The 60,948-nt window shown below is 42.2% G+C and overlaps 1 protein-coding gene and 1 pseudogene across 1 annotated transcript; one reads left to right on the top strand and one right to left on the bottom strand.

The window, feature by feature from the left end:
- Positions 1-35,759: 35,759 nt before the first annotated feature.
- On the bottom strand, positions 35,760-42,671 carry LOC145909628 (uncharacterized; annotated as a pseudogene).
- Positions 42,670-43,393, top strand: LOC145909629 (uncharacterized). The gene has a single exon (XM_082996994.1). It carries the CDS (start codon positions 42,670-42,672, stop codon positions 43,336-43,338), a length of 669 nt encoding a protein of 222 aa, XP_082853120.1. The 3' UTR covers positions 43,339-43,393.
- The last annotated feature ends 17,555 nt before the right edge of the window (positions 43,394-60,948 follow it).

Genomic DNA, 60,948 nt, shown 5'->3' on the forward strand with positions numbered 1-60,948 from the left:
CATTCCACGCGCTTGCGATGTCCCAACCACTCCAAGTGCCCACCAGGCCAACCTCCGCCCCATTCCCTCCAGTCGACATTCTATTTGAATAAGGTAAGCATCACGCCCTGTCCGGGCTACTTTTTAACTACTTAATCGTTTGCAAAGGCCCCCCGCCGTCGTTGCCGCGTCGACGACGACGGCTCGTGCTCATTATGCCCAATTACTGTCCAGCGGCAGGCATACTTTTCTGTCGTTGCAAGCGTGGTGATTACCGCTGCACTCTCAGTGTTGAAAATTGCCATTCCACGTGCTTGCCATGTCGCAACCACTCCAAGTGCCCACCAGGCCAAGCTCCGACCTTCTGCCACCAGTCGACATTCTATTTGAATAAGGTAAGCATCACGCCCTGTCCGGGCTACTTTTTAACTACTTAATCGTTTGCAAAGGCCCCCCGCCGTCGTTGCCGCGTCGACGACGCCGGCTCGTGCTCATTATGCCCAATTACTGTCCAGCGGCAGGCATACTTTTCTGTCGTTGCAAGCGTGGTGATTACCGCTGCACTCTCAGTGTTGAAAATCGCCATTCCACGTGCTTGCCATGTCGCAACCACTCCAAGTGCCCACCAGGCCAAGCTCCGACCTTCTGCCACCAGTCGACATTCTATTTGAATAAGGTAAGCATCACGTCCTGTCCGGGCTACTTTTTAACTACGTAATCGTTTGTTAAGGCCCCCCGCCGTCGTTGCCGCGTCGACGACGCCGGCTCGTGCTCATTATGCCAAATTACTGTACAGCGGCCAGGCTGCTTTTGTACTTGGGCGCGCATGATTTTATTTCTATGAGAATAAGTACCGGAGGTGGGAAATGCCCACCGTGTAGACCTCTGTCACAATAGAAATTGTGACGTCACAGAGCATGCTTGCTCACCATGCCCTATTGCTGTCCAGAGGCTAGGATGCTCTCCTTGTCGATGCAAATGTGGCAAATACGGCGGCACTCAGTGTTGGAAATTGCCATTCCACGCGCTTGCGATGTCCCAACCACTCCAAGTGCCCACCAGGCCAACCTCCGCCCCATTCCCTCCAGTCGACATTCTATTTGAATAAGGTAAGCATCACGCCCTGTCCGGGCTACTTTTTAACTACTTAATCGTTTGCAAAGGCCCCCCGCCGTCGTTGCCGCGTCGACGACGACGGCTCGTGCTCATTATGCCCAATTACTGTCCAGCGGCAGGCATACTTTTCTGTCGTTGCAAGCGTGGTGATTACCGCTGCACTCTCAGTGTTGAAAATTGCCATTCCACGTGCTTGCCATGTCGCAACCACTCCAAGTGCCCACCAGGCCAAGCTCCGACCTTCTGCCACCAGTCGACATTCTATTTGAATAAGGTAAGCATCACGCCCTGTCCGGGCTACTTTTTAACTACTTAATCGTTTGCAAAGGCCCCCCGCCGTCGTTGCCGCGTCGACGACGCCGGCTCGTGCTCATTATGCCCAATTACTGTCCAGCGGCAGGCATACTTTTCTGTCGTTGCAAGCGTGGTGATTACCGCTGCACTCTCAGTGTTGAAAATCGCCATTCCACGTGCTTGCCATGTCGCAACCACTCCAAGTGCCCACCAGGCCAAGCTCCGACCTTCTGCCACCAGTCGACATTCTATTTGAATAAGGTAAGCATCACGTCCTGTCCGGGCTACTTTTTAACTACGTAATCGTTTGTTAAGGCCCCCCGCCGTCGTTGCCGCGTCGACGACGCCGGCTCGTGCTCATTATGCCAAATTACTGTACAGCGGCCAGGCTGCTTTTGTACTTGGGCGCGCATGATTTTATTTCTATGAGAATAAGTACCGGAGGTGGGAAATGCCCACCGTGTAGACCTCTGTCACAATAGAAATTGTGACGTCACAGAGCATGCTTGCTCACCATGCCCTATTGCTGTCCAGAGGCTAGGATGCTCTCCTTGTCGATGCAAATGTGGCAAATACGGCGGCACTCAGTGTTGGAAATTGCCATTCCACGCGCTTGCGATGTCCCAACCACTCCAAGTGCCCACCAGGCCAACCTCCGCCCCATTCCCTCCAGTCGACATTCTATTTGAATAAGGTAAGCATCACGCCCTGTCCGGGCTACTTTTTAACTACTTAATCGTTTGCAAAGGCCCCCCGCCGTCGTTGCCGCGTCGACGACGACGGCTCGTGCTCATTATGCCCAATTACTGTCCAGCGGCAGGCATACTTTTCTGTCGTTGCAAGCGTGGTGATTACCGCTGCACTCTCAGTGTTGAAAATTGCCATTCCACGTGCTTGCCATGTCGCAACCACTCCAAGTGCCCACCAGGCCAAGCTCCGACCTTCTGCCACCAGTCGACATTCTATTTGAATAAGGTAAGCATCACGCCCTGTCCGGGCTACTTTTTAACTACTTAATCGTTTGCAAAGGCCCCCCGCCGTCGTTGCCGCGTCGACGACGCCGGCTCGTGCTCATTATGCCCAATTACTGTCCAGCGGCAGGCATACTTTTCTGTCGTTGCAAGCGTGGTGATTACCGCTGCACTCTCAGTGTTGAAAATCGCCATTCCACGTGCTTGCCATGTCGCAACCACTCCAAGTGCCCACCAGGCCAAGCTCCGACCTTCTGCCACCAGTCGACATTCTATTTGAATAAGGTAAGCATCACGTCCTGTCCGGGCTACTTTTTAACTACGTAATCGTTTGTTAAGGCCCCCCGCCGTCGTTGCCGCGTCGACGACGCCGGCTCGTGCTCATTATGCCAAATTACTGTACAGCGGCCAGGCTGCTTTTGTACTTGGGCGCGCATGATTTTATTTCTATGAGAATAAGTACCGGAGGTGGGAAATGCCCACCGTGTAGACCTCTGTCACAATAGAAATTGTGACGTCACAGAGCATGCTTGCTCACCATGCCCTATTGCTGTCCAGAGGCTAGGATGCTCTCCTTGTCGATGCAAATGTGGCAAATACGGCGGCACTCAGTGTTGGAAATTGCCATTCCACGCGCTTGCGATGTCCCAACCACTCCAAGTGCCCACCAGGCCAACCTCCGCCCCATTCCCTCCAGTCGACATTCTATTTGAATAAGGTAAGCATCACGCCCTGTCCGGGCTACTTTTTAACTACTTAATCGTTTGCAAAGGCCCCCCGCCGTCGTTGCCGCGTCGACGACGACGGCTCGTGCTCATTATGCCCAATTACTGTCCAGCGGCAGGCATACTTTTCTGTCGTTGCAAGCGTGGTGATTACCGCTGCACTCTCAGTGTTGAAAATTGCCATTCCACGTGCTTGCCATGTCGCAACCACTCCAAGTGCCCACCAGGCCAAGCTCCGACCTTCTGCCACCAGTCGACATTCTATTTGAATAAGGTAAGCATCACGCCCTGTCCGGGCTACTTTTTAACTACTTAATCGTTTGCAAAGGCCCCCCGCCGTCGTTGCCGCGTCGACGACGCCGGCTCGTGCTCATTATGCCCAATTACTGTCCAGCGGCAGGCATACTTTTCTGTCGTTGCAAGCGTGGTGATTACCGCTGCACTCTCAGTGTTGAAAATCGCCATTCCACGTGCTTGCCATGTCGCAACCACTCCAAGTGCCCACCAGGCCAAGCTCCGACCTTCTGCCACCAGTCGACATTCTATTTGAATAAGGTAAGCATCACGTCCTGTCCGGGCTACTTTTTAACTACGTAATCGTTTGTTAAGGCCCCCCGCCGTCGTTGCCGCGTCGACGACGCCGGCTCGTGCTCATTATGCCAAATTACTGTACAGCGGCCAGGCTGCTTTTGTACTTGGGCGCGCATGATTTTATTTCTATGAGAATAAGTACCGGAGGTGGGAAATGCCCACCGTGTAGACCTCTGTCACAATAGAAATTGTGACGTCACAGAGCATGCTTGCTCACCATGCCCTATTGCTGTCCAGAGGCTAGGATGCTCTCCTTGTCGATGCAAATGTGGCAAATACGGCGGCACTCAGTGTTGGAAATTGCCATTCCACGCGCTTGCGATGTCCCAACCACTCCAAGTGCCCACCAGGCCAACCTCCGCCCCATTCCCTCCAGTCGACATTCTATTTGAATAAGGTAAGCATCACGCCCTGTCCGGGCTACTTTTTAACTACTTAATCGTTTGCAAAGGCCCCCCGCCGTCGTTGCCGCGTCGACGACGACGGCTCGTGCTCATTATGCCCAATTACTGTCCAGCGGCAGGCATACTTTTCTGTCGTTGCAAGCGTGGTGATTACCGCTGCACTCTCAGTGTTGAAAATTGCCATTCCACGTGCTTGCCATGTCGCAACCACTCCAAGTGCCCACCAGGCCAAGCTCCGACCTTCTGCCACCAGTCGACATTCTATTTGAATAAGGTAAGCATCACGCCCTGTCCGGGCTACTTTTTAACTACTTAATCGTTTGCAAAGGCCCCCCGCCGTCGTTGCCGCGTCGACGACGCCGGCTCGTGCTCATTATGCCCAATTACTGTCCAGCGGCAGGCATACTTTTCTGTCGTTGCAAGCGTGGTGATTACCGCTGCACTCTCAGTGTTGAAAATCGCCATTCCACGTGCTTGCCATGTCGCAACCACTCCAAGTGCCCACCAGGCCAAGCTCCGACCTTCTGCCACCAGTCGACATTCTATTTGAATAAGGTAAGCATCACGTCCTGTCCGGGCTACTTTTTAACTACGTAATCGTTTGTTAAGGCCCCCCGCCGTCGTTGCCGCGTCGACGACGCCGGCTCGTGCTCATTATGCCAAATTACTGTACAGCGGCCAGGCTGCTTTTGTACTTGGGCGCGCATGATTTTATTTCTATGAGAATAAGTACCGGAGGTGGGAAATGCCCACCGTGTAGACCTCTGTCACAATAGAAATTGTGACGTCACAGAGCATGCTTGCTCACCATGCCCTATTGCTGTCCAGAGGCTAGGATGCTCTCCTTGTCGATGCAAATGTGGCAAATACGGCGGCACTCAGTGTTGGAAATTGCCATTCCACGCGCTTGCGATGTCCCAACCACTCCAAGTGCCCACCAGGCCAACCTCCGCCCCATTCCCTCCAGTCGACATTCTATTTGAATAAGGTAAGCATCACGCCCTGTCCGGGCTACTTTTTAACTACTTAATCGTTTGCAAAGGCCCCCCGCCGTCGTTGCCGCGTCGACGACGACGGCTCGTGCTCATTATGCCCAATTACTGTCCAGCGGCAGGCATACTTTTCTGTCGTTGCAAGCGTGGTGATTACCGCTGCACTCTCAGTGTTGAAAATTGCCATTCCACGTGCTTGCCATGTCGCAACCACTCCAAGTGCCCACCAGGCCAAGCTCCGACCTTCTGCCACCAGTCGACATTCTATTTGAATAAGGTAAGCATCACGCCCTGTCCGGGCTACTTTTTAACTACTTAATCGTTTGCAAAGGCCCCCCGCCGTCGTTGCCGCGTCGACGACGCCGGCTCGTGCTCATTATGCCCAATTACTGTCCAGCGGCAGGCATACTTTTCTGTCGTTGCAAGCGTGGTGATTACCGCTGCACTCTCAGTGTTGAAAATCGCCATTCCACGTGCTTGCCATGTCGCAACCACTCCAAGTGCCCACCAGGCCAAGCTCCGACCTTCTGCCACCAGTCGACATTCTATTTGAATAAGGTAAGCATCACGTCCTGTCCGGGCTACTTTTTAACTACGTAATCGTTTGTTAAGGCCCCCCGCCGTCGTTGCCGCGTCGACGACGCCGGCTCGTGCTCATTATGCCAAATTACTGTACAGCGGCCAGGCTGCTTTTGTACTTGGGCGCGCATGATTTTATTTCTATGAGAATAAGTACCGGAGGTGGGAAATGCCCACCGTGTAGACCTCTGTCACAATAGAAATTGTGACGTCACAGAGCATGCTTGCTCACCATGCCCTATTGCTGTCCAGAGGCTAGGATGCTCTCCTTGTCGATGCAAATGTGGCAAATACGGCGGCACTCAGTGTTGGAAATTGCCATTCCACGCGCTTGCGATGTCCCAACCACTCCAAGTGCCCACCAGGCCAACCTCCGCCCCATTCCCTCCAGTCGACATTCTATTTGAATAAGGTAAGCATCACGCCCTGTCCGGGCTACTTTTTAACTACTTAATCGTTTGCAAAGGCCCCCCGCCGTCGTTGCCGCGTCGACGACGACGGCTCGTGCTCATTATGCCCAATTACTGTCCAGCGGCAGGCATACTTTTCTGTCGTTGCAAGCGTGGTGATTACCGCTGCACTCTCAGTGTTGAAAATTGCCATTCCACGTGCTTGCCATGTCGCAACCACTCCAAGTGCCCACCAGGCCAAGCTCCGACCTTCTGCCACCAGTCGACATTCTATTTGAATAAGGTAAGCATCACGCCCTGTCCGGGCTACTTTTTAACTACTTAATCGTTTGCAAAGGCCCCCCGCCGTCGTTGCCGCGTCGACGACGCCGGCTCGTGCTCATTATGCCCAATTACTGTCCAGCGGCAGGCATACTTTTCTGTCGTTGCAAGCGTGGTGATTACCGCTGCACTCTCAGTGTTGAAAATCGCCATTCCACGTGCTTGCCATGTCGCAACCACTCCAAGTGCCCACCAGGCCAAGCTCCGACCTTCTGCCACCAGTCGACATTCTATTTGAATAAGGTAAGCATCACGTCCTGTCCGGGCTACTTTTTAACTACGTAATCGTTTGTTAAGGCCCCCCGCCGTCGTTGCCGCGTCGACGACGCCGGCTCGTGCTCATTATGCCAAATTACTGTACAGCGGCCAGGCTGCTTTTGTACTTGGGCGCGCATGATTTTATTTCTATGAGAATAAGTACCGGAGGTGGGAAATGCCCACCGTGTAGACCTCTGTCACAATAGAAATTGTGACGTCACAGAGCATGCTTGCTCACCATGCCCTATTGCTGTCCAGAGGCTAGGATGCTCTCCTTGTCGATGCAAATGTGGCAAATACGGCGGCACTCAGTGTTGGAAATTGCCATTCCACGCGCTTGCGATGTCCCAACCACTCCAAGTGCCCACCAGGCCAACCTCCGCCCCATTCCCTCCAGTCGACATTCTATTTGAATAAGGTAAGCATCACGCCCTGTCCGGGCTACTTTTTAACTACTTAATCGTTTGCAAAGGCCCCCCGCCGTCGTTGCCGCGTCGACGACGCCGGCTCGTGCTCATTATGCCCAATTACTGTCCAGCGGCAGGCATACTTTTCTGTCGTTGCAAGCGTGGTGATTACCGCTGCACTCTCAGTGTTGAAAATCGCCATTCCACGTGCTTGCCATGTCGCAACCACTCCAAGTGCCCACCAGGCCAAGCTCCGACCCTCTGCCACCAGTCGACATTCTATTTGAATAAGGTAAGCATCACGCCCTGTCCGGGCTACTTTTTAACTACTTAATCGTTTGCAAAGGCCCCCCGCCGTCGTTGCCGCGTCGACGACGCCGGCTCGTGCTCATTATGCCCAATTACTGTCCAGCGGCAGGCATACTTTTCTGTCGTTGCAAGCGTGGTGATTACCGCTGCACTCTCAGTGTTGAAAATTGCCATTCCACGTGCTTGCCATGTCGCAACCACTCCAAGTGCCCACCAGGCCAAGCTCCGACCTTCTGCCACCAGTCGACATTCTATTTGAATAAGGCAAGCATACGTGTTCTGACCTCTATTCAGCTATATTGCAAATTATTTGAGTCTATATAAAACAGTGATTTCAGCCAGTCTTACAAGTTTTCGTCTTAGTTTTTCTGGTTAATGATCTGTTGTAGACTATCTGAGGCCACTGCGCAAAGCCAGCCCAGCCCTTCTAAGGGCTGCTTTTTGTTTGAAAGGAGAGGTGAGCTGCCAGTGGCCAGCCCGTGCGAATTTGTTGGAGACGCACAAAAGGCAGAGAAAATTATGAATTACGCGCAAGCGTTAGCTTCCCGGCCTGTTGTTTCGGCCGGAAATGTGCCAGCGGTCGATCCTTTCGATACCGACCCTAATTTGGATGTTGAAGCCCGTTTTAATCCAGGGCTGAAGAAGCCAGAGCTTTACAAGTTGCTAAAACAGCTTAAAGTGAGCATTCGATCTTTGGAGGGCGTAATTCCCTACCCAAACGGAAAGGTCGTTTTTAACTGCGCTGCAGCAGAAAAGGCCAAAGAGCTCGCTGCCACCATCAGAGCCAGTGGGAAAGCCGTTTACGCTAATGCCCATTGTGACGACGAAATTCGGGTATTTCTATCGAAAGTTCACCCGCGAATTAAAATGGCAGCCTTGCTAAATTTCATGACGAAGTTCGCCCCAGTCAAAAAGGGGTGGAAAGTGTATGATGAGGAAGGTGTATATGGCGGCAAACGCGTCATAATCATGAAGAGCTCTGTATTGGCCCAAAACCATATTCCTGAGCGCCTGCGTCTGGGCAAAAAAACTATCGAGGTGACATACGAAGGCCAGCCCAAAAAGTGCGATTTTTGCCACGAAATGGGCCACGTGAAACGCGAGTGCCCTAGTTTCGCAAACTATATAGAAGAGCGAAAAGCAGTCAAAGACGCAGGCGCGAAAACGCAGCAAGTCAACGATAAGAGCGAGTCGGCGTTGGCGGGCGCAGGTGCGCTCGTTGCAACGCTCGACGAGAAGGCGCCAGAGGCGGCTGATATGGCCGTCCCGACGCAAAATGCGAAGACCTCAGAGGCAGCTGATAAGGCCGCCCCGACGCAAAATGCGAAGGCTTCAGAAGCGGCAGATAAAGCCGTCACAACTCCAGGTGTGACACGTGAAGTCACACCTGTGAATAAGAAAGACGTGGCAGCTGTTGCCACTGAAGATGCGCCGCCAACCGTGACAGCTGACGTCACGGGAAGCGGCGCGAAGTCTACAGAGGTGCTTACAACCTCTAGCGCCCCAACGCCCAATGTTGGCGAAGAAACCAAGACACCAGAGGCGGTACAACACAGTATGCAGCAGCCCGAGTTGGCTAACACCGCTACAACTCCCAGCAACAACAACAAGACTTCAGAGGCGCAATCACCCTCTAGCGCCCCAACGTTCAATGTTGTCAACAACATCAAGACACCAGAGGCGGTACGTCGCAGTATCCTGCAGCCCGTGTTGGCTGATACCGCTACAACACAAATGGTTTCCAGTGACGCTCCCGTCCCAGTGACGCAACCAATGGCGTCATCGACCCCTAAACCAAAGCGGGATGACGAAGGGTTCCATACAGTGAGATCCCGCAAACGCAAGAACAGTGCAACACCTTCGCCCAAGAAGAAGACGTCATGCTGTCACACAGCATATGCAGGCGAGCAAATCAAATGTTTATGCAACACAGCACATTTTAAATGTCGCTGTGGCAATTGGGCTGCGGAAGAATTTTACCTTAGCCCATCTCGTTGCACCAATAAAAAGTGTCAACGCCTGCTGATAAGCTGCACTTGTGGCGTCACATACAATTTAATGCCCGGGGAACACGTAGTCTGCAGCTGTAGAGCTAGAATTCCCAATGACTTTAACTCAACCTTTTATTAAATGAACCACCCCCCCTTTTGTGTATTTTGTTTATTATGAATACAATGGCGTCCTTTTTGAAAATTTGCACCCTTAACGTTAACGGCCTAGGCCAGGCACCTAAGAGAAGAGCCCTGTTCCGGTACCTTTCCTCTTTGAACTTTGACCTTTTTTGCCTCCAAGAAACTCACTCTACTCCCCAAACCGAATCCCTGTGGAAGTCCGAATGGACTTCTGGCCCCATCCTCTTAAACTCGGCACCTCCGACAGGCTATGCCCAAGGTGGTGTCGCAGTTCTTCTAAACTCCTCCACACTTCAAATTCTCAATTCATTTTCTGACTCTGCCGGTCGCATTATTGCGGCCGACATCTCAACCCTAACCCATACCTTCCATATAGTTAATATTTACGCTCCCTCCGGTTCCCAGAATTTTACCCTTCGAAATAACTTTTTTGACTCCCTCTACCCTTATTTAACTTCACCCCACCCCTTAATTTTGGCCGGCGATTTTAATTGCGTCTTAAACCCCACCCTTGACAAATATCCCCCTGCACAGTCACGCCGGCCCAGCCCCCCTTTGATTAATTTATTATCCACCTTTAACCTCCAAGACTCCTTTCGTGCTCTTTATCCCTCCCTTTGTCAATTCTCCCGTCGCGCCCCTGGTACCCAATCCCGAATAGACAGAGTTTATATTTCCCCTCCATTGATCCCTAAGCAACATACCTTTACTCCATGCCCCTTCTCCGACCACGACTTAGTTACCCTCACCCTCAACATCATTTCCTCTCCTCCCAGGGGCAAAGGCTCCTGGAAGAATAACACATCTACCCTCCTTGACCCTGACTTTCAAATAGATCTCTCCCAACATTATCCCCTCTGGCAAACCCTAGGACCTTTCCACCCAAATCCCATGGACTTCTGGCTTACCCTTAAAACTAAATTTAAATCCCTCATCCAAGCCCATTCAAAATGTTTAGCACAATCCCACCGCACCGAAACCCTCCTCCTTCACCAGCAGTTCGAATCCTCCCGCCAAAAAGTCAATGATTACCCGACCCCACAAAACTTAGCCCAATTCCAATCCCTCAAAAAGTCCCTAAATAATACATACCTTTCCAATGCCCGCTCCTCACTTATGAAATCCCTCTCCTCCGATCCCCAATTCAAAAACATAGCCGATAAAACTCTCTATTCCCAGCTTTTCCCTTCACGTCGCAAACCCCCCCATCCTCGAATTTCAAGACCCCCATGGACTCCCTCTCACAACCCCCAAGGAAATACTAGAACACACCCGCAAATTTTACACAGACTTATACACATCCCAACAACTTCCCTTGCCGCCCCCCAGTGACGAATTTGCCCAACTTCCTTCCAAATTAATCCCTGATCAGTACCTAGACTCCCTATCAGCTCCCATTACAATGTCCGAAGTTAAAAAAGCCCTTTCCCCTTTTTTCCCCTAACAAAACCCCCGGGCCCGATGGGCTCAGCATCGAGTTTTATACTCGTTGCTGGGACCTAATCGGGTCCGACCTTACCCAAGCCCTCAACTTCTCCTACCAAAACGCCTACACCCCATTGGAATTTAATCTCGGCCATATAACAATTATTCATAAGAAAAACGACCCCACCCTTTTGACCAATTACCGCCCTATTTCTTTACTTAATACCGACCTCAAAATCCTTCATAAAATCCTTAACCTCCGTATCAAGCCCTTTATCACTTCAATACTCTCCCACAACCAATTTGCTACCCCCGGATCCTCTACCTCAGACGCAACCACACTTCTTCGCGATTTATACACTCATGCTTCTTCAATTAATTCAAATTCGTTTTTCGTTTCTCTTGATTTCCAAAAAGCCTTTGACTCTATTTCCTTCCCATGGTTACTCTCCCAATTAAATCTTAAACGCTTTCCCCCTCTCTTTACTCAATATCTTTCTGCTCTTCACTCCAGCGCCCACTCCCGGGTCTTCGTCAATGGCTTCGCCACAAGGGATTTTCCCATCAGGAGAGGTGTCAGACAAGGAGACCCCCTTAGTCTAAACCTCTTCCTGATTGCTTTAGACCCGTTACTCGTTGCCCTCCAAAACACCCCCTCTATCATTTCGACCCCTGTGCCATGCCGCAATATTCCCAAGGCAATTGCTTACGCCGATGACGTCACCCTCGTGGTGGCGCATCGGCAGTCCCTCTGTAACGCCCTGTCACTTATTAATAAATTTTCTAAATTCACCGGTCTTAAACTGAACCCCGCCAAAACAGAAGCAATTGCCATCCTCCACCCTCTCTCAGAGGACCCCCTTTTAAATCAAATTAAATGGAACCCGGACAAAAATACACCGTTAAATATTCCCATCGGCGCACCCTCAGTAATAAAAGCGGCTTGGCGCCAAGTAATTACCTCTTTACAATCCCGCGCCAAATCTATTAGCAACCCCTTTCTCACTTTCGATTCGAAATGCATTCTTTCAAAAACTATCCTTCTTCCCGAAATTTCGTACCTTGCTAAAATTTACCCCTTACCACCCCAGCAACGAGAGCGGGTCGACGGCATTGTGGCAAACTTTGTCGGAGGCCCAAATTTACCAACTTTGCCCATCAACATCCTGGCAGCCCGCCGTGACCTTGGTGGTTACGGCGCGGCAAATCTACCCCTCTATGCTGACCTATCCATTCTCTTTTCTGTCAAAAATTATTACAAACATCGAATCTTGGACACCCCAACAACTCCCCAACTCTCCCTCTTGGAATACCACCTCGGCCTCCCCTTATCAAATTTATACAGTTTTAGAATAAGAAATAACCTCCCCCACGTCACAACACCCTCCACTCACTACCAATATATTCTGTCCCTAATCAATACCATCAAACCCACTGAACAAGAACTGCTTTGTCCCAAATCCAAACCCCTTTACACCAGATTAATAAATGATTCCCAGCACCCCTTTTTCCACACCGACTGGTCCCAAATACACCACCCCATCTTTCCCAATTACCTCAAAACCTTTAATTATAGACTAGTACACAAAATCCTCCCCTTGAAATGCCAGAAGTCCTATCCCCCCCTCGATTTAGATCCCCAATGCCTTTTTTGCAATTACCCCCTGGAAACCTTCAGTCACCTCTTCCATACCTGCCCCACTATACAGCCACTTTTATCCCTTGTTAAAAACACCCTAAATTCCCTCCTTAATAACACCTTTACATATTTCGACACCCCCAGTTACCTAACTTTCCCTAAAACCCCCCTGTCAGACAATCCATACTCCTCAACCCTTGTAGCTCTATTAAATACATCCCTCACCCACACCATTTGGAAGACTCGTAATCGCATTAAACACGACCCCCGCCCTTTAATTAACGTATCCCAACACCTGATCCGGACCCTGAAACACACTATGAACTTTCGACTTACTTTACAACGGAGCTGGTCAAATGCCGACCTCGAAGGTGTCTTGGCCGACGTCGTCCAGTATTTAATTTAAATCCATCCCCCGGGCAACCAACACATACATCATATAAAATTTGTCGTCTGCAACACTCTGAATTATTCCGTACTTTTGTCGTCCCCAATAGTGTATTGTCTTTTTTTTCTCGTGCAGCGTCCTTGTCGTCTGCAACTGTATAATTTTTCGTAAATTCCGGTCGTCTTCATTTGTGTATTTTTTCGTGCAGCGCCCTCGGCGTCTGTAACTGTATTTTTCATTGTGCCTTTTCGTTTCGCCAATTATTGTACCCTTTTGTTTACTTTCCGCCCTCTTTTTAATGAATTTCTCCCCATTTCCCTCCTTTCCTTTAACAATTTTGTGTGATATTCGTGGTGGCGGCTGTTAGCCCGCCCGAATAAAATAGAATTGGGCTACTTTTTAACTACTTAATCGTTTGCAAAGGCCCCCCGCCGGCTCGTGCTCATTATGCCAAATTACTGTCCAGCGGCAGGCATACTTTTCTGTCGTTGCAAGCGTGGTAATTACCGCTGCACTCTCAGTGTTGAAAATTGCCATTCCACGTGCTTGCCATGTCGCAACCACTCCAAGTGCCCACCAGGCCAAGCTCCGACCCTCTCCCACCAGTCGACATTCTATTTGAATAAGGCAAGCATACGTGTTCTGACCTCTATTCGGCGATATAGCAATTTATTCGAGTCTATCTATCAGCAGTGATTTCAAGCAGTATCAAGTTTTCGTCCTTAGATTTCTGTTTTATGATCTGTTGTCCTAGACTAACTGAGGCCACTGTGCAAAGCCAGCCCAGCCCTTGTAAGGGCTGCTATTTGTTTGATAGGAGAGGTGAGCTGCCAGTGGCCAGCCCGTGCGTAAGTTGTGGAGACGCACAAAACCAAGCAAGAATTATGAACTACGCGCAAGCGTTAGCTTCCCGGCCTGTTGTCTCGGCCGGAAATGTGCAAGCGGTTGACCCCTTTGCAACCGACCCCAATCTCGACGTTGGAGCCCGCTTTAACCCTGGGCTTAAGAAGCCAGAGCTGTACAAACTTTTAAAACAGCTTAAAGTGAGCATTCGGGCTTTGGAGGGCGTTATCCCTTACCCGAATGGAAAGGTGCTCTTTAACTGCTCTTCCGCTGACAAAGCCAAAGAGCTCGCTGCCGCAATTAGAGCTAGTGGCAAGGCAGTCTACGCCAACGCCCACTGCGACGACGAAATACGGGTGTTTTTGTCGAAGGTGCACCCACGTATTAAAATGTCGGCATTGTTAGAATACATGTCGAAGTTCGCCCCAGTCAAAGAGGGGTGGAAAGTCTATGACGACGAAAGCGTCTATTGTGGCAAGCGCGTCATTATAATGAAGAGCTCAATTTTGGCCCAAAACCATATTCCCGAGCGCCTGCGTCTGGGCAAGAAAATGATCGAGGTTACTTACGAAGGACAGCCCAAGAAGTGTGACTTTTGTCACGAAATGGGTCATGTTAAACGCGAGTGCCCAAGTTTCGCAAAACATGCAGAAGAGCGAAAAGCGGCTGCAGCCGCAACGAAAGACGCAGGTGCTGAAGAACAGCAAGTTAAAGATAAGAGCGAGTCGGCGTTGGCGGGCGCAGGTGCGCTCGTCGCAACGCTCGACGAGAAGGCGCCAGAGGCGGCTGATAAGGCCGTCCCGACGCAAAATGCGAAGACCTCAGAGGCGGCTAATAAGGCCGCCACGACGCAAAATGCGAAGGCTTCAGAAGCGGCAGATAAAGCCGTTACAACTCCAGGTGTGACACGTGAAGTCACACCTGTGAATAAGAAAGGCGTGGCAGCTGTTGCCACTGAAGATGCGCCGCCAACCGTGACAGCTGACGTCACGGGAAGCGGCACGAAGTCTACAGAGGTGCTAACAACCTCTAGCGCCCCAACGCCCAATGTTGGCGAAGAAAGCAAGACACCAGAGGCGGTACAACACAGTATGCAGCAGCCCGAGTTGGCTGACACCGCTACAACTCCCAACAACAACAAGACTTCAGAGGCGCAATCACCCTCTAGCGCCCCAACGTCCAATGTTGTCAACAACATCAAGACACCAGAGGCGGTACGTCGCAGTATCCTGCAGCCCGTGTTGGCTGATACCGCCCCAACTTCAACCATTTCAATGAATGTACGCGACCAACCAATGGCGTCATCCACACCCAAACCAAATAAGCGGAACGAAGACGGGTTCACAAAAGTTCAATCCCGCAAACGCAAGAAAAGTCCAACTCCGTCTCCCCAAAAGAAGACGTCATGCTGCCACACAGCATATGCAGGCAAGGAGATAACATGTTTATGCAGCACAGCACATTTTGAATGCCGCTGTGGCACTTGGGCTCCCGAAGAAGCCTACCTTAGCCCGTCTCGTTGCACCAATAAAAGGTGCCAACGCCTGCTAATAAGCTGCACTTGTGGCGTCACGTATAATATAATGCCCGGGGAACAAGTAGTTTGTACCTGTAAAGCTAAAATTCCCAATGACTTTAACTCAACCTTTTATTAAATAAACCACCCCCCCCCTTTTGTGTATTTGTGTATTATGAATAAAATGGCGTCCTTTTTACGAATTGGCACCCTTAATGTTAACGGCCTAGGCCAGGCACGTAAGAGAAGAGCCCTGTTCCGGTACCTTTCCTCTTTGAACTTTGACCTTTTTTGCCTCCAAGAAACTCACTCTACTCCCCAAACCGAATCCCTGTGAAAGTCCGAATGGACTTCTGGCCCCATCCTCTTAAACTCGGCACCTCCGACAGGCTATGCCCAAGGTGGTGTCGCAGTTCTTCTAAACTCCTCCACACTTCAAATTCTCAATTCATTTTCTGACTCTGCCGGTCGCATTATTGCGGCCGACATCTCAACCCTAACCCATACCTTCCATATAGTTAATATTTACGCTCCCTCCGGTTCCCAGAATTTTACCCTTCGAAATAACTTTTTTGACTCCCTCTACCCTTATTCCCCTTAATTTTGGCCGGCGATTTTAATTGCGTCTTAAACCCCACCCTTGACAAATATCCCCCTGCACAGTCACGCCGGCCTAGCCTCCCTTTGATTAATTTATTATCCACCTTTAACCTCCAAGACTCCTTCCGCACTCTTCATCCCTCCCTTTGTCAATTTTCCCGTCGCGCCCCTGGTACCCAATCCCGAATAGATAGAGTTTATATTTCCCCTCCATTGATCCCTAAGCAGCATACATTTACTCCATGTCCCTTCTCCGACCACGATTTAGTTACCCTTACCCTCAACATCATTTCCTCTCCTCCCAGGGGCAAAGGCTCCTGGAAGAATAACACATCTACCCTCCTTGACCCTGACTTTCAAATTGATCTCTCCCAACATTATCCCCTCTGGCATACCCTAGGACCTTTCCACCCAAATCCCATGGACTTCTGGCTTACCCTTAAAACTAAATTTAAATCCCTCCTCCAATCCCATTCAAAACGATTAGCTCAACTCCACCGCACCGAAACCCTCCTCCTTCACCAGCAATTTGAAATAGCGCGCCAAACAGTAAACGACTACCCAACCCCACAAAACTTAGCCCACTTCCAATCCCTCAAAAAGTCCCTAAATAATACCTACATTTCGAATGCCCGCTCTTCCCTCATCAAATCCCTTTCATCCGATCCCCAATTCAAAAATATAGCAGACAAAACCCTTTATGCCCAGCTTTTCCCTTCACGCAGAAAACCCCCCATCCTCGAATTTCAAGACCCCCACGGACTCCCCCTTAACAACTCCCAAGGAAATATTAGATCATACACGAAAATTTTACACAGACTTATACACTTCACAAGAACTTCCCTTGCCTCCCCCTAGTGACCAATTTTCCCAACTCCCTTCCAAATTAATCCCTGAACAATACATAGGCTCCCTATCAGCTCCCATTGCAATGTCTGAAGTTAAAAAAGCCCTTTCCCTCTTTTCCCCTAACAAAACCCCCGGGCCCGATGGGCTCAGCATCGAGTTTTATACTCGTTGCTGGGACCTAATCGGGTCCCACCTTACCCAAGCTCTCAACTTCTCCTACCAAAACGCCTACACCCCATTGGAATTTAATCTCGGCCATATAACAATTATTCACAAGAAAAACGACCCAACCCTTTTGACCAATTACCGCCCTATTTCTTTACTTAATACCGACCTCAAAATCCTTCATAAAATCCTTAACCTCCGTATCAAGCCCTTTATTTCTTTAATTCTATCCCACAATCAATTTGCTACCCCCGGATCCTCTACCTCAGACGCAACCACACTTCTTCGCGATTGATACACTCATGCTTCTTCAATTAATTCAAATTCGTTTTTCGTTTCTCTTGATTTCCGAAAAGCCTTTGACTCTATTTCCTTCCCATGGTTACTCCTTTAATTAAATCTTAAACGCTTTCCCCCTCTCTTTACTCAATATCTTTCTGCTCTTCACTCCAGCGCCCACTCCCGGGTCTTCGTCAATGGCTTCGCCACAAGGGATTTTCCCATCAGGAGAGGTGTCAGACAAGGAGACCCCATTAGTCTGAACCTCTTCCTGATTGCTTTAGACCCGTTACTCGTTGCCCTCCAAAACACCCCCTCTATCATTTCGACACCTGTGCCATGCCGCAATATTCTCAAGGCAATTGCTTACGCCGATGACGTCACCCTCGTGGTGGCGCATCGGCAGTCCCTCTGTAACGCCCTGTCATTAATTAATAATTTTTCCAAATTTACCGGTCTTAAACTGAACCCCGCCAAAACAGAAGCAATTGCCATCCTCCACCCTCTCTCAGAGGACCCCCTTTTAAATCAAATTAAATGGAACCCGGATAAAATTACACCGTTAAATATTCCCATCGGCGCACCCTCAGTAATAAAAGCGGCTTGGCACCAAGTAATTACCTCTTTACAATCCCGCGCCAAATCTATTAGCAACCCCTTTCTCACCTTCGATTCGAAATGCATTCTTTCAAAAACTATCCTTCTTCCCGAAATTTCGTACCTTGCTAAAATTTACCCCTTACCACCCCAGCAACGAGAGCGGGTCGACGGCATTGTGGCAAGCTTTGTCGGAGGCCCATACCTACCAACCTTGCCTATTAACATCTTGGCAGCCCGCCGTGACCTTGGTGGTTACGGCGCGGCAAATATACCCCTATACGCTGATCTCTCCCTTGTCTTTGCTGTCAAAAATTATTATAAACACCGAATCTTGGACACCCCAACAACTCCTCAACTCTCCCTCTTGGAATACCACCTCGGCCTCCCCTTATCAAATTTATACAGTTTTAGAATAAGAAATAACCTCCCCCACGCTACAACACCCTCCACTCACTACCAATATATTCTTTCCCTCATCAATACCATCAAACCCACTGAACAAGACCTCCTTTGTCCCAAATCAAAACCCCTTTACACACGATTAACAAATGACTCCCAACACCCCTTTTTTCACACAGACTGGACACAAATACACCACCCCATCTTCCCAAATTACCTCAAAACCTTTAATTATAGACTAGTCCACAAAATCCTCCCCTTGAAATGCCAGAAGTCCTATCTCCCCCTCGATTTAGATCCCCAATGCCTTTTTTGCAATTACCCCCTGGAAACCTTCAGTCACCTCTTCCATACCTGCCCCACTATACAGCCACTTTTATCCCTTGTTAAAAACACCTTAAATTCCCTCCTTAATAACACCTTTACATATTTTGACACCCCCACTTATTTAACTTTCCCTAAAACGCCCCTATCAGAAAAGATACCCAGTACTCATCAACACTTGTAACCCTACTCAACACATCCCTCACTCATACCATTTGAAAGACACGAAATAAAATTATTTCGTCAACACCACACCTGACCCGCACCCTGAAACATACTTTACGCTTTCGTTTAACTTTACAACGGAATAGGACAAATGCCGATCTTGAAGGTGTCTTGGCCGACGTCGTTAACTATTTAAACTCAATTCATTTCCCCGGGCAACCAAATTAATTACTATTTAAAAAAACATTTTGTCGTCTGCACTTGAAACCCCCCTTTTTCTTTCTCGCACTTTGTGTCGTCGTTACTGTATAATTGTGGTGGCGGCTGTTAGCCCGTCCGAATAAAATAGAAATGGGCTACTTTTTAACTACTAAATCGTTTGCAAATGCCCCCGGCCGCCATTGCCGCGTCGACGACGGCTCGGGCTCATTATGCCGTATTCCTGTCCAGCGGCAGGCATACTTTTCTGTCGATGCAAACGTGGTAATTACCGCTGCACTCTCAGTGTTGAAAATTGCCATTCCACGTGCTTGCCATGTCGCAACCACTCCAAGTGCCCACCAGGCCAAGCTCTGACCCTCTCCCACCAGTCGACATTCTATTTGAAAACAGTAAGCATCTGTAACGTTTTATGCTATGACGTAGTGTTCACATTTACGTAATTTTCCATGGAGAGTGACTTGCAGTTTTGTACTGCCCAGGTAAATACCACAGTTCTCGGAACGACAAAGGAGAATCGCTCGTAAGATGCAATTATCGATAAGTGGTCTCACGCGAACGCATAATTCAAGTGCGTATAAGTTCTGTGTTCTTGCGGTCAGAATTCATTCCACATTTGGAATCGCCTACTCTGCGCTGGGCTTTTGCCTAGTGCAGTTCAACTTCACCATACCATTCCTTTGACATTCTTGGTTCGCCTTTTGCGTTTCGTCTATTGGTGAAACATTCTTCCAAGATGAACGACCTACATTTTTGGTCGACCCCGACTGCGAAGTTTCCCGAACGTCAAGCTTCAAAGAAGAGTGAAGGATATTCTTCCAAGACGAACGACAAATCTTGACCGTGAGTACCAAACCAGTTGTACTTTTGGTCGTAATTCTTCCATCATCTATTGCCACGAGGATTCTTTTATAATCTTTCATCAAAATTGCCATCTGGTTGAATATTTATCAGGCTATATTCAAGCCATAATCTCGGCGTTCATTTCGCTGTTTTCTTGGATTGCGCACAGTTGCAAATTGACGCGCAACTCTCTCAAAATCTTGCTGAGATTTTCAAGGTTCCTCGTTTTCCATTGCTGGACGTTGCTGCTACCATTTCTCTTGGATTCATCGACGGTTCTTTCCATTTTCCATTCACAAGTGTTTTCCTGAGGATTCGTCAACTCCAGCCCTGCGCTTTAATCGAGCTTAGAGGAGATTCAATTCGCGTACGCACGGATTTCATCGTTCCCCAAATACAACGTTGGATATTATCCGTGATTGTTCGTTTCCCCCTGCCCAATTTCCGTCTCGTTATTTTGGCTGGGGCGGCCGGCCGGGTTGGCTTGTCTCTGCGGGAAATCACGCTGTCAATTCCGGCGGACCATCACGCTGTGTTGGAACCGATGCCTTCAGGCAAGAATGAAACACGACAAAGTCTGTTGTGCGAGGGAAGGTGGATTTCATTTCAAGACCTTTATGGTCAAACCTATGGAATACTGTTGGACTATACAATTTCGCTATTCAACAGTCATGGATTGCCATTGCAAACATCAAGGATATTTCAAGAAATCTTGGCTACAAACGTCGGAACGTTATCGAAAATTAACCGGTAATGTGCCTACTACTTTTGTTTCTACTCTTTTAAGCCATGCCTAGCCTTAGTGGTTACGTAATACTAATCCCCTTATGTTCATTTTCTGTAAAAGGGTTTTTAAACTTTGTTAAGTCTCCTTGTCACCGAAACGTTAGTTGATATATTCCTTGCGTAATTGACGTCTGTTAAATGTGAAATGTGGATTCAACCCTTAACGTGTCAGCATGACAAAGTCAGAAGGGGCCTGATACCTTTATACTACATGGCGCACAATTAAGCAAGGTCGCCCTTTATTGCCTCCCCACTCTTTATTATGTCTGAAGCCCCAATAGGAAAAATCCTTGCTCTCTAGTTTTGTTTTGGTTTGATGAAGCACATAACTGCTAATTGACATATTTTACGCATGGTTTTGTGTTTGGCCATTATTTTGTGACATGTACTTTGACAAAGCTAAAATACCATTTTTTTCTTTTCATTTTCTCTCTTCTCTCTTATATCGTTGTTCTTTGCCTATCCTGAAAAACACTTTTTGGGAAAAGACGAGTGTAACGTTTTATGCTATGACGTAGTGTTCACATTTACGTAATTTTCCATGGAGAGTGACTTGCAGTTTTGTACTGCCCAGGTAAATACCACAGTTCTCGGAACGACAAAGGAGAATCGCTCGTAAGATGCAATTATCGATAAGTGGTCTCACGCGAACGCATAATTCAAGTGCGTATAAGTTCTGTGTTCTTGCGGTCAGAATTCATTCCACATTTGGAATCGCCTACTCTGCGCTGGGCTTTTGCCTAGTGTAGTTTCACCATTCATTCTACATTGTTGGTACGCCTTGGCGTAGAATCACGTTTGTTTATTCTACTCTGGGGTTGATTTGTATTTCTGAACATATATCTATCGTCTTGGTGAATAAAACATACTAACACAAGTTTGGTTAGTACGAAGAGGAGTCAGGAGTCAGGGAAACGCATTATCGCAGATTGAACACGCAATTCAAACAAACAAACAATACACATCTCTACACATCACACCTGAGTTACTCTATTGATTTACAAGCCTAGCCATTTTTCATAATAATCAAATTGCGTGAGAAGAGTTTTGGAACCGCTTTCAGTCTCAATTTGCCTGTTTGTTTATGTTATTCTTGAGGATGCTTGCGGTCGCTGTGTTAGTTAGCCCGGCCCTTTTCAGCAGATATTAGGTTTGTTAGAAACAAAGTGACTGTGTGTAGTGTTGCCTGCTGTGAACTGCATGTTATACGGACCATTTACATTTACTGTATCTTTTTTTTATTTGAATTGATATTTCAAATATCTCAATTTTGAAAGATGCAACTGTTGAATATGTGGCCTATTGTGCTTGGAGAATTTATCTAAAAAAAAATTATATTTTATAGGACCTGTTTATAACAACCATTAAAATTTACAGAAAGCCTAGAAAGATATGCTTTGTGTATGGGAGTGCAATGCTATACGAAATATGTTAAGGCCCGCATTATTCAGGAATGGAAATGTAGCCAGTTGGTCTCCCAAACTACCAAGCGATCACCCAACTGCATGTGTGTAGATGAGGCAAGCAGTGCACATTTAATTGCAAATTAAGCATTTTATTAAGTATGCATACCATTTTGTCCTATTCAGTGCCCATTGAAAGTCCAAATCGCTATAAAGCTTGTTATTATTATGATATAAAGTCTGTTTACAACAACGAATATTATCAACAACAGTCTTCACTATGATCAGTATGTTGCTGCATGGTACTTATTCTTCCTTCATCCAAAACCCTGAAATACTACAGATGAGCATATTTTTTGTGACAAACTACAGGAAAATTGTTAAATGTCATGTTTTAATTTTTAACTTGCCTCGAATTAATGAATTGGCTGCAATGGAAATGAAAGGTTTGAACGTGGTAATTGTTTATATTGTAGCGAACACAGTGTATATTAATATGAAAATTGTAATATTGGAACTGTTTATATTTGTAACCGGGTTCCCACGTACAAAGGTCAAACTAAACGTGGTAGAGTAATAATTACAGACCTTTAAACAACGACCGCCCTGGCTCTAAAACAATAAAGGACTATAAAGTGCTGTAACCTGTTGGTCCGCCCTGACATGCCTAGCGGGCACATGTGACTTGTGTTCATGCTTTATATGGGCCACATTGGCTTGCATGATTATTCCATTCTACTTGTGGTTTCATTTGGACTGGTGCGTACGTTTCAGCCATCTTAATACAAGATTGATTACCTGATTGGTGTCGGATTACGGAGTTTACAGAAGAACACGCATAAAAACGCAACAATATCCAATTTACTTGTACAGGCTGCAAGAAATGCCCTGTTTAGTTCGAAACCATCTGGCACAAAATATCTCAACAAAAATGGAGTGATTTGGAATGTACATCTATCCCTCTTCACAAATTTTTGTTGGCAGATGGTTTGAGATTGTTTGTTTCCTGTCAGGTTAAAAATGCAATACACTCTCATGAAGACCTTTGATTAGTTTGGATAGAGCAAGAATTTGTAAAATACTTGTTGGACTGGAAATAACATCAATTTTAATTTCACATACTAACCTTTCTGTACACTGAATTAACGGAATGAGGTTGGCACTTATCATCCAGGAGAGGAAAAACGCATCATTGCTGAAAGCACATTTGATGGACTGATATTTACAAGCATAAATATGGTTTCACTGCAGAAGACTGTGTGTGTCTGGGAATGCTTACACAAGGCAGTGTTTGGCAATTTGGTGAATTTATTCTGTAATTTCTTGTTGCATAACAAACAGAAGCAGTAATACATATTTTTCCGGAGATGATTGATGCACAGGAATATGAACCCTGACATCCAACACGGCAAAGCCATTAAGAGAGTTTATGGTGGAAATACAACGTATGCAAAGTTTTCCATCTTTGAAAAGCCATGGACCCCTTTGCAAGAAAAATTAAAATTCGTGGACAGTGAAACCAAATGATACGTGGATTTTCGGAATAATCGTATTTCGTTTCATCGACCCCTTAATGCTAAGAACCCCTGCACTATAATACACACACATAAATTGTTTCGTAAGCGCAAGAAATGTAAAAGAAAACCACAGCGTGCCAAACAACCATTTACCCGTTGTATCATTGGACGGGTACGGTAAACTCTGCGGGTATTACAATTACACATTCCCTCTTGGGGTTTATGGGTGTATGGGTACATTTTCAAGAAAAATATTTTTGTCACTTGGTCAAACTCGAATCCTTTCGTAGTTGGAAAGAAATACTTGGAATACATTTTTAAAGACCAGTGGATTACTGCTTATTTGCGATTAGACCGAGGAACAGAAACTGGAAAGATGGCAACCATGCATTCCTATTTCGTGCATCTTGTGGCAAACATGGATAACCCGACAACCACAATCTTATACGGTCCTTCTCATACTAACAAATTTGAACGTTGGTAGAGGGACTTACATGAAAGACCAGAGAATTTTTTTAAATATCAGTTGAAGCACCTGTTATTTGAGAAAGTCTATGGCCCACTTAACAAACTTGATAGGCAAATGCTTTATTATGTTCATCAACCGATACTTACACGTGAATGTAAATTATTATGCAAAATTTTGGAACTGTCATCGAATTAGAAAGCAAAAAGAATTGCAGCTCCCAAGTGGTATTCCCGACCATATGTATTTATATCCTGAACTGACGGTGCATCAACAGGAGGATTTTCCTGCAAATAGTGAACACCTGCAGAGGTTTCAGGGGTTTGGGATGCTCCAAACACATGGCTAGACGAAGTGCAAGAAAAACATTCTTCTATTATTTCAAATCCTGGTTCTGTAGAATGCAAGGATTTTGCAACAGCATACCGGTAGTTAAGGCGACAAATGTTAACTTTGACGTAAGGCATGCATATGCAATGTTTGATTTGGTTGCATAATGTGAACAATTTCATTGGAATTGGTTGCTTTCGGTTGGAATTATAAATGCCATGTTTAAAAACTTGTTGTTTGTGGAACTTTTTTCAAATAGTATACAGGCATAGATTCATGGGGGGGCGCAAGCTCTTTTTTTGTAGTGACTTCAATGTCCTTGCCTTATTATTTCAGTAAGCACGCTTAACTTGATACACGTTATGCTTTTGTTGCGGTATACAGTGTTTAAATAGCAGGCTATAACATTTACGTGAACCAGAAATGGTTTTAAAGAAATTGACGAATATATGAGAAAGGTGGAATAAAAGACCCTCAATGTGTTGTATGTTTCAAGACTTTTCGTAATTGAAGCCAAATTATTGGCTTTGCCTGCTCAATATGTTTGAACCCTTGGGGTATGTGCTTATGAAGTGGTTACCTAAATTTACATATTTGCTGTGTATATATATATATATATATTTTTTTTTGGCAAAAAAAACTGGTTTCCATACAAAAGGTAAGCAACTAGTTAATGCTTTATTTCAGTAGAATTTTACTAAACAACAAATAATAAACAAACAACCAATGGTTCTTTATAGCTGTTCCTGTTAATATCCATTCTATTGCACTATAACATTGTTCTGCAGGGACATGGTATGATAAGTTCAAAACAAAGTATGAATCTAAAAGCAACAAATACGGCATGTATGGTTTGTCTTCATTTTATCAGATATTACCGTTAACTGTTTAGAACCATCATAACAGTTCATGCAACAAATGTAAGGCTGGTTGCATGCATGAGTAGTGATTTGTCCGTCACTACAAATTGTAATCACATACTTTGAAACCACTGGGTAACCCCAGATTTTTCCCAGCAATGCAGACGAAACAACAATCATTTGGACCATGTAACGTCATGATTTTGTTGCCATGTTCTAAAAATGCTTCCCATCTCTTCTTTGTCCTAAGGTTTACATGTTAATTTAAAATTCTTACCTTATTTGCATCTTTATATTGTGGAAAATGGAGCAAAACATGACATGTTATGTTTTGACCATTAAGCATTTTAATATATTCGAGCCTTTTTTGTTTGATTTCAAGAAGAAGCTAACAAGCCAGGACCTGAAAGTAGTCCTGATTCAAGCAGCACTTGAAGCCCGCGATACCGTGACAGACGGTATATTGCGGGCCCCTCATGTGCTGCTTCATGGCGCAGCTGGCAAAGGAAAAACTCTATTGGGTCAGCTATTGTTTCCACCAGAGGTCGCCTCCATACTGACCAACGACAGTAGTGGGGTAGGGCAGATGGCCCTAAGGTTCAAGCACAAGGTCCTGAAAATAGACGACGCAGGGGAGGCGTTCTTCGGGTCAGACTAACTGTATAGCCTGTACAAAATGCGACAGTTGGACACACTTTAATTGCTTAAAACAACTACGAAACACTGTTCAGACTTTAAATGATAGCAAAAGGTTATTATTGTCAGCTTATGTGGAGGCAATTTCAAAACAAAACGTTTCCATTAGCCACTTGCTCCAAACATTCGATCCTATCCACATTATTGGCAACGGAAACTGTTTTTACAGAAGCAGTTTCCGTACGCTCTTTATAGGACGCATGTTCGACTGCTTGCAGTAGTGGAAATTTTGATGATTCTTGGTAAAACTGTGGATGACCCAAAATTTCCAATACTGCAAGCAGTCGGACATGCAGGTGGTGGGTTTGCATAGCTTTTGAGGTCAGCAGTGACAAATGGAGAGTATGCTTCACTTTTATGCAGCAAGTGCAGTCGGACCAATCGTATATGCCATCCACAGGACAATAGAAGTTCTGCATACACAAGAAAAAATTTCACCTTCATTTACAGCGATCAACAAACCTATTTCGATTCATAATTGAGTTGTGCAAAGTGCGGAGATGAAAGGCAGTGACTCACAGTCAAACTAGAGAAACAGAAATTAAAAATATCATATGAAAAACAGTGAAAGTGAATGATTGTGAAAGGACAAACCAACAAGTATACATCAAAGCACAAGACAGACAACAACTACAAATGTAAAGTTACCTTGATGAACTATTTTGGAAATGAAAAAATTCTCCTTCACGGAAATTCGAAACAAAATTTAAACTACATGAGAATCAATCTCGGCTTGCTCGAAGATTTTAGGAAACAGAGCTATCCTACAGTCTTTTCTTGGTGCAATCCACATATTATGCTGAAAACTAAAGTAATTTTTATCCCACAATATTGCACATGAAAACAACTACAATCTATGACAGGCCTGGACACCGGTCGCGGTCGTGCGAGACTTGTAGAGCTTTTGGTGTGTTATTGCTCGGATAATTACATCAAATAGTTTTTGCTGTATAGGTTAATACGTGTGAAACGTAGGATTGTATTAAATTTACGCTTATTTTTAGTTAGCGAGCGTTTGCGAGACTCGTCCAGCAAGGTAAAAAAGTTGTGTTTGGCTTTTGGAAGTTTGTGCTAAGTTTGTTTACATTATTTGAATCATTATTCCTTCAGAAACTTGTATCCATGAGAAGTATTTATTAAAACGTAGAAAGTGTTGTGTATCATGTTGTAGAGGTTGATGATGTAGGAGATAAACCAAGGGACAATATTCCAGACACTGTCTGCAAGGTTATGAAAAAGTTTTGTCCTCATGTGTCCCTATCAGGCCAACGAAATGTTGTGGTTGATGAATTCACAAAACCGGACACATTACCTGGTGGCATGAATGATTTGGTTGAAGCTTTAAACAAGCATTCATTTGAAAGTGATGTCATTATCTAGACCAAAACATTTGTAGTTGGCATACCTTTATTTGTCATCAAAGTTTTCACATTGGACACATGTTCAAGAATAGATGCGGCAGTTAATTACCTAAGCAACGTTGAGGAAAGTAAGTTGTAACTGACCACAGAAATTCAATGGCAGCTGCAGTCAGTTGGTAAACCTGTGTATTACGCTGCGGTGTTGCTAAAATGGCTATTACGACTATTACGGCTATTACTGCCATTACGAGGGATTTTCCCCAAATTATTACTATAGGCTTTATGGCTTCAACTGCTATTGCTGCTTTTCATCAACTTGTATATCTTAAACCAAATTTACCGAGCCAGCATAACTGTTTTATGAATATTTATCCAAATTTAACGATACGTACTAGAAATAGTGTACCTAAAGAACTAAACAGCTAGCTAACCTCAGGAAGATATAATTAGGTTGTAATAAACCAGGTTCAAAGTGACATGATATTTTTTTTGCAGTAAATTCTTAAAGTGCATACACTTTGGTTTTTGCAAATAAAAATGCCTCGAAGAAAATTTTGGCCTTGTGGGGGATGTAAAAAAAATTGCCGAACAGATTGTATCTATTGTGAAAATTGCAAAACATGGTTTCACTGGAAATGTAAGGGTGTTGATCCGAATGACTGGAGGAGTTTGACACAGGAAGCATTTTTGTGCAAGACGTGTTGTACAGCAGGAAGTGGAGGGTTCAATTACAAACAGTCACTGAGAAGGCTTGGCACTGTAAGAACATGATATTTGTGTTTTAAAATTACATATTTGTCACTGTAAGCTGTTTTAGTGGATTATGCATAAAGGTTAGCAGCAGGCATAACAGTTCAAAGAAAAGTACCAGCATGCACTAAAAATAAATCAAGACTTTCAGCATAGCATGAAACATAATTATACACTTTGGCAGATGTGTAGTAAAAGTTCATAAAACAACCTTTTGACAAACTTATTAATTAGTTAAAGATGTACTGATCAAAAAAGCACAGAGAGAGGATTTGCTTCTGAAAAACTTCAATCATACATTTACAAACAAACAGTTGGCGATAAACAGCATAAATTTGGATTATCACTCAAATGTTCTGTTAAAAGACTTAGTTGCAGTAAGAACAACTCCAGATGGAAACTGCTTTTTTAATGCAGTTTCTGTTGGACTTACCGGTGATGAGTCTTTGGCAACTGAACTTCGCTTAAGGAGTGCCATAAATATGATCTGTAATGCCGAAAAATATGAAACAAACATTTCAGCACAAAACTGGAAATTTATATGTCCAGAATACTGGGAGTCCGTTAAGGACTGTATTGTAGATGGTGGCTACTCTTCCACCTGGACCATAATGGCACTTTGTGATGCAATAGCAATGGATATACGTTCCATTTACCCCAAATGCAATGGACCAGAGGATGCCATGTTAAATAAAACATTCTCACCAATTGGTCAATGTTCAAAAGGAATAATTTATATAATGTGGACAAGAATTACACAAGAAACAAAAGGAAAAATTTGGACTCCAAATCATTTTTGTGCAGTAGTAGTCAATCAATACGATCTTGAAATAGAATATGATGTAGATTCTGAGCTTCACAAACCGATGAAAAGAGCAGATTTAGAAAGCAATGTCAGTTTGCAAGACTTACCAGATATATCCCATGTCGAAACAGCAGAGCTTCACAAGCCGATGAAAAGAGCAGATTTAGAAAGCAATGACAGTTTGCAAGACTTACCAGATATATTCCATGTCGAAACAGCAAAGCTTCACAAACCGATGAAAAGAGCAGATTTAGAAAGCAATGTCAGTTTGCAAGACTTACCAGATATATCCCATGTCGAAACAGCAGAGCTTCACAAACCGATGAAAAGAGCAGATTTAGAAAGCAATGACAGTTTGCAAGACTTACCAGATATATTCCATGTCGAAACAGAAAAGCTTCACAAACCGATGAAAAGAGCAGATTTAGAAAGCAATGTCAGTTTGCAAGACTTACCAGATATATCGCAGAGCTTCACAAACCGATGAAAAGAGCAGATTTAGAAAGCAATGACAGTTTGCAAGACTTACCAGATATATCCCATGTCGAAACAGCAAAGCTTCACAAACCGATGAAAAGAGCAGATTTAGAAAGCAATGTCAGTTTGCAAGACTTACCAGATATATCCCATGTCGAAACAGCAGAGCTTCACAAACCGATGAAAAGAGAAGATTCAGAAAACTTTTCAGTTCACACAATGTTGAAAGCATTACCCTTTAATGAATTTTTACCAACCCAAACAGTCTATGATAATTTGAAATCTTGCACAAGTGAAAATATCCTGAAGGAAATTCCAAAGGGACAAAAAAACAATTCCTTTTTTATAATTGACAATTCTGAAAATCTTGCACGTACACATCGGAATTTATCTAAAGTGTTTTTTGATGATTGTGGTGCGTGGACAAAAAATAATAGTACAATCAGCTATTATCTACAAACAAATGGAAACTTAAGAAACATTGTCAAACACAAAGGAAGGTTTTGCAGAGCAGTTGATGCAGGAAATAACAAAAAAAATTATGAACCATTGGTTGTTCAGCCCACTGGGGATGAAATCGTTGTGCTTAATAAATATTACTTAAAGCTGACAATACTTACCAAAGAAGAATAATTTGGGTTACAGGTGTACCAACAGCACTGGTGGAATATAAAGGAACCTTTCCAGGATGTATTCCGCATGGAAATTCCAAAAACAATCAATTGTATATTCGATCATCAGAAAAATTGAAACAAAGCATTAAAGAAAAGTGCAATTTTGTTCCTGGCAAACAGCTTTATATTAATCTACAAAACAACCCTACCACTGAAGAAAAACCAAGAAATCAAAAACAAATATACAATATGAAACATTGCAAAAGAAATAGCCAAAATGTAAACAAAAATTATTGTACCAACTATGCTGATGAAGTATTAGAGGTCATAAACATGTCCAAAGGTAGCAACTTCAAACAGAAAATTGTTCACATCAAAGATGAGCCGATCAGCATTGTGCTTTTTAGAAATGAGCAAATTCATGACATAAGACGATTTTGTTGTTCTGGTGCAGCTATTTTAGGAGTTGATAAAACCTATAACCTTGGCAAAGTATATGTCACAGCAACAGTATTCAAAAATATTTCAATCTTTTTGCACAGCAAATCAGACAAACAAACTTACACAGAATTTTTTGGATTCCTGAAACACCACTTAAAAAATACAGATAAGCTGATTTGTGGGTCAGACGATGAAGCTGCAATGCACACATCAATGGTAGAAAGTTTTAGTGGCTGCACACATATTTTATGCACCAAACATTTGAAAGAAAATCTTATCATGTACTTAAGGGACAAAGTGGGAGCAGAATAATCCGAAATTCATTAGTTACAAAGATTTTCTCTTTACTGGATTCAAAGGACAATGAAGATTATACAAAACAAGAGAAAGAATGTTTGGCATACTGCCATACAGTATGCAGTAAAGCCCAAACATACCTTCAAAGCAGATTTTTACCTCTGCTCAAGCACAAAGTTTGGAGTCACATTGGCTCAGCAGGATGTTGGACAACTGCGAGTCAATCAATCATGTATTGAAGTCTGTAGCTGATTGGAAGCAACATAAGCTACCAAGCCTGATAAACATGCTGGAAAAAGTGGTCATGTCATCTTACATTGACTTGCAAAAAGCAATATATGCAACAGGACCGTATATGCTCTCAGCAGATTTTCGTAACTTTCAACTGACGCCAAATGAATGGCAAGTAAAAAGCAAGGAGAAAGAAAAACACTACCAGAAATTGTTACATACAAAACCACGATTGGGAGCAAAGTTAGTAAAGTTTGTATTGTCAACAAATAAGAAGTTATTTGCACAACCTCCTGGCCAACAGTCGGGACGAAAAACAAACCAAAGGAAAAGAAAAAGAGCAGAAAAAACACTCAGTGCAAAAAAAGAGAAATATAAAAAATGAACAGTAATTTTCCTACTAAGTACTTTTCTTCATTCCTTCTTTAAACAAAAAAAAGTAAGCGAAATGTTAAGTTTTTAGCAAAAAATATACATAGTGTATGTACAACATATTCTGAGATAACCATCAATTCAGTCGATTTAGATGGTTCCACAGAAAAACTCTTTGAGGAAGCAATGTTATCTTGCAAAATAAGATGTAAAATATCAACAAAAACTTGTTTTATTAGTAGTCAAAATGCATTAAAGTATACATTATTCAAAATATTTATTAAAAAAAGTCTTATAGAAAATGAACAGAAGTGATTACGATTACACCTGCAACAGCTGAGCTATGGAAGAAACAACTTACCTACATGAGTTCACATCATGTGAATAACAACACACATTTGGCTTTCATAAGTCCCTTTAAACAACACTAACATATAAATCTACAATCATAAATTTGCAAAAAACAGTTATGCTGGCTCGTTAAATTTGGTTTAAAAGCCTTCTTCCTATACAAGTTGGTGAAAAACAGTAATAGCAGTTAAAGCCATTAAGCCTAGTAGTAATAGTTTTGGGAAAATCCCTCGTAAAAGTCGTAACAGCAGCATAGCACTTCTCAGCATACTATAATATCAGTAATAGCCGTAATAGCAGTAATATCCGTAATAGCAGTAATAGTCGTAATAGCAGTAATAGCCATTTTAGAAACACCCTTACGCTGAGGTATTTGTCAGAGCATTTGAATATTTTTAGACGTCAAGACAAGATCATAAGTTCCCTAGTACTAAAACTCTGACCAGAATAACATCGATGGCTTGAGTTTTTTAATGAAATATGCAAAATATTACAACCAAGGCAAAGAAATGTTATTGTTATGGTGGACGAGATATACGTAAAAGCCGCTCTTTCTTATCACGAGGGAATTCGTAGAGCGCAAAATTACCTAGATGAATTAGCTCGCAGTTTTAGCTATTATGATAAAATGTATGTTTCGATGACCACAATCTTTGATTACAAGGAGACGAACAAATGTGATGGAGGTACACTGTACTACCGAGTAGAACAAAACAACAACGTTGTTTGTGTTCGTTGGCTGGACAACAAACCAGCAAGACGGTGGGATAAAAAAGAACACATCGAGGTATCAAGACCCTTCATTGTCAATCAATACAACATAAATATGGGCGGAATCGATTTGATTGATTCATGTGTGATACGGTAGGAGTTTCATTTGAAGTTCCACCAACATCTTCTGGCACTTTGTTCAATTGGCTGTTGTGAATGCCTGGTTTTGGTATCGCCGCGACTGCAGTTTGCTTGACATATCGAACCCACTTATTCTTAGGAAGTTTCAGGCAAAAATCACCAAACGACACCGTTGCGCCTTGTGCACCCACCATGAAAACGGAGACTAATTGTGAAAAATGTTGTGTCTACCACATTGAAGGGGTTTGCAGAAAACATGATTTTTTTTGTGAAATCTCAATAACAAATTCGTTGACTTCGTTACATTTGTTTTGTACCACCATAAAGCCATGTATCATTAAAGCCCAGTGCGTGACCGTTGTGACAATTCGGAAATAGGGGTTAAAGGTCATGAGAAATGTATTATTAGATCCATTATTAGATCCAAAACACTATAGATTATTTTGTAAGGCACCGTGTAAAAACAATTCTGGACGTTGAAACGAACTCTGGAGTCGAAAGAAGCAAGCTTTACACAAATAAAATTAAGCACTGGTTTTTGTCGACTCGGAACTTACAAGTTGTACCAGCACCAATCCAACGTTGTAGTTCAAGTTCAGTACTACGCAATGCCCAACGAGAAAGTGGTTTGTAAAAGTAGAGCAACTTTTTTTTGATGAAATTCAGCGCTGGGATCAGAGCCCAATGTACCAAAGCGTGCAATAACTCACCTGTTGCAAGTATTGCAACCATATCATCAAGGGTTGCCAAAAAGTTTTTATACTTTTTAACACACATGAGTTTTCGTTATGTGCCTAAGTGCGAGACTTTGTTTGCAAATCTTCACAGATTTGTGGTAAGGCATTTGTCAATTAATATGTGCATTGTTTGGTTGTTTGAAAAATAGTTTGATGCATTTTATGAAAACCATTCCATGCAATATCCCCCACACACAATTACAAGGTTTGTAGACTGGCCAATAGCAACAAAAAGAAATACAATCAGCGACTCGACCATTTGACACAGCAATGATATTTATCGAGTTTGTAACAAAGTATGTCTTTGGGATGATGATTATTTTCTGCTGAAATTTAATGACCACATTAAATAGTGTGATGACATTTTGTTGCCATTAATTTGCTTTATGCCACATGATAGATGTGCATCACATAAGAATGGATGTGCAAGGCTTGACGAAAAATGAAAATTTCACTGATGCAACTTGATATTTCAATTGCTTTTGTCTTGGTTCTCTCGCTTAGTCTGTTCCCCCTTGTGGCTTACGGCCATCGATATATATATACGAATAATGAATTGGACAGGATTATTAAAACCAAAACCGATTTGCACATATGTTCGAGATTAACCCATCTGTCGTATAGAAACGAAACGATTGACCCAAAATAACATATGCGCACGTACGCGGCATAAATGCAATACACAAAGAATAACATAAAGGTTTGCTGCAGGTACAAGTGCAAATACTGCTACAAGTTTGTGCTAGATTTTAGAGCCCAAATGAAAACGAACCACCATCCCCATGACATCAACATTTATAGTAAGAATTGTTTTAAAATTATGGAGACTTCTACTGTTGGGACCTGTATGTGCAACAGATGACAACCATTTGTGTTGGTAAACACAGCAATCCTGTCAGTGAAACTGTGGCGTTATCATACAGGAAACAAATATTAATGCCATTAATAATTTCAAAAATGTGTATCAAAGACTCGTGAAGTTTCTTCAACTAAATGTGCTTATTTAGCCACACTGCTAAACTTTTGTCGAGTTCATGTCGGTATGTAGGCAGGTGGCTAAAAAGTGATGAGAGTTGAAAAACACAAACAAGAAGATTTTGTTACAAGAGACAAGTCGCCAAACACTAAAGGAGGAGATTGAACATTAAACAGTATGAACAAAAAAAAACTGTTCAAGTTATCTCGTCCAAGCAATTGAATCTTTGCATCAAAACATTTTTTGCAGAATTGTATTCCGAATTGGTTGCACAAGTGGTGTTCATAGGCGTGAGCTGTAGCTTCTCACACCAGAAAAAAAATAATCTTTGCTTATTTCGAAACCGAAAGAAAAGCATGGACATGGATGCATTGTGCTTAATCAGCACGAATTACGTGTGTCTGTCTGACCATGCATGGGCTGAGGAACTTTCGTTGACCATGGCACAGAATGTTTACGACGTGGCTTCGGCACAACCAAACTGTTTTATAGAACATATTTGTCCGTATCTCCTATTTAATATTAACATTTCGGCAACCACATATCAATGGTTGTAAGTACTAACCAATTATTAACATCCAATGGTGGACATGTCGAAACTATGGCATTTATATAGCTACCTGCCTTTTATGTGGTGACCAATACGTTGGCCAAACAAAAAACAAGTTTTTCACTCACCCACCGAGCTGCGTTGCTGCACCACTACTACGCACAACACATGCACCACCGACATGCCGAAATGCTACAAAGTCGTCTTACAGCCCCAGTCCATTTATTGAATATTTGTGAAGACAAATGGTTTCACAAAATCAAGTTTTTGCTTTCGCTTAACGTCGAAGTGTCCACCATTTGTGATAATCAATGACGTAGAGCCAGATCACGGCATTTTTACCGCAATCGTTTGCAGTTTGTTGTTTCTTTTTTCTTATGTTTTATCAAGCGTCCTTACAAACAAGCCAAAGCCGACAGTTCAGGCGCACCTTACTCAATCGTGCAATCTGATTGTCAGTTTGTAGGGTATTTTTACATTTGTATTACTGTTGGTTAACTCCGTTGTTGTGTTGTTTTTAGCGATACCGAAGATGCCACAGAGGACTCAGGATTATTTATCATATTTTGTGCCAATCCGTCACTTAGTCGCTGTCAGCCATAGAGACTATACAGGCGATTCAAAGAAATCAAACTCTCATACTATCGGTGGACATGTAAAAAGGATTGAAGTTAACATTGCCTAAAATGTTCATACAAATTGGAAGATTGACTATTTCAAAACCAGAAGAAAGGAGGTTGCCAAATTCCAGCCCCAAGGATCAGGCCTTCGAGAACTAAACGCTACCTATTGCGGCATACGTTGCAAAAGCATGGTATCTTTTGATGTGATGGCATTTTACGATTGTACCAATGTTCCTAGCAATGTTAAGGATGTTTAAACGCGAACTCGTTTTCGCTTCTTAACTCAGGACCCCTATATCCGTTGTATAGCCAATGTTGTGATGTAGACTATTGAGAATGTGGACACCTATCTGGCTCTTGGAACGAGCAGGAAGATTTCCGTGTCTTCAACCACGAGTGCCGTGCATGGCGGACGAACGACGGCGCTGGCGGTCTTTTCAGAGCGGGCTGTGGCCATTCCACATCACCTGCAGAGCTGGCAGAGGCCGTATTTCACGAGCGCGATCACAAAGTGAAATGTTATTAACTGCGGGCAGGGTTTGTTTCATTGGGAAACAAACGACTCCCCGTGGGTGGAGCACGTCCACCATTCACCTCAATGCGAGTTTCTTTTTGTCTAGTGGCCAATGTTGTAATGGAGACTATTGAGGAGAAACCACTTGCGCATCAAAAATAGCCAACGTATCGTCCACGTAGCGTTTCCAAAAGTATAAGCCTTCATTGCCCACATTTATAGCATACTTCTTGTGGCAGAAGGCAAGATACCTTCATCGATGTAAAGCGTGAAACAACCGGCACTAATCCGTAAGGGGGAAACGTGCACTAGCGGAACAGTGGTTATTCCGTACGTCCTTGGTCTCACCGAAACACTGCTGTCAAATTACGGCAAAAAAATTTACATCAATCCACATAGAACGCTTCTTGATCTAATATCACGACCTATTGCTGCGGAGGCTTCCGAGCCAAAGGGAACTTTGTGTTATGAGTATTGCAAAAATAATTCTCGGCCAAACCCCAACCACATGCGCTCCATACCTCTATGACTTAAAGCCTGAAGTGATTGCTCATAACGACCTGTTGACCAAATGGGAAATATCTGAAATACGATACATTCGTCTCCAAGTCTACCTAAGGAGTGGGACTATGGCGCAAACATACGTCTTAAAAAATATCTTACAACACCGTGGAAATGGTAATACAAATCCACCCAAAGCACAAGATTTATGGGACTCCGAGGCTAATCTATAAAAATACCCCAAGCTATAATAGAGAGGAAAATGATAAGCTTTCAAATCAAAAGTCTCGGAAATGATGCAAATACGCCAATAGACGATCAACAATAACAGAATAAATTATTACTGACGCTGCGCGGCTATTTTGCAAGACAAACGAAAGATTAAACACGTTGATGTCATACACCTTATTCAAATAGAATGTGTTCTGATTAACTAACACATTTCTTTACTCGTGAACATTCCACTAAACCTTGTGATCCAGGGATGATATAACGGTTCACTGGTGGGTTACCTTCTGATGAAGTGCATCAGGCTCGTTGTAATATTGGGACCTGCAAGCTTTATGGTGACCCCTGCTTCGGAAACACTGATGTAGAGGTTACGTCGTATATCCGCAAATAAGTTGGGAACTTCTGTAATGGCAATATGCGCATAATGTGTTTGGAGTGTATCTGACGTCACATTTCTCGTATGTTATGTTGTGTTTACGTGGCATCTGTATTTTTATTAACGTCGAGTAATACGCCACGAACCCATTTCAACATACGGCGGATAACGCGCTGTTTATTGTATGCACGGAAGACAGCTAAATATCCGGCTATTCAAATTCCGTGACCCTTCCATGAACACAGCTGTCTTTTCAAATGAGTCGCGGATCGGGCCGAACCCAAACGACCCTGTATGCATTTTCTATATAAGCCACACATCTTTGGGTAAAAGAGGACGATTTTTCAGTCTATAACTCTATTCCATGATTTCTTTATAGACTCACAGACAGAGACTTTAGTACGCGTGGTTGTAACGTTTTGTTGTAATATTCGTGCGACTGTTATTTATACATTAAACTGACAGATTAACTTTGGTTTAGATAGTAGCCTTTTTATCAGGAGTCAGATATACGGCAGTGTTGATATTTTGTGTAGACGTTTAAAGAACGCCCTACAGGAGCATCCAAAACCCTTGAAACCTCTCCAACTAATTTTAGGTGTTTACTATCTACAGGAAATCCTCCTTTTGATGCACCGTACAGTTCAGGAAATAAATATATGTGGTTGGGAACACCAGTTTCTGCAAATTCTTTCTGCTGCAATTCTTTTTGCTTTCTAATTCGATGACAGTGCCAATATTTTACAAATAAGTTGCATTCACGTGTAAGTATCGGTTGATAAACATAATATTTGCCTATCAAGTGGGTCATAGACTTTCTCAAACAACAGCTGCTTCAACTGATGTTTAAAAAAATTCTCTAGTCTTTAGTGCAAGTCCCTCCACCAACGTTCAATTTTGTTAGTATTAGAAGGACCGTATAAGATTGTGGCATGTTTGCCACAAGATGCACTAAATAGGAATGCATGGTTGCCATCTTTCCAGTTTCTGTTCCTCGGTCTAATCGCAAATAAGCAGGAACCCACTGCTCTTTAAAAATGTAATTCAAGTATTTCTTTCCAACTACCAAAGGATTCGAGTTTGAGTAAGTGACAAAAATAAACAATATTTTCCTTGAAAATGTTGCAGGAACCTATGTTTGCAGAACAAAAACACTCCGCCTACTTGACTCTTAAAACTATTAAAAAAATCTATCAAGAAATACCTTTGCAACTTTAAATCCGAACATAAAACGTTAAACAAATATACCTTGTTTCAAAACAAACAACGTAAAAATGCCGCGTCCAGAGCGTAGTTCTATCGCTTCACAGTGTTCTCGCTTCGTCCCCCCGTGGCTTACGGCCATCGATATATATACAGTTATTGAGATTACATAAAATAATGAATTCGAAGGATTATTGGAAACGACGATGTGAATATTAAAACTTTAGGGTTTCAAGCGACACCAGTGGAACTTAAAAGACCGACGATACCAGAGGTTGAGAAAAATGGAGGAACAGAGAAACATGAAGATGTGACAACTATCTTCCGAAAATTGCCCTGTGGAGCAGTTTGTTGTTGGGGGATTTAGGTCGGCACGGGAAGAGCACTGCGTACAACACTTACACAAGTTTTTTCGAAAAAGTTTCCTTAAAACCCTACCAAACTTTGTGCAATAACAACAGGACACAAGGCATAATGGAAAAGAGTCAACAAGAATTAAAACGTACGAGATTGGAAGGGCGCAAGTTAAACGGGTTGCACGAATTCGCCGAGTTATACGACCAAAAACATATCGCCTTGGTTCGGGAGTATATGGATAACGCTTATCGTCCTCCAATAAAGCGAAAACGTAAATTAATCGTAAAAGAGGACGAAGAGAAGTGGGGTAAGAAACCAAAAACTTGCGGCCCCGATAAAACAATTGGGAAATATTTCCAAACGCCTGGGACAAGTTTGCGTTCTTCTAATACAACAAATAAGTCAAATGCGTCCCACAACACGGATAAACATCTTTCACGCAAAGTAGACGAAATAAACAATCATAAATGCTTTGCAAGCGATTTAAAACAGCATTGTTTGGCCCGACGATGCTGTGCCAATAATATGCCAGCAATATTTTCTTTAAACGGACAGGACTATACAGAATTACTTGACTCAGGCGTTTGGCTCAGTGATAAACATATAGATTCGGCCCAACATATTTTGAAACAGCAATTCCCCGACATCGACGGACTGCAAAGCGTTTTAGCTTACTCCCGGCAAATGGACCCCGTGCCCACTTACAGCCCCCAACGCAAATTTGTCCAAATTATTAATGTGCACGATGAGCATTGGGTTACGGCGTCAAACGTATTTTCTGCTGATGAGAACAGTGTTCAAATTTTTGACAGTGCATATTCCAGGTATACTTCCTACGACCATTTTGCTATTTCAAAGCTTTTTAAAACAAAATACAGCTAATTCTATTAATGTTGAGTTTCCGAATATACCGCGGCAAACTGGTTCTGGGAATTGTGGTGTTTTTGCGTTTGCTGTAGCTTTATGCATGAATATTCAACCGAATCAGGTGACTTGTGACGAAGGCAATTTAAGGTCAGAAATAAAAAAAATGTTTCAGCGCAAACATTTTATTCCACTTTTCAAGCGTAAGAAGTTAATTATAAACAGAAAACCTAAAATTGAACCAATAAGCATTTATTGTAATTGCAGGTTGGCTGAAAACAATCAGCAGATGTTTATAGAGTGTTCTAAATGTAAAGAATGGTATCACCCAACATGTCTTAAAACCCGTTTGCCTGAATCCGCCGTAATTGAAGGTGTCCCTTGGTTTTGCAGCCAATGCTAACCATTTGTTTTTGTTTTTCAGGTTTCCGAAGTTTTATTGAAATATTACGTTTCGTTAATTTACCTTACCTTATTTTCTCAATTTACCAGATCTATTTCCACATACTTACAAATAACAACATCTCGTTTTATATTTATCCAGGTTTTAGCACGTAGGAAGTTTTTTAACCTTTGAAAATGTTCTGAAAATAACCTTAATTATAATTCTGACAAACGAAGAATCTTGCGGACTGTTGAGTGAAGGATGTGGATATCTCATTTTACGTTGGGAATGGTATGATTATAATACACAAAATATTGTGCAAGCTTTGCAATGGTGGTAGAATTGTCTTGTAGCCAAAGTTACAAGTGAAAGATTGATTTTTTTATGACGGTCATAATTAATATTCGGTCGGTAAACATATTTCCCCCACTAATGAGAAGACAAGTTTGGTATCGTTGGAAAGGTTTTTCAATGAGCTTTGCAATGGTGGTGAAATTATTTTTCCTGCTGTGGCTAGAAAAAAAGTTATGATCGAAAAACTGTTTTTTGGGGGGCGAGGTTATGAACAATATTCGCCCGGTAAACATATAGCCCCCGTGAATGAGAAGACAAGTTTGGTGTCGTTGGAAAGGTATTTGTGCAAGCTTTGCAATGGTAGTAGAATTGTCTTTCCTGTTGAACTGTAGCCAAAGTCACAAGCAAAAGACTGATTTTTGTTATGACGGTAATATTTAATATTCGGTCGAGAAACATATTTTCCCCAAGAAATCGCGCACAAGTTAGGTATCGCTGTAAAGGGATTTTAAAGAGCTTTCCAACAGTGGTAGAATTATCTTTCCTGTCGACCTATGAAAAAAGTTATAGCGGATTTATGACCATGCATATTAATATACGTTACAAAATTCGTTCGAAATTAATATTTCTTTTTACATTTCCATAAATTTTGTGTCAATATATGAATCTTGCCAAAAAAATTATTGGAATTCATTGAGAAACAGCAGAGTTATGTGCGTTTGAAGTTTTGTCGACTGGAAAAAAAGTTTTGTCGACTAGCGTCTCTTTGGTCATCTGGCGAATAGAACGAAGTGATTAACACAGCTAGCAGCTGTGCACGTATACGCCAAGTAATGAAATTGCACAATTTAATGCAAAAAATGACGTTTAATCAAACAGTTTCTCTGCAATGTATCCAAACACCCAAGAGGGAATGTGTGATTTTGATACCCGCAGAGTTTATCGTGGCCGTCCAATGATACAACGGTAAACCAATACAAAAGTAAACCATTTGGTTTGTTACAACCTAGCAGCTTAATGTGAACCACAACATACATTATCGGTGACACTATGAACGTCCACTTCAATAGCCTTTGTATCTCGATCATCCACCTGCTGATAAAAACCAATACAAAAGTAAACCATTTGGTTTGTTAAAACCTAGCAGCTTAATGTGAACCACAACATACATTTTCGGTGACACTATGAAAGTCCACTTCAAGAATCTTTATATCACGATCATCCACCTGCTGATAAAAACCAATACAAAAGTAAACCATTTAGTTTGTTAAAACCTAGCAGCTTAATGTGAACCACAACATACATTATCGGTGACACTATGAACGTCCACTTCAATAGCCTTTGTATCTCGATCATCCACCTGCTGATAAAAACCAATACAAAAGTAAACCATTTGGTTTGTTAAAACCTAGCAGCTTAATGTGAACCACAACATACATTTTCGGTGACACTATGAACGTCCACTTCAGCAATCTTTATATCTCGATCATCCACCTGCTGATAAAAAACAATACAAAAGTAAACCATTTAGTTTGTTAAAACCTAGCAGCTTAATGTGAACCACAACATACATTATCGGTGACACTATGAACGTCCACTTCAATAGCCTTTGTATCTCGATCATCCACCTGCTGATAAAAACCAATACAAAAGTAAACCATTTGGTTTGTTAAAACCTAGCAGCTTAATGTGAACCACAACATACATTATCGGTGACACTATGAACGTCCACTTCAGCAATCTTTATATCTCGATCATCCACCTGCTGATAAAAACCAATACAAAAGTAAACCATTTGGTTTGTTAAAACCTAGCAGCTTAATGTGAACCACAACATACATTTTCGGTGACACTATGAACGTCCACTTCAATAGCCTTTGTATCTCGATCATCCACCTGCTGATAAAAACCAATACAAAAGTAAACCATTTGGTTTGTTAAAACCTAGCAGCTTAATGTGAACCACAACATACATTATCGGTGACACTATGAACGTCCACTTCAATAGCCTTTGTATCTCGATCATCCACCTGCTGATAAAAACCAATACAAAAGTAAACCATTTGGTTTGTGAAAACCTAGCAGCTTAATGTGAACCACAACATACATTATCGGTGACACTATGAACGTCCACTTCAGCAATCTTTATATCTCGATCATCCACCTGCTGATAAAAACCAAGACAAAAGTAAACCATTTGGTTTGTTAAAACCTAGCAGCTTAATGTGAACCACAACATACATTTTCGGTGACACTATGAAAGTCCACTTCAAGAATCTTTATATCACGATCATCCACCTGCTGATAAAAACCAATACACGCTTTGGTTTTCTTTTTACATTTCTTGAGCTTACACCTTCCGGGTCCAAGTGAGTCATCATTTTGTACACCATTTGTCTTGGAACTTGAATGCTGTGTTCACAGCGCAACTTTTGGTTCATTGCCCTATATCCCAATAATAGTCCAGGAACATCCAACTCCCTTTCAACTGCTTGAGCAACGTCATTTACAGATACAATGTGGCGGATGCCACCCTTGAATTCACTGAAGCGTGATACGTTTTGCTTTTAGTGTTGCCTTTTTCTGCGCGTCTCGAAACAATTAAGCGTTTTCTGGCAACGACGCGCATTCAGAAAAATACACGTTACGAAGCACCTGCTTTAATTGGTGACCCCTGACGTTTGAGGATATCGAAGAAACTCCTGCCATGCACGCAGTTGCTATGAAACTGCCAACGTTTTGGACACAGCAACCAAGAATATGGTTTCAGCAAGCAGAAGCCCAGTTTGCGCTACGAAGCATTTCTGCTGATGAAACGAAATATTTTTACGTTGTTTCGTCCCTGGATCAAGCAAGCGCCGGTAGACTATTGGATTTATTGGAAAACCCACCGGATCACGATAAGTACAATTACCTAAAGCAACGTTTGATAAACACTTACGACTGCTCAGATTATGAAAGAGCGCATAAACTGTTACATACATCTGAACTTGGAGACCGATCTCCAGCAGAATTAATGGATGAGATGCTGTCATTGTTAGGCCGTCATAAGCCGTGTTTCCTTTTTCGATATATCTTTCTGCAAAGGATGCCCGAAGAAATACGAATTATACTCGCAAAAGAAGATTTTGACGACCCACGTGTTTTTGCACGACGTGCTACCACTCTTTGGCAGGCAAGAAGCGAGGAGCGCCACGCGTTCACGGCTGTCGCAAAGGTAGACAAGCGCAACATGCTCGCGGCGTCTCCACGTGCATCGACACGCACTGCAGCAAATCAGAGACTTTGTTTTTACCATCAGCGCTTTGGTGAAAAGGCAAAGAAATGTCAACCTCCCTGCAGTTTCCAGGGAAACTCGTCAGCCGGCCGTTGTTAGTTACTTCATCGGCCGGCAAAGCTCATAACCTCTTTCACATTTGGGATCAAACCACTCGTCGTTATTTCTTAGTTGATACAGGCGCCGAAGTAAGCGTTTTTCCGGCATCACGTCTTGCTCGTCAACAGCAAGCTAAAGGAATCAAGTTAATTGCAGCTAACGGCAGCAGGATTAATACTTTTGGGGAAAAGGTACTCAACTTGGAACTCGCAGCTGGCAAATTTCGTTGGAAATTCATACTTGCCGCTGTATCGCAACCTCTTCTGGGAGCCGACTTTCTGCGTGCACATTCCTTGCTGGTAGACCTACGCCACAGTTGCCTTGTTCATTCAACATCATTCGCCAGCATTCCTATAAAGGCCACAAATGACAAATCGTCGCGCATTTGCAAATTGACCACATCCACTGAAGATTTTACAAGACTTCTCTCACGATTTCCGTCTTTAACTGCACCGAAGTTTTCCAGCATTGTACCCAGACACAAGGTCCAGCATCACATTTGCACAACTGGACCACCGGTTCATGCAAAGGCACGTCGTTTATCCCAAGAAAAGCTTGCAATCGCTAGAGCGGAGTTTGCCAAGATGCTTCAAATGGGTATCATTCGTCGTTCATCCAGTCCTTGGGCCGCACCACTACATATGGTTCCAAAGCCATCAGGTGAATGGCGCCCCTGCGGTGACTACCGCCGCCTAAATGTGTCCACCCAGCCAGATCGCTACAGCATTCCGCACATCCAAGACTTCACATCGCGGTTGTCCGGCTCCACGATATTTTCGAAGATCGACCTAGTTCGGGGCTACCACCAGGTCCCTGTTGCCGAGAAAGACATCCAAAAAACTGCTATCATAACTCCGTTTGGACTGTTTGAATTCTTAAGAATGCCTTTTGGTCTGAAAAATGCAGCCCAGACTTTTCAACGGCTTATGGACCAGGTATGTCAATCTTTACCATTTGTTTTTGTTTACCTGGACGACATACTGGTGGCCAGCAATTCCCCAAGTCAACATAAATTACACCTAGAACAGCTTTTCCGCCGCCTGCAGGAATGCGGCCTTTTAATCAACTTAAACAAATGTGTTTTTGGAAAAAAACAAATCCAGTTTCTAGGTCATTTGGTTGATGCCGAAGGCGCAAAACCTTTGCCCAGTAAAGTGGAAGTCATAGAAAAATTTCCTCGGCCCACCACGGTTAAAGGTTTGCAGAGATTTGCTGGAATGATAAACTTTTATCACAGATTTATTCCTTCTGCCGCAAGTATCATGTTCCCCATTTATAATTCCATGTCAAAAAGGAATGCTCAGCTGCAGTGGTCTCGTGATTTGCAATGTGCTTTTGACGCAGCAAAACTTGCACTGGTAAATGCAACCAAACTTAACCACCCACATCCTGATGCCACAGTCGCCCTGACTGTTGATGCATCCGATAGGGCTGTAGGAGCGGTGCTTGAACAGCATATAAACGGGGTTTGGAAACCTCTTGCATTTTTTAGCCGTCATTTGCGTGCTAACGAGATGAAATACAGCGCTTTCGACCGAGAGTTGCTGGCGGCTCATCTGGCTATTCGTCATTTCCGATACTTCCTAGAGGGCCGCATATTTACCCTCTACACCGACCACAAACCGTTGACTTTTGCGTTACAAAGGGCATCGGATCCATGGTCAGCAAGACAACAGCGCCACTTGTCCGCCATATCCGAATATACAACGGACCTTCGCCATGTACAAGGTAAATACAATTGTGTTGCTGATACCTTATCCAGAGCAGTGATTGGCTCCATTGAAAATCCTGCAATCAATTTGGATCACATTGCTCTTGCCAAAGCGCAGCATGTTCCCGAAGTACAAGCTTACCGCACTGCCGTATCCAACTTACAAATTAAGGAAGTTGTGATGGACACCTCACAGGTGAGACTTTTATGTGATGTGTCCACTGGTGTTTGCAGACCAATCATCCCGCAATCATGGCAAAGAAAGGTGTTCGACGCTATTCATGGTCTAGCCCATCCATCAATCAGAACAACACGCAAAATGATTTCGTCAAGGTTTGTGTGGCATGGTTTGAACAAGCAAGTTGCAGAGTGGGCTCGGCAATGCTTGCAATGCCAACGTGCAAAGATCCAAACACACGTACGTTCTCCTTTTCATCGTTATGAAATCCCCAAAGCGCGATTTTACCACGTTAATATTGATATTGTTGGCCCTCTGCCGCCATCACAAGGAAGTAGATACTTGCTTACCATCGTCGACCGCTTTACACGATGGCCAGAAGCCATTCCAATGTCTGATGCGACAACCGTCACTTGCGCAAGAGCGTTTATATTTCATTGGATTGCCCGCTTCGGGATCCCAACGGAAATATCGTCGGACAGAGGCCCGCAGTTTACATCTGAATTGTGGAAGAACATTTGCCAGCTCATGGGAATTAAACACCACTGCACTACAGCGTTCCACCCACAGGCTAACGGATTGGTGGAGCGATTTCACCGTCAACTCAAAAGCAGCCTGATGGCTAGATCGGCTAATCCAAATTGGATTGACGAGCTGCCCTGGGTTCTGCTCGGCATACGTAACATGCCAAAAGAAGATCTCACCACGTCAAGCGCGGAACTCGTTTACGGCTCAACCATTTCCCAACCTGGGGATTTTCCTGCTGCTGCAGACACGTCTATCAAGTATTCCGAGTTTGTACAAACTCTTCGTCGCGCGATTCAAACATTATTACCGCAGCCCATGTCGCGCCATTGTCGAACTCGTGTATTTGTGCCACCTTCGTTACGCAATTGCACCTATGTTTTTGTGCGTAAAGATGGATATCGCCCTCCACTTTCGCCACCGTATGATGGTCCTTTTAAAGTGTCTGCTCGTCACGAAAAGTATTTTGTGATAAACATTTCAGGTGTTGAACATACCATTTCGATTGATCGCCTTAAACCTGCTATTGTTGACTGCTCCAAACCGGTACCTGTTGGGCAAGCTCGTAAAAGAGGGCGACCAAAAAAACAACATCCCGCTTCTGGGGGGGAGTAATGTGGCGGATGCCACCCTTGAATTCACTGAAGCGTGATACGTTTTGCTTTTAGTGTTGCCTTTTTCTGCGCGTCTCGAAACAATTAAGCGTTTTCTGGCAACGACGCGCATTCAGAAAAATACACGTTACGAAGCACCCGCTTTAACATCATGATTTTAGACTCCATGAAGTCAAGAATTTCTGCCCTTTTAAGATTTTGTTTAACATAAACAAGTCTTTTTTGAGACTTTCATCGGACATCCATAAACTATTCATTATGCCTGAAAAGAAATATTGCAAGTTGGTTGTCTTATAAATTGTCAAGACAAACTGTAGTAGAGGAAGATGGAATAACGCTGGCACCTCACATCGTACTGCACGGTGAGGCCGGAAAGGGCAAGACCCTACGCTTTAAGCATAAAATCTTAAAGATAGATGATGCTGGGTCTGCACTGTTTAGTGATGACAAACTAATCAGCGCGATAAAATTTATGTATCACAACTCCTGGCCGGCAAAAACACACGGAGACCGCCAGGACAATAAGGCTACCTGTTGTTTCATTACAACAAATCTGGAAGACCCGATCACTCGCCTTAGCAACCTACAGGATAAAGCTCCTATGGAGCGTTGGTTTGTTGAGGCGCAGTGGCCGGAAGATGCGAAGACACCAAACACAGGGTCGGAAAAAAAGATAACAGCCTTACAGACGACGTAATAGTCGAGCTGGCAGAAGAACTAGCCAAAGAGGTGAAAGACGGTCTACCAATCGACGAGGACATATGCGCCTTAGCTGATTATATCCGGGATTTCGTCGATTCAATGTCAACAGAAACCTCTAGCGATGAAGAAACCGACATAGAGAATGAGACGGTCGCTGATAGCGAACCAGTCAAAGGGAAAGGTGGCGCGCCCTTGAAGCGCCGCCTACCAGTCTTCGAAGACTTAACAGATGAAGACGAAGACACGGCACAACCACGAAAAAAAATCAGAAGCACCGCAAAGTCCAAAAAGACCTTCATTCCTCACACGCATACTTAATGCAAAACCAATCGATGATAGGAAATGCGAGCATAAGGGCATGGATGCCCAATGCTTATGTGAGATGCTGGATATGGAAATGGCCGATTGGCAAAAAAGCATAGAGGAGGACGATGACATCTTGGCCAAATGCATCAAAGAAAGCGGGTAACATATCCCGTAGACACAGGCACAACCTGTGATGTAAATGCGTTATTGTGTGTTACTATTAATAAAAGTTGTGCTTGTGCCAAAATGGTGTGAGAGTAGTTAAAAAAGAACGAAAAAAGGGGGGTTGAACAGATTATGCTCGGCAGCTGCAACGACATAATATTTACCGAATAAAACCGAACTCCAAAGCTTGTAGTTTTTTTTTGTATTATACATGTTTAAGCCATAACTGTGATAAAGTCAGATCAGAATTTTTTATATATTTCTGTGAAAAAGACATCAACATCAAAGTCATTTGCAAAGGATCCACTGTCTATTCACAAGTTCAGGACTTATTAACAAAATGATTTAGCCTTGTGGTTGAAGATTGAATCAACAGGATCTTTTTGTCTACATTGTCACAACTAAACCGGTATGCACTAACTAGCGTCGTTTCGTTGTAATGTTCCTTTTCCGGCAGCTGTTCTCTGAATAATTGTGGGGAATTTTTGTGAAAACCGACGCACGTAATGTTGTCAGGATACACTGGTGAGCTAGCGCACAACTTGCCAGACAATCTTATTCAGACAACGCTTCAGCTTGCGATATGATCTTGCCGGTTAACTGACCAGGAAATATTCCAATTTGCATTTGACGTCGATTCGTTAGGGACCAAACTAGGTAGGAACTAATGGAGACGAACCACAGTAGAGATTACACTATGGCCAAGCAAAGCAACTGGGAACCAATAGTGTTTGGCCGGGACGTGATGCTAGTTCACCACAAATCAACATCCACACATAGGCTGATTTCCACAGCATGGCGCCTACGTTAGAATCGCCCACTATGTTCATCAGCGACATGTGCTAGTGCATATATTTTTTGTTTGACTGCAGATGTTCTGCAACGACGCATCATAAGTAAGCTGCCTTGCACATAAAATAAACGTAATTTCCGTGTTTTGCACGGGCGCATACAGGTTTATATACCACCACAGGTAAAGGGAAATACCACACAGGTTAACGGAGCCGTACGCGTTGGTGGAGTTAAATAGGAAAAAGTAAATATATTTCTTCTAATATCAACTTTAAACAAACCATGGTTTACGAGGTTTGTAGTTGCGCCTTAAAAACTACTTTACTAAATAATATAACAAAGTGCAGTGCATATACTGGATGGCCGAATTGTCTGAGGTACTGCGACCTGAACGCAGCGCGTTCATTTTGTACTGTACTTTTGTAGATTTTACCAAACAGCACAATAAGATTTGTTCACGCCTGCAACAATTGCTAACCTTGAATGGAAAAGCTTTCATGGTGAAGGCATTTGTAATACGCAGGAAAAAACAAATCATGTGAAACTTGTTATTCCACCTAAAATGGCATGTACTTCGGATATATTTGTGATAAACTCTACCACTGCACCAACTGAACTATCGAAGGATGTGGGAAACCATCTGACAAGTTTATGTAGGTGCAATTTCTCGTATCCGACAATATTTAACCAAACTAAAGCGGTTTTTACAAGACAATATTTTTTCCAAACGAATCTCACATAAATATTTTATTTAACTACAGGTTTTGGACGACGAGGTGGCCAAGTGGTTAAGGCGATGGATCGCTAATCCATTATGCACTTACTGAGATGAAAGTTCACTAGCATTGATATCACCGGGAAATTTATGGAACAATGCGACGTATGAATGGATTCGCAAATGATGAAGTTCAAAAAGTTTATTGTTTGTTATTTTGCTTGCACGAGTGCGAAGGCGTTTATAAACATTTTCCTTGCCTCAAACCAATCTGTGGGTTGCGGTTCAGTGGCCGCTATTGTTCAATAGTTTTGATACGCTATGGGATAAATCTAAGCGAAGCAAAAAACAGCCCTTCGAACAAGTGATTATTAATTTCAGACCATGTTCATTCGCTACACTACAGTACATCGGTTCAACGTATATTTAAATACCAGGCTGCTGACCAATTGTATTTGAATCAAACGCCAGTGTTAAAGGTATCGTTTATCATCAAAACAAAATTGTAGTCTATTGTCGATAGCTAATTTCAACCCTTGCATCAACCAGGAAATTCGTACGTGACGTTGTGTGCCACAAGTAAAACAGGCTGCTACTCATGCCGGAAGCTACTGCAGCTAGATGCGGTCGGCCGATTTGTTTCCCTGATACATGACAGGGTGCATGGGTAACACCGACCAGCTATATTCTGGGTTACAAATAATAAAATCACAGGCTCTTGGCAGTTGTAGGTGTAGGCGATGAAACAGTTTCCTTCGCTGTAATCTCGCAACTACAGAAGGCCTTTTTTTATAAGAAACATGTTTAGGAAGTAGTAGATTTGCTGCTCGTGGTGGTTTTACTAATTCAATTAGTAACTAGCAGATTTTTGGGTCTGACGTCACAACATGTACAGATTGGCTGAAAATGCATTGGTTTAGATAGGAGTTATTTGCTAAAACGTGTGTAGCGCAGCCCTTAATCCTTTTGTGGGAAAACTATTACGTTTAGGCAAAGCAGAATTTGTCGAAAAATGTAAGTACCAAGCACCAAAAACAAAAATTTCCGTTTAGTCGAAGAAAAAAATCTGGAATTAACCGCAAATTGCGCGTCTAGCAGCTGCATTGCATTGATGTGCGCTTTTACTGTCTCGTTTGTTGGCAAAATCGCAGCATATGAAACAAAAGACACAAAATAAAATGATAAACGTGTTCTCCTAATTCTCTAGGTCAGGGTTTTCCATACTTTTTTGACCGCGGATCTTATTTTGTGAACCTGTCTTACCTTGTATCATTTTTCAACGTAATCAGCGTTGAGAATAGTACAAGCAATATCAACAATAGCGATTAGGGTGAATTCTTACGTCATAGACGTGTAGTAAAAGAAACGAAAGAAAGAAAAAATGGTGAACAACTTTGAAATTGTAAGATAGTGTAAAATGTATGTGTTGTAAACCTTACGAAACCACACCAGTTCTGATTACTACTTACGCACTGTATAAAAATATTTTTTTGGGTATCATTACGGACCCCGGGTTTGGGAATCCCTGCCCTAGGTCACTTAAAAATGTTTTGCAAAATATTATAAAATTTACGAAATGTTCCTAACTTAGTTGTAGGCACTAACACATTCTTTGAATTCAGTATTCAGCTATAATATGCAAGCTAAACAACATCCTGACAGTTTGGTGCACAAACATTTCTAATGCTAAACTGCCATCAGTATTTGGTATAAATTATACTTAAGTCCATGCGTAAATATATCAATTTTATTCGTTCCTTTTCGTCGTCAGATTCAGTTTCATAATGGAATTCGAATCACGACAAACTGAAAGCGAAACGTAGCGCTTTGTGACGTCACCACTGCTGTGTTTTCGTATGGCGTGCTGTAGTTTTTTTGTTTGTTGCGTCAAGAGGCAATGGAACAATTTTGTGATGTTAACGAATGGTGTCTTAGGGCGGTAAGCATGTGTTGTGCCGTAGACAGAAGTTTGTTAAAGTTTTAATACATAGAGTTGTCACCTTGGTGAATAGATTTTGTGATAAATATTCAGGTTGCGCATATTTTTTCGACATTGTACGTGGGTCGAGCGGGGATTACCCAACCAACACGGCTGATAACTCCACGTGTATTTACTTGTGACTGAATGTTGCCAATCGCATGAATTACTTTCAGTGGTAGGATTCAATTTTTTTGTCAGCCGGTTCTATCACAAGTCATATTTTCAGCGGATTCTTCATGCAAAAAAATTCAACGCAAGATGCCAAACGGCGGATACGAAATTTTTGTCTTGCCTGCAATCTTCAATACTGGCTTGAGCAAATCAACCATAGTGTTGCTTACATTGCCTGGCACTGCATACTGCAGTGACCACATATGTGTACTTTTTTCTGTCATCTACAATACTTCAGTTAATTTTTATGTACATGAGTATGTGTGTTTTTAAATACTTGCTTAAATTTTACACAGCTTGTAGGCTATGTATGTGTTATATATTTCTATACTGTACTTCCAATAGAAAGCTACACGTGCTAATCCAAGAATGGCCGAACAACAAACAGAAGAAGAAAATTCACAAAGCATTGTTGCCGAGGTAAGCTTGTTGTTCTTGAATATTAAGATTTGCTGTACTGGTGGTAGACGTTGGAGAAAATCATTTGTGAGTGACAGATTTTATTTTTACACAAAACGCATGTGGGCAGTTTGGAACACTTTTGATTTCAGATTATTTCAACGACCATGGTGTCTTTTGGTACGATTAATATTTGTGTGTTTGGTAACTTTTGCTTGTTCCATTCCAGAATCTACACCTACATACTGGTGACGTACATCACCATGAACATCTGCATCAGACTGTGGAAGAACATCATCACCATCACGCCCATTATCATGAATCAACCATTACAGAATCAGAAGATAAACGAGGTATGGGAGTTTTACTAGGGAATTCTGAAATACAAATACGAACCCAACTGATATCGCAATTGTATTCGACTATTTGGAGATGACAAAATTATTAGCTTAAATTCGACTCATTTATTAATATATGCGTCTTGCCCCAGTAACAATATAAAATCGAATTGAACATATTATGTGACTAAGACAGTTAAGACTCTGCTTAAATGACATGGACATGATCACATTAAATTGTCACTACAGATGATGTTTTATTGAATTCTATATTTTGTTTTGGTTGTTAGCAATCTTACTACCAATGCCCAGTTAAGTTACGATACATAGTGCATTGCTATGGAAATCTAGTGCTAGTTCACGGAACGCAAGTTCATGTAAATCGTTGTCTTATATGTATTACGTTCATGTAATTTCGTAAATTGTCTAGCACATAAAACTCCATTACGAAGCATGGGTCAGACGCAGCTTTGTCCTCTGCGGCGTGTTCTTAACGATAACTAATTTGACTCCGTGAACAGAATGCGTTTACGAATTACAATACACGCGTCATATCAATGGAATTTAAAACTGGGTAACGGAGTCCTTAGGAGTGAGCGACTGAGCAAGAGCAAATAACATATATACCGCTAAGATGGAGACTGTCTAAGTTCCGGTTACGGTAGTTTTTGGGGGCGGAATGCAAGTGCGAGAAAAGGGCATGCATGTCTTGGTTGTCACAATACCGACCTCTGCTTTTTAGGAAAGCTATATTCCGGTTGAAATATGAATGTGCTTGACTTCAGCATTTAAGACGAAAGCATGCTGTCAGTGACTTTTTTGCGTAGAAGATGTTAAGTTTTCAGAGACTTTTATGTGTTTAGTAATTTGTGTTTGGATCCAGATGCTCGGGAGCTCTCACTTCCTTTGTAGAATCATGATGTGCATACGATAATTTTTGTCTACTTGAACGAATAGTGCACTTAACAGCTTGTCAGAATAATGCGTTCAACAGGTTTCGCAAACTGTGTGTGCCGCGAAAAATTGATGAAAGAGTTTCGAAGGAGATGTGAAATCATTCTACACATGCGCTTATATGTTGCCACTGCAAACATTTTGATAATGTGGCATCAAGCCATGAATTTTTTCAATATTTTACTCGCAAATTATAACCTCGAGACATCACAAATAACCTACGTAAACATTTTACAAACCATTTGAGGACAATGTGATTAGTAAATCAAATCTGGATCAAAAAAACCAAAGGCCCCTGGCAGGCTGTCGATCGCACACCGTATCAATAATAATGTATTAAAATCCCAACACAGCGATCTTCAGACAGCTCAGATCGATTTATTTAGAGAAAAATATATTTCGCCTAAAACGGCATCATCAGTTTCTCCATTTACCAAAACTTATTCAAATAGAGGACAAGTGTTGAAATATTTTGATAGCTGTGACAAGCGAAACTGAGCAAACATACGGGAAGTAAAAGTGTTTGTGAAAACGTTTAAATTAGTTGGTAGATACGACAGTACAGCCAGTAAGTTACCCAGGCACCTTCACGCCGATCACATGGGCTCAGAAAGGAAGGAATTTTCTTCACGCTTGTTTGGCCAACATGTAAAACAAACACTGTAGCTACAACACTATCCGTCTATCTACGTTGAGGCTTTAGCTAAAAGTTCTTTCTCTGAAAAAAACAGAAAATGTACCGCTTTGTAAAAAAACCTGCCTTGTTTCCCATGTTTTACTGAGTGATTATGATTTCGATTGATTTACTTCCCGCTCATATGTTCGCGTCCACTTTTTCTGCACACTTTCTTCACACTAGGTTTCGCCAGGCCGGATAGTTTAGAACTGGGAACATAACTAGTACAAAACCAGATTTTTTTGCCGTTCAACGCAGACGTAAGTCTTTAATTATTCTGCAGATATAGCCTGAAGTTTAAACAACATTTTCAGCACAATTTTAACCATTGATAACGAAATCCTATTAGACTAATTCATTTGACATAAGGCCACTCGTGATTTTAACCGTTGTGTTTTCTGACCTGCTTTCAATTGCAAACCTGATACAAAGCTACTTTACCATTTATTAGATTAAGAATACGCGATTATATTGAGGAGTATATCGAATCGAAACGGCAAGATACGAGATCACGAAGTTAACTGATTACAAACAAAGCATAGCTGAAGTGTACAGAGACTTAGACTGGGTTAGTCGAGGAAGTATGCACATATATATACACTAAAATACAAGTCAGTTCTAAGTTACCACAAAGAAAGTGTCGGTTCAAAATTACCACGACAAAAGCTATTATCTTAACTTTTGGGCAGCAGCCCATTCTCTTCACAAAACAAGTACTTAAAAAAACAAACCAGAACAAGTGATGCATTACAACAATTTCGTGAGAAGCGAACCCTCTGCAAACAATGACTGGACGGTTCGCATAGAGATCGCGTGCGAGCACAAAGACTGGTCAGTTAATGACCACATGTCAATCAAACAAAACAACGAACATCGCGTGCGAAAGGCTTGCGAGATGTACAAAACACACAATTCTACCATAAATTAGGAGATGAGGTCACCAACGAATGCGCATCCATATTTACCGCAGTACAAGTCGAATTTGAGAGGTCGCGAACGTTAATGACGTAATTTGGCTATTTGTGATCAATGTTCATGATATGTGTAAATGTCCATATTACGTGAACATGTAAACGTGACAACACGTTACCACGTAGCTAACTGACTAAAAACGCCCAAAACTGCTCGAAACTGGCTCAAATTCGCCCAAGCAACAGCACACATGTGCTCACTCAACCGCAAAATTGCCCCCATTGCTTCACTGATTGTTTTGTCACGTCCTCCTTCTATTGTAACAGAGGATTAAATAAAAGGTAGAAATTTTCCGCCGCCAAACTTATTTTAATAGAAATACTGCAGCGTACCAATTAATTTCGGCCGGCTGCTATGAGTGAAACTAAGCCTGTTTGCATGTTCTTGCTGTTAATTCTAAATTCAACTCCGAGAGCAGACTTATTTATTAATGGAAACACACGTTTGCAATGTCAGGCGGTGTAAGGTTTAATTTGTTCCAAGCGCGTTAGTGACTAAGCGAGTAACTTCTACCGCGTGCCAGTTGTTAGTTAAGAGACCGAGACTAGTTGGGTGGAAAAGTAAAATGACAGAGAATGACAACGAATTGACAGAGTAAAGTGTGAACGGGTATTTAACAAGTTACAATAAAAAAAAGGCCTGTCGTCGAGCAGGATGCCAGAAGACTTCTGCAGGAAAGCCTAACATCGTCTGCAGCCTTCGGTCCGTTTGTTTCCGAAATGTGTGAAGAATTAAGTAGGGAAACATGCGTGGTGGTCAGAACTAGGCCAGGGAAACATGCGTGTTGCTACAATACCAATATGCGTCCTTTAGCAGATTTTGTTTAATCCTCCATGTAACGTATGATATCTATGTTTTTTTAAAAAAATCTTGGGGTTGAGATTATTGTGCGGTATTGGGTCTTGAAAAACTGTCTTCGGATGTTATGGTTGTTATCGAGACTATCGGGATTATTCGGCTGTTTCATATGCATAAACATTCGTTTCTGATCTGGTGACAGGCCATCTGTGGCAAAACATTACACTCCACAAAGTATACTGCATTGTGGGTAAAAGTACAACCAATGAAATAATCACAACTCGAAATTTGCCGGTTACAACTAAATATACTCTGTGTGATGTTTATCAATGTCATCTAAAATTATGTTTGTTCCTACTCCTACGAATCAAAGTAGTTGCATTAATTGACGTAAAATAAGGTTTAGATCGACTAAAACTTTGGAAACAAGCATTTGAAATGAAAATATGATGATACATAATACGGATGGCTAAAAAACTAAACCGCAGACAAAATTTATCCCGTATTTGCACTTGGGATTATATCTCAAGAAACCACAGTAACATAGATATATTATCTGAAAAACTTGTTTAAAATTTGCAGAAGAAAAGTTGCTACAGGCAGTTGATGAAATCAAAAAATATCAGCTTGAAAATCTTGATCCGGATGTTGTCCCTTACAGTGAAGAGTTGCAAAAGGTTGAAATATCAGAGGTTCAACCAACACTGATAGATACTGATATTTACAAAGGAATTGATCCTCAAAAGGAAAATGAGTTTCAGCCATCAACAAGCAAGGGAGACAATGATCGATTTGTTGGTAAACACTTGAAATTTCAGCAACTAGTTTCAACCTTCAAAGAACACAACCAGCAAGGTATATTTCTAGCTTTCCTTGGACCGGCTGGATGCGGCAAATCCACACTTTCAAAGAGATTATGCAGGCAACTAGAAACAGAAGATCACTTAGTGCTTTATCTTCGGTTCATGTATTTAAACTATGGCAATAAAAAGCTTACTTTGCAGGAGCTTCTGCTGGATAACCAGTTCAACCATGCTTCACAGGAAACACTCAGTTTGGTTTTCCAGTGGATGATAAAGAACCCAGAAAAGTGTGCATTTATTTTCGATGGGTTAGATCAGGCAACCTGGACACTAGAAAACATGGTACCTGTAAATGTAAAGTATGGCACTCCCTTGTCAGTACAACAGCTTGTTGCTAACCTTTGCAGCAGGCAATATTTTCCAAGATCTACATTGATTTTTACTTCTCGACCCCACTCGTTACTATTAATACCATTAGGACTCCGACCTAAGCCAACAATTTATGTCGGTGATCTTTCTCCTGAGGATGCAAAGGCATTGTTTGATGGCTACTCGGGTGATAAAGCAAATGAACTGTGGAACAAACTTGAAACTAAATCTCCACAATTGCTCGATTTATGTCGCAACCCAATGCTTTTACAATTTATTGTTTATGCTGGGTTATTTGGTGAGGTACACAGTATTTCCACTATAACTAATGTATTTGATGTCATTTTGCAACAACTTGGCCACTCTAAACATGCAAAAGGAGAGAAATTAGAAAACCTCAAATTGCCACTTAGTCAAATGGCATACGAAGGCATGGTTCGTAAAACCGTTGTGTTCACACATGATGACCTTCAAAAAGTAGGTTTAGAAGATGTAAAAGTGCAAGATGTAGTGTTCAAAATGGCAAAGTTCTCCTGGCTTCCCAGTCGTAGAGTTTTTGATGGGAGAGATGTTCTCTTCTACTATCTTCATCAAGTTCTGCAGGAAATGTTTGGTGCATACTACATTTCTATGTTCATGTCAGATGAAGAATTTGATCAAATCGTGGACGATTTGATTAACAAACCCCATTGGGCAATGGTTCGTCGTTTTGTGTGTGGCCTTTTGCTCGGACATAAACCAGGTATGTGTAGCGCATTGGAAAGTTTGTGACTTAAAAAGATCATTATTTTAATTTTATAATTTTCAATCACAGCCTCTGGAAGTGGACGTAGTGAAACCAGTTCGGAATCTGATTCTGTCAAAAATGCTGTCAGCGGTATGACAATTTCCAAGATGCCTAAAATCCGTCAGTGCTATGTTCATTTGGTATTTGTGTATTAAAAATGTTATCTGTTTTTGCTGGCAAAACTTTAACAATTATCTGTTATCTGTTTTTGCTTCCGGTTTTAAACTGTTCATGACGCATGTCGTAGCATGCAAGTTCATGACGATGCTAACAAATCAAATTTTTGATGGAATTTGTCTATGTTGCAATTATTATGTACACCACTTAAAATGCCCTTATAGGTTGAGAACCACTGAAACAATTATTTAAAATTTTACTAGAAGTTCAGCAAATGTTTGTACGCTGTTTCATCAAGGCACTTGTAAACAGATTGTAGCCCAAAATAGTTTGTTTCCGCTTTGTAATACACATGTTTATACAGGTGGTGAAACCTCCACTGCTGCAGCTGACTTTGAGGCAACCAGAATACCTCAAATTGATGGTGGTGAGCTAGAACATGCAATAAGTAAGTTTCGCCCTATATACACACATTGCTTCATTGAGATTTTTAGTGTAAGTAATAATGTGTAACATTTTTACAACGCAAACCGGAGTGCAATGTTGCCACCATGTTTTGCATTCATATATTCGTTGATATTTATTATAATCGTTGTTTTACATAAGCCTGTGGTTTAAGGCAAATAAATTAATTGTTAAATGGTATGAATTTACAGTATTTCACGAAAGTCTCAAAAGATCTTTCTCAAAATGTGGCAGACCATCGCTTCTACTTAGTTATTTCACACAGCTGTCTAACAGATTGATTTAAAAAGGCCTTACTCAGCTACTACAGATACGGTATCGATCGACAGCCTACCAGGGTGGCTTGGTTCACCGATCCGGTGTTCAAATATACTACATATTTTAACACATTGTTTTAAAGCTTGCAGGGGTGGTATGCCTTCAACAAACATCGAATCGTCTTCATTCAAAACATTAGGTGGCGCAAGAACTTCCAAGCTCCAACATTCAAAACAGTCGCTTGAAAATGGTGATAAATATATACAAAGCAGAAAACATAATATATCAACAATCTTTTCGTTTTTAAACTGCACTGCGTAAGATTCGACAGTGTATTATGTGTTACAGCATGGTTATGTTGACTTGATTAACTCTGTATTTTTGTTTAGTTTATTCCAATTCTGCTACACAAAAACGTACAGGTTTTGCAAGACTTTTTTCAAGAAGTTCAAAGAAACATCCAAAACATACAGGAAAAGGTAAATTTTCAAATTATTGAGTTTTATTTCCCTGCTTCTCGGCAGTGACATCGCAGCAAAACTGGGTGTTTCCATTTTTTGGAACTTTCATAGCTTAGTTGGTAGAACTATGGTTCCTAAAGACCAGGGTTATGACTTCAAACTCCAGTGCTTTTTTATATCTTGAGCTGTCAGCAAGAGAAGCTTTACCAGGCTTGGCTGTGATGCCGCTGTTACTTGGTGTGCAACGTTTTCATGCTGTAATCATGCCGCAGTAGTAGCTCAATCCATTTGGTGTGTTAATCTAAACAATCATGTATTTTTAATGTAAAAATAAGTCTGTTAATTTATATTCATAGACGTTTCATCCTTTTTTTTTTAAATGTTGTACTAAATTTCAAAAACCTTACATTTTATTTGTTTGCAGTATTTTTTGTCAATTTAGCTTTTTGGTTAGTTTGGTAAGGAGTAACAGTTACCCAGTCAATATTGTTTCTGCTTTTTAACACATGTTTTTACAGCTGGTGAAACCTCCACTGCTGCAGCTGAACTTGAGGCAACCAGAATACCTCAAATTGATGGTGGTGAGCGTTGGTGTTTATTATATCCTTTGTTTTGCATAAACCTGTGGTTTGGTTCGTAAACTAGGTGTAATAAGTTTAAACGCTTAAATAGCGTCATCAACACAAACATTTTAAACCACATATTTTTACTTCTTTTCAGTTGCCTCCAATTCCACCTCAGAAACACCCGGAGGATTTATGAAGCTGTTTTTAGATCTTTTTCACAAACAACCAAAACATGCAGGACCAGGTTTGCTACTGTCCAAAATTCATTATGATGCATTAATTGCGATCCCATGCGCTGGACGAGTAGATAGACTAGCGCCAAAAGCACTCTACTGCTTTGAACGATATTTTTCTGCCATTGCAGCGTTTTATCATTGTTTGATATGTCCTAGGGAGGGGTCGCCTAAATTGCCACTGCCTGAAAATGATACAAATTTAGTATCAACTGCAAGTGTAATAGCTATGACTCTTAACATTTCCATGTACCTTACCATTCTCACGTGGTTTTGAACTAAATGCTGAACGATTTGCAAAACCATGTTTACAATTTTTTACACAACGTTGCTATACGCGAAAAGCTTGCTGTTAAACTTTCACACAGTTTCCACTGCAAGTTACCATTATATTGGGTAAACGGGCATCGTGGGTTATGTTTGTGGAAAACGCACATTGGGAATTTAAATAATTCTCCCATCCAAATACATGGTTTCTATTTTTACCGTAAATGTTAATCTAGTTATTTTCAGACAAACATGCGAAAAAGTTGTTGAAGAAACTTTCGAAATACCTGCAAGAAAAATGTCCCCAGCAATATGAGTTACGAGGTTAGTATTTATTTACAATCTGTGTAATACGAGTTTGTAAACTTAACTGTTACGTCACAGTAAGTATTGATTGTTCTTGTAGAAGAGAATGGAAATGTTTAGTTCAGGTTGATAGTTTTAAAGGAAAGTCGCATGTTTTTCGTCCTTCCAGTAAAAGGTTTTTGTTTTTGATTAATTTGTTGGATCTTGTCTTGTTTAAATGCGATTAAGAGTGAAGAAATCTTGTTTGAATTTTGTTTTAATAAACTTGTTTGTCCCTGTTTCAGATTTCCTCATAGATTTACAGGAAATTGACGAAATATCCAGGGATAAAGTCGCCCTCTCTTGTCCTCGGGGGTTGGATTTAAACAGAATCCCACTGAAGATTTCGGATGTTTTCGCTCTCGCGGATTTCCTCCCGCGGATTCGAGAACCCGGTTTGGGGCTGGGGTTGAGGAGATGCGAACTTAATTCCGAAACTTTAAACATGATCTGTGAAGCGATTATGAAGATGGGACCCAAGGTTGGTTTTTATTATTACGAGAATAAATATTTGTATAAATCAATAATAATTTTATAAAACTTACTTTTTTCAATCAAAAGTGAAAACATGGGTTTAATTTTAAACCGGTTTAAAGAAAAAAAAATTTTGTTTTAAAAACAGTTTGAAACTAAGATATTCGACCAATCTTTTAATTTTAAATAGTTGGGAATTCTCGACCTGGGTCACAACAATTTTGAACGAAAAGATGTTGGAAATATTTGTCGGATTCTCCCTAAAGTGGATGAGGCGTTGGGGCTGTATGGATGCGGATTTGATTTCGAATCTATTCGAGTGTTGAGAAATGAGATTAAAAAACTGAAAAACCCTGTATGAATTTATATTATTTGCATAAATGGTTTTGTTACTTTTGATGAAATTAAAAGCTTTGTGATTTTTTCAGCCGAAAGTTTCGGGTTTGGATTCCTTCCTCTCATCCGGTG

This window comes from Ascidia mentula, chromosome 7, assembly GCF_947561715.1.
Source record: "Ascidia mentula chromosome 7, kaAscMent1.1, whole genome shotgun sequence".
NCBI lineage: Eukaryota > Metazoa > Chordata > Ascidiacea > Phlebobranchia > Ascidiidae > Ascidia > Ascidia mentula.

Excerpts from the sequence above, each read along its gene's own strand:
- LOC145909629 (XM_082996994.1), top strand. The coding sequence starts at position 42,670 with ATGCACGCAGTTGCTATGAAACTGCCAACGTTTTGGACACAGCAACCA.